Source organism: Cucumis sativus, chromosome 5, assembly GCF_000004075.3.
Source record: "Cucumis sativus cultivar 9930 chromosome 5, Cucumber_9930_V3, whole genome shotgun sequence".
Lineage (NCBI taxonomy): Eukaryota > Viridiplantae > Streptophyta > Magnoliopsida > Cucurbitales > Cucurbitaceae > Cucumis > Cucumis sativus.
Genome location: NC_026659.2, coordinates 8,373,660 through 8,438,651, shown reverse-complemented (window position 1 = coordinate 8,438,651; position 64,992 = coordinate 8,373,660). Strand labels below are relative to the sequence as shown.

The following is a 64,992-nucleotide window of genomic DNA, read 5'->3' as shown; positions in this document are numbered from 1 at the left end:
AAGAAAGTGGGAGAGTGGGAGAAAGTGATAGAGTGGGAGAAAGTGGGAGAGTGATGACGAAGAAAAAGGGATGGTTGAGAAAAAATAGGAAGGAAATCAAACCTTTTATTTTTATTTTTATTATTTATTTTTAAATGTATTTATTATTATTATTATTGTTTTTTTAAAATATAAATTTAAGATTCAAATTCAAATTCAAATTTAATTTCTTTTTCTTTTTCTTTTTTCTTTTATAATAAATAAATATAGGACAAACCACCAAAATAGTCCAAAAATGCTCATTGACATAGGTTGGCGCCCATGCATGGGCAGCAAAGTGTTGGTCGCATGCATAAGGCTTGCCCAGACTTGTAGGGTGCTAACCTCATGTGCAACGTGTCGTACACCTCACACAACTGCTTGTTGTGCAAGGTGTGCTGCACAGCCCTTGGCCATGCGCTCAACACAAACCTCATTCTATTTTGTTGAGGTGGGCTCTGCAAATACTGCTTAATTTTGTTGAAAGCTTCTTCACAATCCTCATTCTATTTTCTTAGATTGTTTTTACGCAAAAGCTTGAAGATTGGTTCGCAAGTTGAAGTTAAATGAGAAATAAATCTGGATATGTAATTTAGTCTTTCAAGAAAATCTCGAACTTCTTTTTCTGTTTCAGGGGATGGCATGTCCATGATAGACTTCACTTTATCTGGGTCTACTTTGATCCCTTCTTCACCGACAATGAATCCAAACAGTTTTCCCGAGGTTGCCCCAAATGTACATTTGGATGGATTTAATTTCAATTGATACTTTCTCAACCAATTAAATAATTTTTGGAGTATAGTTGTATGATCTTCATTTGCTTTGGATTTTGCAATCATATCATCAACATACACCTCTATTTCCTTATGCATCATATCATGAAAAAGTGTAACCATTGCTCACTGATATTTGCCCCAGCATTTTTTGAACCAAAAGGTATTACTTTGTAGCAGAATGTTCTCCAACGGGTAATGAATGTTGTTTTTTTTTTTTATCTTCTTCAGTCATTTTAATTTGATTATATTCTGAAAAACCATCCATGAAGGAGAAAGTTGAGTATCCTGCAGTGTTATCCACCAACATGTCGATATGAGGTAAATGGAAGTTGTCTTTGGACAAGCTCGATTTAAATCTCTATCCATACACATTCTCACTTTTCTGTCTTTTTGTTTGTTTTTTGGATACTGGAACAATGTTTTCCACTCGTTCAGGATATTTGGAGACTGTGAGGAACACTGTTTCGAATTGTTTAAGTACTTCCCCTTTTATTTTAAACAATATATCAAGCTTCATTTTACGTAGCTTTTGTCTTACTAGGTTGCATTCTGGCTTCAAAGGAACACGATGTACTACAATATCCGTATTTAACCCCAGCATATCCTGATAACTCCAAGCAAAATATCTGAGTACTCACGTAACAAATTGATTATTTTTCTTCGAGTTTCACTGGTCATTGATGTGCCAATTTTTACCTCTTTTAATTCCTCTTGAGAACCCAAATTGATTACTTCAACTAGCTCTTGGTGAGGACCTAAGACCTTATCTTCTTCTTCTACTAATCTTAACAGTTCTGAGGATATTCTCCCAGCATTTTCATCGTCACTCTCTTTGTCAGATTCCATAGTGTATATTAAGGTATCAAGGGTAGAACTGGAATTACTAACATCTTCGTTCTTATGAATGTTGTCTATGAAAAAGTTTGGACTTTTGTGTTTAATTTGCAAGATGCAAGAAAGAAAGCAGAGAGAAGAAGTTGGAAAGAACGAAAGGAAAATGCGAAGATTTCATTAAATAACAAATAAAACAGTACATTCATATTGTAAAGCAAATAAAACATTGTGGCCTTGTGTAGAGCCACTATAAAATAAAAGGAATTTGACAAATAAAAGCTTAATCATTACTATTGAAATTCTTTTGAAAATGTAGGTATATCTACAACATCCCAAGTATTAAGCTCGAAATCAAGTGGACATGCATAAACTGTTTCTCCTTCATTTTTGCACTTTTGAAACAAAGCAATCTACAATGTTCACTTTTGGATTTTCATGATTAGGCAGTGGATTGTTGTTGACATCCGGCTTCTCACCAACTTTTTTTGAAGCTTAACCATCCATCATTAATCAAAGATTGCACATTCCTTTTTAAAGCCAAACAATTTTCAATTGAGTGTCCTGCTCCTTCGGCATAATAATCACATCGAGCATTTGAATCATATCATTTTGGATAAGGAGATTGTATAGGATTCATTGGGATAGGAGCTAACTGTCGATTTTGAATTAGATGAGGTAAAAGTTCTGTATATGTCATGGAAATTGGATCAAATTGTCATGTATCTGAGTTGGTCTCGCTACTTTGACCTTGTACAAATGGTTGAGAAGAGTTTGAATTAATAGGCTTTTGGGCTCTAGAGAAAGAGTGAGTTGGTACATAGTTGTTATGTGGGACATGAGAAACATTGCTTATATATGAAGGAAAACTTTGGTCATGTTTTCTTTGGCCAAAAGTTGATTTGTGGTTCCCTAAATTAGGAAAACCAAATGCATGAACCTTATCTTCTTTCTTCTTAGATGTTGTTCCTTTCTTTAATCCCTCATACTCAGCTGAAGCCTCTGCTAATCTCCCGTGCTTTATCGCATATTCAATTCTTTCACCAATAACAATAATGTCACAAAAATTGGTTGTAGCATTACCAATCATTCGATCATAGAATGGAGCCCGCAAAGTATTCATATACATAGACGTCATTTCTTTGTCTGTTAATGATGGTTGAACCTCCGCGACCATATCTCTCCATCGTTGAGCATATTCTTTAAAGTTTTTGAATTCTTCTTCTTCATACGTTGCAAGTCTAAACGATCTGGAGCCATATCAATATTATGTTTATATTGCTTTAGAAATGCATCAGCTAAATCCTTCCAAACATGAATGTGTGTATTATCTAATTGAATATACCATCGAGTAGCTGGACCAGTCAAACTGTCTTGAAAGCAATGGATCAACAATTTATCATTACCAATATGCATTGTCATCTTTCTACAATACCTTATAAGATGACTCCTTGGACACGATGATCCATCATATTTGTCAAATTCGAGAACTTTAAACTTTGCTGGAATGATCAAGTCTGGCACTAAGCACAACTGTGTTGCTTCTATATTTCCATAAACATCAGTCCCTTCAATTGCTCGCAATCTTTCTTCCAAAACATCTAGTTTTTGCTTAGCCGAAGTGTTCTCATTTTGCCTTATGTCTTGAATTTTAGCCTGAGCTTCCAATTGTTCTATATCTGGGACAGGAGGTGGAACATCAAAAAGTGGATTCATAGCAACATAGTGTCGAGCAGTTTGAGACTGTGTAACGTTCATGTGGCGTGACATAAATCTTGGGGGATAAATGGGATCATTGGTGTCTTGAATTGGATTGCTTGATTGTGCTGTTTCTATGACGACTTTTCCTTTTCCTATTGAAAGCAATTCCAGTATTTTTGAAACTTGTTCCCCAAGACTATTAATATCTTGTCTCATTTTATCCATGTCTTTATCTTGTTCTTCTTCGATTCGACTTTTATGCATCGTATTGTAAGGATGATGAATTGGAGTAGGGTGAGCTATGTTTTACTTTGATTATTTTGAAAACTTTGAAGACTAAAGAGCAAGGGAAGAAAGAGAAAGAAAAAAATTAAAAAATTAAAAATTAAAAAATTAAAAATTAAAAATTAAAAATCAAAAATCAAAAATCAAAAATCAAAAATCAAAAATCAAAAATCAAAAATCAAAATTAAAAAAAAGAAAGAAAAAACATGAAAAGAAAAGAAATAAGAATTTTATGTACTTTAGCTTAATTGTTTTTTAATATTTAGTTAATTTTAGAATATATAAAGGTTTTCATGTACCTCTACAATGTAAACATTACTTTCTTTAAAGTATTGCATGAAGCCAAATGACCCAATTTCTAGGGAACTAAGATAAATAAAATTTAAATATCAAACTCAAAATAATAATAATATAGAAAATACTATTATTGAATTTTTTTTTTTAAATGAAATATGTATTATTTAAAATTTTAGGAAAATGTGAAACTTTGTTAAAATAAATAAATAAAAATAATTTGAATATTTGACTTTTGGATAAAATATGTCAAAAAGAAACTGACATGGTGTTGGTATCATCTAAACTCTTAGAAATTAAAGGTCTTCAAACTTATTCTAATGTTATTTAAGAAATAACAAAAGAATTAATCTGAGCGAGGATTTTTCATGTGCCTACACGGGAGTCGAAACCCCTCGAAGGTCAACACTACTCCATCCTCAATTCTAGTCCTATAAGGTTGTAGCCCGGGTAGAGGGCTTGTGAGTGTGTGTAAATGCATGTTGGAAAAAAAATGTACCAATAACATAGTACAAAATATTACATATGAATCAATAAAAAAAAAATAATAATAATAATTAAGTGAACCAACATATTATAATATAATAAGAATAAAAGATAAAAATGTACTGGCTTGACTCTCTTACACATTGCAATGTCCCCAGTGGAGTCGCCAAGCTGTCGCGACGTGATCGCTACGCGGAGCGGCCGACCTCCCCGTTTATTTAATTTTAATAAATAGTTTTGGAGTCGCCACCAACCATATTAGGGTGTGATTGGTCACCCAAAAAAAAAAAAATGGTCTACGTACATTCAGAGATTTAAGTTCGGGAGTCAGTTGTGTGTAGGGAAGGTGTTATCACCCTACAACACCCAAAAAATGGTTACCCAATTTTATCTTTTAAATTAAATTATAGAGGTTCACAAAATAAAATTTTTATTTAGGTTTTGTTTAAATGTCCATGTTTATCAATTCATATCGAAGAAAGTAAAACCTAAGCATGAATTAATGATTATGAGTGGCATAGGAGCCATTAGAAAAATTAAGTTTATTTTTGTTTTAAAATATTTTTATTCACCTTAAGAATATTAAGATACCAACACTTGATATTTTAATCTCTATCATAGGTGTTTAATGAAAAATTTCATATATCTAGAATTAATAAATTCATAGAAAATACTACTCAGTTTCATTTAAAATATGAAATGTGTTAATTTAAAAAAAAATAATCTATTAATTAAATTTCAAACGGAAAAATTTCATGTATTTATAGATTTTAAATTATAAAATCCATAAAAAACAATACTTTTTCTCCAATTTACATTATTATATTTAAATAAAAAAAGAATAATAACAATGGCAAAACATTATGAAATTTGAAAAATACTTAGAAGTAATATGCTGAGATAAAATAAATACATTGATAATATATGCCAAATGTAAAAGATATTAATGTAGGATGCAAGATAATTAATTAATACAACACATGCAACATAATTAATTAAATCAAAATGATGCAAAATAATTGATTAATGCAGGATGCAAAATAATTGATTAATGCAGGATGCAAAATAATTGATTAATGCATAATTAAACGAGGCCAAATGGATATCAAATAATAATTAACAGTTGAATGCTAAAGTAGATTTGGCCCAATATGCAAATAAATAATATTGCGATTCACACCAAAATAAATATCAAATAATTATAGCCACATATGCATACTGATTAATTAATACATCATGCAAATAATTAGAATGAGGGAATGAAAATGTCGCATACAAGTTGCTAATTAATTAATAGGCCAAATGAAAAATGGTTGTTGCCAAAATTTAATTATATCATGCATAATTATTAACATGGATACTATATGGATAACAGTAATTATTAACAGAGTATGTCATATGGATACATGGATAAAGTAATTAACAAAAACTGTAAAATGGATGCCAATGAAGAATGAGTATTACCAAATACAAAAGGCTAATTGATTAATTATGCATAATTATTAAGGCATGCCATATGGATATAAGTAATTAACTGTAAAATGGGTGTCAATGAAGAATGAGTATCCAAATACAAATATATGATGCTAATTAATTAAAAAGAAATTAACACAGAATGGATGCCCAGTAATAAAAGAAAATTAACACAGAATGGATGCCCAATAATAAAAGAAAATTAACACATAATATTTAAAAATTAACACAGAATGGATATACATAATGGATACACAGAATGGATACCCAACAATTAAAAAGAAATTAACACAGAACAGAATGTTCAATATTTAAAAATTAACACAGAATGGATATACATAATGGATACACAGAATGGATACCCAACAATTAAAAAAATTAACACAGAACAGAATGTTCAATATTTAAAAATAAAAAATAAAAAATTTAATATAGAATGGAAGGTAGAATGCTCAGAAAGATACAAATAATAAAATTAACATGTTAAATGATGGTAAAATGATGAACACGATAGTTCATAATTAAAAGCAGTATATCAAACAAGAAAAAAAAAATCATTAAACAAGAATAAGAATAAAAAGAGGAAAAAGAAAAAAAAAAAACTTACCGGCAGGTCTGCCCTTCAATGCCAAAGGTTATTCCTTTTGATCTTCTTTCACTCTTCACCTCTTTCTAAATCCTCCAATAATAAAAAAAAGATCCTCCCTCCTTTTCTTTTTTTCCTTTCCTTTTTATAGGGCAAACTCCATTGTTTTTTTTAGATCACGAGATGGAGTGCAGACTACAGAGAAATAGGAAGAAAGTGGGAGAGTGGGAGAAAGTGATAGAGTGGGAGAAAGTGGGAGAGTGATGACGAAGAAAAATGGATGGTTGAGAAAAAATAGGAAGGAAATCAAACCTTTTATTTTTATTTTTATTATTTATTTTTAAATGTATTTATTATTATTATTATTGTTTTTTTAAAATATAAATTTAAGATTCAAATTCAAATTCAAATTTAATTTTTTCTTTTTCTTTTTTCTTTTATAATAAATAAATATAGGACAAAATACGGTATCTACAAATACTTTGGAAACTTAGAATAATTATGCTTGCTTGTAAATCTCATCAGTAAATTCATCAATAAATACATGCTTGTCAAAATATTTCTAAACTCGTGCTTTGGAAACACTTTCTATATCATTATACTTAAATATTCAAACATCAAAACATGCTTTAAATATTTGATAAAAAATCATGTTTATAATATTTCTAAATTCATGCTTTGGAAACACTTTCTATATCAGTATACTTAAATATTCAAACATCAAAACATGCTTTAAACATTTGATAATAATTTATGTTTAGAAATAAATTTTAAACTCATTTTTGTCACTCACAGATGGTAGCTTAGACCTATGGCTTGTAAATTTGCCTAATCTCTTCTTTACCTGAAATAATGAAAAATAAGTTCATTTTATTCCCTGGATCATGAAAATATAAAATATTAACTTAGAAATTTCAAAAACCACCAAAATAGTCCAAAAATGCTCATTGACATAGGTTGGCGCCCATGCATGGGCAGCAAAGTGTTGGTCGCATGCATAAGGCTTGCCCAGACTTGTAGGGTGCTAACCTCATGTGCAACGTGTCGTACACCTCACACAACTGCTTGTTGTGCAAGGTGTGCTGCACAGCCCTTGGCCATGCGCTCAACACAAACCACTTAGCACAACACTAATCTCTTTCTCCACCAGCGCACACGCCCATCTTGCCTTGCAATCCTTAACACTCAGCCAACCACCAACACTGCCCAAAACCCGTTTTTCATCTAGAAACTTAACTCCGCTTTGCAGAATCGTAACTAAAAATACATTACTCTTTTGGGAAAACTTTCTTCTACCAAGTTGTTTGAAATTGTCTTACACACACTCAACTATTTAAACTTCAATTAAATCTTTTCTCAAATGGAGACTTAAACGAACAATGTGAGAGACATCAATAACAATAAAGGACACTCTTTCATTGATTTAAATGTTTTCTATAACTTTTCAACCTTTTTCAACATGCTATCGAACATCATATGATCCATACAATTTTTACAAACTAGTTATGAAAAGCACATACAAAGTAAAGAACTATGCAATGAGGAAGCAAAACTTTTACACATCAACAACCAAGATGTACAACAATCACACATTTTATTTATGAACAAAGCCTAAAGGCTTTTAGTAAATGTATAACGTCCATCTTAGCTTTTACATATTATTTAAAATTGCACCACAGCCTCATCCCTTACATACATGTATTCTAACATATCATATTAGACCCTCATTGTCAACAACCCTAATCAACTGATATTTATAGCAAACATACAAGAAAGTCATACTTAAAAGTCAAGATTTCAAGAGGAGCAGTGGACAGGCATGTGACAAAGTCTCTCAAGCTCCTCTACTACCCAAGTAGAAAGAAAACATTTGAAAGTATGAGCTAAAACACTCAGTGAGTGATAAGCTTTAAAATAGTTTAATAAAATGTTTTAAAACAGTTTAATAACAACAAATTTAAGATCAAACATCATTAATTTCCAAATAATTTCTAGAAGCAACATCAATTGTGTAAAACCCCAGAAAATTTAATTACTTTTGGAACTTGCTAAGATTTGGTAAAGGGAAGAGAAAATGAAATTAATAGGGAAAAAAAAAGAATTTCTTGAAAAGGTTAATTTAAGGTTAAGTATTGAGGTTTGGGTATTAAGCCAAGAAGGAAAATTTTGGAAAAATGGCTAAGTGTCAAGAAGAGGTGCTCAGAGGTTATGTTGGATGACCAAGGTATTGAGAAAAATCTCCAAGGATAAGGCATTGGGTGGTCAAGTAAGGTAAAGTATGTGTGTAGCGAAGAGATGTGAAAGGTGTTGAGATTTATGTCTTAAAACTCGTAGATTGTAAATATAATTCATTGACTATTATTAATAAAGTGTTATTATTGTAATAATTGTTATTGATTAAATTATTAGTTTTGTCTTAATAACCAAAATCCAATAAACTAAAATCCTAAGTTGTTTAATGAGTCTTGAACAATATGTAGAGACATATAAGGATCAATGTTCAAGATCAGCTTAAAGGGTCTATAGTATAGGGATAAGGTTGGGTACCTTATCATGGTAACACTATTGATACAACTTACTTTGTATTTGATACAAACGCAATGATCCAACGCGTTCGTGTAGTTGACATGCGAGTGAGGATATCATATGCAATGAGTTTGCATAAGACCGGACCGCGAAATAGTAACCACTAGATGTAACTCTGTTGACTAGTTATGTTTCTATTTCACTAGGATGACCTAGGTAACTTAGTCTTAATCCTGAGTGTGCTATGAACTCCTATTCACGAGGGGTTGTCTTTGGATTTGTACGGGTGAGAGTGGCAAGATCGCAGATTCAATAAGCTTATCATTTTGGGGACAAGACTGAGTGGGGAGCTGGAAACATAATTACACAAAATGGAATTCACTTATTCCCTACTTTAGGGTAAGTAGATGAGTGTTATCTTAAATGGTGTCTCCAGGTCTTGAACAAAGGGCCCTACCCTCTAGATGGGTTTTTGTTTATTGGTAGGACCATAAACAGGTTGTTCATCGGAGGAGCACTGGTATTTAAGGATTAGAGGTAACCTAGGGGTAAAAAGGTAAATTGACCTAGCTGGTGTTACGAACACTTGTGAAGGACTAACTTACTGTTATTGGTTTATATACGTGGACACAAAAATATATCTACAGTGAGAAGAGTTCAACTGTGAGTCTTTAGTGGAGTGTACACACAGTTAACAAAAATTGATTAATGTGGTTAATGAGTTTAGCCAATTAATCTCATATCATTGTAGTTTCTGATCTGTAGGTCTCATTTCTAGCTCGTAAAGGGTAATGAGATTTATTTATATTAGTCGTAATTTGAAATGTTCAAATTTACTCAGGGAATTAGTTTAATGTATAGTGATACATTATAGTATAAAGTTTGTGAAGCTTTATTATATAAATTTAATTGTGGATATGATTCAAAATTAATTTATGAGAGATAAAAAATTTGAATAAGTTCAAATATTAATTTAATGTGAATTGGATTCCTATCAAAATTATTGGTTATGAGAGAAACTTATATTTGAATATGATTCAAATTTAATTTAAGTTAAATATAAGATATTTAATTTAGCTATTAATTAATAATTTAGTTTTATTTAATTAAATTTATAAAATATTATTGGAGAGATATTCATTCAAATAAGATTTGAATGAAATATTAATTAAATATGATTTAATTAATTATATTAATATAAATCTATAAGATATTGGAGAGACATTTATTCAAATAAGATTTGAATGAAATATTAATTAAATATGATTTAATTAATTATTAACTAATTGATTAATTGTTACTTAATTAGTAGATTTGATAATAGAATTTCATGATTTTCTCCTACTCCTTTTCCTATTCCAGGAGGGAAGGAAAGAGAGTTATAAATATTTAGAAGAAAACAGTTTTTTTCGCTAAATTCATCAAAAAAAAAAAAAAAAACAGTGTTTTTTCTCTCTGCAAAAAGAAAAAAGTTTCCCTGAAAAATCTCTAAACCTTTTTTCATCTCAATTGGTTCCCACAAACCAATTTCATCCCAGAGGATATGAAGATCTCCAACGGGTGGTGTCCCAATTTGGCGATTGATTTGTAGATTTAGAGACGTCATCAAAAGTAAGTTCTCGTATCTTATAAATTAAGAGCATGCTTAGTTTTATATTTAGAATTTCGATTCTAAAATTTTGTCAATGTACCAGTATTTTAAGATTTTCAAATTAAATTGAGTAATGGTTCTTTAATTCTTCCGTTGCCGTAAGGCTTTTATCCCTTCAGAAAGGCCATATAACCTTTAAGGCATAGGAAGCTAGGCGAGATAAGCATGGGGTAGGCGACCAAATGAGCTAAAATAACCTTTAAAGAAGTTTGGGTGACATTGGTTAGTTGGTATTGGATGGTAGGCGGCCAAGTAAGGCAAGATAACCTCTAAAAGATTCATTTTAGGCGGCCAAAGGTGGTTGGAGAACCTCTAAAACTAGGTAAGAAGGCAAGCTTGGGCGGCCACATGATAAGAAATTACCTCTAAGGGAACTGATGGCATTCAAGTGTGCTATGCAAGCAATTGTTTCTAGACGAGATAATGGACTAAAAGGTTAGTCGGTGAGATGGTTAGGCAAGCTGACACGTGAGGAAGGCTTGTGGCCATGGTTAAAAGGTTAGCATAACATTTAACTAAGGGAAGTAGCTGACCAAGGTAAGTTAGTTGAGTGCTTTCCAGGTGTATTCAACATATTTCATACATTTTATGGCAAGTAGGAGGTGGATTAAGGGAGTATAAGGTGGTTTAAGGAAACTTGGAGGTGTCATTTAAGTTTCATGCAAGGGTTCGTTATAAATACGCAACTTCAAAAGGGGTTTCTCATAATCTACTCGTGCCAATTACCTCAAGTTATCCTTAGAAGTTTAAAAATTGAGTTTAGTTTCTAATCTTCAGCTACCAAACATATTTGAGGTAAGGAAGATTGCATTTAAGCAAATGAAAGGTAGGAAGATCATTTTTCTAGAGAACCTGAGCAGTGCACTTCTTGAAGTCCTCATAACACATCCTTTGGAGTTTTAAGCTGCAATTTTGAGGTAGGAAATTTAAGACAATTTGAAGCAATTTTGTAGAAGGAAGTTTTCCATTTTGAGGTTGGAATCAAAAGTTATAAGCATTAAAAGTTGATTAATGAATTCTGGAAATTTCACAATTTCAGAGAAAGTTTCAAATGGTCGAGCATCACAACGTGGAAGGTTGGTCATACGCATGCAAGAAAGATATGAAGGTTATTTTATATATTAAATGGCATGTGGGACGACCATGGCATAATCGAGCGGCAAAGACGCGCTCAGACTACGCGTAGAGGTTAGCATGCATAGGACAACTTGCAAGGCACTTGACCATGACACGCTCAAAGCATGCGGTCATGATGGGTGCAAAGCACACAACCAAGACATGCACGACATCTCATTGTGAGGTTAACACGCAACAAGGACTGCCTAGGCCATGCGTGTGCCAATCCTTTGTCATCGTGTCGCTACGTGCCATAATGATTGATATGCTACTTTGTGTTATTTTTAGGTTGTTTTGCTAATTTTGGAGTCTTTGAGCAATTATTGGATATTTTTCTTAGTGAAAGGATTAACTAGGACTTAAATATGAATTTTTCAAGTCAAGGGAAATTTGGAGGATTTTTCAAACCAACAGCTAAAACCAAGTGTCGTGAGTGATAATATGATTTCTATAATGATTCTTAAAGCATGATTTATAAGTTATTGATCAAAGCATATTTTAAGTAAATGTTTAAGTTTATTGATTTCTATTGTGTTTACAAAAGCTTAAATGTTTAAGCATTTATAAGTTGATTTCCAAAGACTATGTTATGTTCAACCGAATGCTATGACTACGGGTTATGAAATCAAAAATATGTTTCAAAGTTTTCAAATATGTTTTATCCTAGCTCGAATATTCCATGAGACCTATTGTGCAAATATGGTTAACTTTGTATTTATGGTAGAGTTGACGAACCTATTTAACTAAGGGCCATCAGGAATGATATATTTATTATGCCTTAAAGGAAGAGGACAATAATGAAAGTTGTATCGTATTGTCTGTTCCGTCTTAGGACGAAAAGTTTTAATATTGTTTGAGGCTATGGATCATGTCTTACAAAATATCTATGGAATGTTATCAATGGTAAATGTTTACAAATGCTATGTTATGAAATAATTTTCTATTGCTGAATGATTTCTAAAGCCAAAGATTTATGTTAAACCGTTTATGAAAACATGTTTTATAAAACTGTCACTCACTATGTCTTTTGCCTTTCAAAATGTTTTCTCACTTTTCAAGTATAGTTTTTGCATCATTGAGTGTTGCGTTTACTACTATCGGGCCAGTAAGTGTTTAAAAGTTTAAAAGAGTTATTGGAGTTTATGAAGTACCTTGCTAGAATTAGGCAAAGTTATGGGTAATTTTATGGTTGTCATGAATACCTAGCTATTAAATGTTTTCTGTAAAATTATTGTGTTTATAAAAGTCGTTTTATTAGATAAGTTGCATCTCAGTTTTGGTTAATATGATTGAAATTGGCTTCTACTTGCAAGTTGTTTAAGGATTTGAAGTTAAGGGTTAGTTGATATCACTTGAAGGGGAATGATGTTGGTTGACTTCACACTGTCTCTAAGGTCAAGAGTAAGCGATCTAAGAGGAGGTGTGACAAATTGCACATAAGTAATATCCACAAGTTTGGAGAAAAGCATGTATAATAGGAAACAATATCAAAATCATTCAACAAGATACTATCATGTATCAAAGCAACCATGTTCTCTACCATAAGCCATAAATCTCAACCAAAATCAATACGCAGTTATCTCAATGAACCTAGTTTCCAAACCTCATATATACACATAGAGCATGCCAATTGGCTAAACATCACTGCCAATAGCCCAAAGCCTTTGTGTGTATAACAATGAGTGCGAAAGACCTATTTCACATCAACAACCGATCCCAAAAACCAACAACTCATCATCACAATCTTATACCTCCTTGACCCACTTCTATCCTAGAGCGTCAAAAGTCCCTAACTCAAAGTACAAGTTTCAAAACCATATAATACTTCCTTAATCACAAATCACAAGTCATAGTTTTCCTTCCAGTTCTGGAAAACATTTGTATAAATTATAGCAATTTCCAAAATTCAGTACTTTGAAATCATATTCTCAAAACAATATGGCCACAGTCTTAGTCCCCTTAAACTTAAAGCTAGCTTTCATAGGAGGATTGAAAATTTCCCCTTATAGGAATAGTCTATCCTGACAGGTTTAGAAGCCAACTGATACTACATTCAAATCACGCATGTCTAAAGCTATTAAAGTTACATCTAATACATGTTTGGCTATTTCAATATAGCATGCCTTTATCTTTTCATTTGCTAATATAATTACACCAGACATAGTAGAAATTGATAAAAAAAAAATAATTCAAAGACTCTAATTCTAACATAGCATGCTTTACAAACATAGAAGATATATGAGATGAACTAGAGTTAAACAACACCGAAACATAATGCCAAAAGATTGTGACCGTACCTAAAACCATTGTGCCTACTCTCTCGACCTCTTGTCGATTGGTGACAAAGGCCTAACCCTACTTTCTGTTTGCATTGCTTCAAGAAGTACTTGAGAACTATTTTTTACCACATCTTGTAGGATCACTAGGACATTTGTCTATATTGTGTCCATCTTAATTGCATTTGAAACATACCCTTGTGCCAACCAGGCAATGTCCCCAAATGATGCTTACCACAAAAATTACAAAATGGTCTTTCTCTTAAAGTTCCTGCTACCTTAGAAATCTGTTGTTCATAGTATCATAATGCCTCACCTAATCTCCAACTTCTTTTCAAGGGTTCTGGATTTCTCTTTTAACGTGGTTTTTTAAAGGAGTCAAATGTCTACAGAAACATGTGATCATCATCGTACAATATAGAAAAACATTTTTTTTTATCTTAACAAAAACAACCATTAAAACATGTATTCGGCGAGGATAAATGTAAGGCCTTAGTCACATTTTCCAATGCAATAAAGGCTTTGTGTTGAGGATAATGCACGAAGAGACTTTGATTGGTAAATCGCGATTTAGGGAAAGACTATGTGACGAAAGACCTCTCTGCAAAGAAATTTATGCGGCAAACAAATAGACAAACTGAGCTACATGACCTAGAACCATGATATAACCCAGATGTGAATAGGTTGGAGAGCTACCAAAGGATTTTAGACATAGAACGAGCTCATTTCTGACAAGGATTCCGAGAAGTGTAAGGGAGACTTTGACCTCAAAAGCGAGTCAACCGTGATTGTGAGTGGTTCTCCTTGCTAAATGTTTCCAAGTAAATAGAGAGTTTTTAAAATGTGTTTAAAATTCTTGGTATATTCTTTTGAAATCACAAACCATTTGATTTTCATTATATTCTTTCATCTTCAAAACACGAGTGATTTTATAAATGGAAAAGAAGTATTTTATGAATGATCTTCTGGTTAAATGAATATTGTGGAAGCATCTTCTTTAAGTCTGATGTTGTATTACAATTAAATGCATTGAGGTTAATGTTGATGTCATGTCTTAAAATGTTGATTGCTGAATAATGAACAAAGAAAAGATAATCTTTGTACCCTATATAATGTGATAGATTATCCTTGTTGTGTGACCTAGGATAAGATGTTTTATTCTTGTTGTGTTATCTAGAATAGAATGCCCTATTCATGTTGTGTGATCTTGGTTATGATGCCTCATACTTGTTGTGTGATCTGGTATGAGATGCCCTTTTGCTTGTTGTGTGATCTAGCATAGGAAGACGCATTATACATAAAAAAAATGTATGGTACTTACCAGTGCATTGAGGTTTCTCCGAATGGTTACAACTTGGCAAAGGATGTGGTAAATGCTTGAGCCAAGGAGAGGGTACACAGAGACGAAATTAATTGTGTAGAATGAATCCACGAAATAATTTATTTGTATTTTGCTATGATATCAGTGCTAGAAATGATTATGTGGTAAAAAAAGGCAATTGACTTACGTAAAGCACTTGTTAAGAGATTCAACTCATTAGGCATTTTTTGTTCAACCCTTCTAATGTTTTCCCCCCTCGAGGTAGGGAAGGACATCCAACATAGAACTTATTGTCTTGATCGCTATTATGCCTCATGAATCACATTATTTTGGTAGTGGCCACTGTTATCTCGTGTAGCATGTAGAAGCTAGGCGAGAAAAGTCAAGTCGTTCTTGAGTATGTATTTCTTTTGAACGAATTGCATATTAAGAATCAAATGTACTCTTATGGATTGTCTATCAATGAAGTTCTCTTGTTTCATTAAGTGCAAATTATGTGTTTAATTTTGTATTTAAAGAAGTTGTTCTGCTAACTAGGCGTTCAACGTACCATCTCACGAGAGATATGTGTTGAACGTCTAGATGGCACATCTCCTCTTGGTCGCATGAAGCAACATATGGAGCAGGGCGTGACAATAGACAACCATACATTATATCTAATCTAACCTGACATGCATACTAATGAGGTTGGAGAAAAGAGAAGTATAAACTTACTCTTGTAGAATCCAATCTTTACATTTTCCTCTCCTAGTCCCGAACAAACATTATACGTCATAAACTCGAACTTTCCAAGCAAACAAACACTACTACGTGGTCTTCCTCACTATTCTCCTGAATTCCTAAGGATTTAGAAGAGTGGACTCTAACTCTTAGGAATAGAGAGTGAAGAAGAGAATTATGATAGGAGACTAGGTAGAGAGTTAGGGTGAATGTTTGAGAGGAATGATTGTTCTTGAGGCTAAAAGGAGTGTAGAGTGCGTTTAGATTGACTTTCTAAGTGTTTATAAATATTTTTTTTACATTTATTAATAATTTTTTAAACACTAAAAAGGATGATCCAAAACATGCATTTAGGCTCAATTATCACTTAACCCTAAAAAGGTATAAGTATGTATATATATAGTTTTATTCCATATATTCATTCATTAATTAACTTATTAATTAACTAATTATTTTGGATTAAACCAAATTCAATACAAAATAATTAAGGTTAATTTTCATAAAATAACAAAACAACAAAGTATTTACTAGCCGTGTAACAAAATCAAAAAGTCCATGAAGCTAACAATGTTTCTAAATATTTCAGGTTTGCCATTTCCATCTTCTTTCTTCTCTTCTGCCATTTTTCTTTTCCTTTCCATCATCTTTCTTCTGTAGCTTTTCTTTCTTTTATATTTTTTTGAAAAAAATTGTTGGATATTGGTTTATATTTGATGTACTTATCTAATAAATATAAAAGATCTTAAAAGAAATTGTTGGATATTGGTACGATCATTTAGATTTGGCTACCAAATCTAAATGATCGTATAGTCAAATTTAAATGATCATCATGTACCAAATATATTATGCATGTGAATGGCCAATTAAGTACGTGTCGATTGTGGCATTTTTTGTATTTCTATTGTGGGTCTATAAGCTTTTTCCATTTTCAAAATTATTATATACAATGTAAATATTTTGCCGCTTTGTTATATTTAAAAAAAATTCAATAATTAATTCTTATATTTACAAATCTCTCCATATTACAATTCCATATGTATTTAATATTCTAATCTAATTCAAATATATATTTCTAATAAAATATTTTGGATTATAGATCACATCTATAATTACCTATATCTTCTGTTAGTGTGCAAAATATTCTACATTTTATTAATTATATTAATACAAAATTCTCTTAATTGATTTGAACAATTCAAATTATTTCCTATAATTATCCATAATGAGTTAATAGAGAGACTAATGGACCCACAAATTAGAAGTTTCAATGATATGAGATTAATTAATTAATTAAACTCTTTTAATTCAAGTAATCAATATTCATTAACTACTGGGCCTTTACAGTTGCTCATAACTACAATTGGGTCAATTTATGGTTTTACTCATACAATTACATCTAACTTCTTAAATATCGTTGATCCCTCTAATGATATAATAGCTTATAGTCCAACTATAAACTAGCACATCTTGGGTCAGTGGGTTGAGGACTTATTATTCAAGACCTAGAATAAGCTATTAAGAGAGAAACTATGTATTATCCCAAGGAATAATAATGAGTGAATTTCATCTAGTGTATTTCTGTTTGCAGCTCCTTACTCAGACAAAGTCCTAGAATTGTAGACTTGTTGAGTCAGTTATCAAGGTTACTCTCACCCATACAGATAAAAGAACTATCATCTTAAACAAGAGTTTATAACTCAATTAGAATTAAGGTAAAGTCTCCTATGATCATCCTAATGAAATATTGGTTCCTTCAAGTGAAGGTGTCAAAATTAAAGATAAACCAATTAATTTACAGTCCGATCTATGTATAAAGTCTTTTGTGTAGGATACCCTCATCACATGTCTTAACATGAATAATATGCTTCATATTGTTAGTAACATTGACATAACAATTACTAAGTTGGTCATATCCGTAGTGTTATCAGGATAAGGCAATCAACCTCTATCCATTTACTGGAAACATTTTAGGTTATATCTTGAACGTGAACCACTTGTATGTCAATCGCATATTGTTTAAGTAACATCATATAACCTTAAACCTTAGTTTATTAGATTGAATTGATGTCATCTAAATGTTGATTGTTTAAAATTCAGACTTAGTGTGCAATGTTGTGTATGTCTATATCTAATTCTAAGTGGTGAGATGTTCTCTGTCTCTAATTATCACATAATTACTAAGTCCTCTTCGAGTATAAGTTTTTCTAACTTGTCCAAGTGTAAGCGAAACAATAAGTTTTCTAGATAATCCAAGGTCGAACACAAGAAACTGATATAAATGCTTAGTTCTAAGGCTTACTCTTCATTGAGGCAGTATGAAACAACTATCTATATAGTATAAAGTATAAGTATGTGTCTAGGCTAAAGCTACTATCTAATTAGAGACTATAAAGGGGAATAAAGATGGTGGCGAGATGGAAATATGAACTACCTTGTGATTAAGAAAGAGTGAAGAAAGGGTCTCGACGTTACTAGGCAATTAAGCCATGCAGCAACCTTGATGTGATTGAGTTTAGTTAACTAGTTTATGATTAAGATAAGCATCTCTCAGTGCCTTAATCTCCACACTTGCTCACCTCTCAGGATGCAAAAGATAAATTTTGGTTGAGTGAGATCTATCTAATGGCAACCTCTCAGCGCCAAGTACCCACACTTATGTTCTCCTTTTGGGGCATAAATGATGAAAGTTATCTCGTCAAGGTGGAATTTGTCTCTGAACTCTTTCTTGCACGCATTATCCATATCCTTATTACTTACTCTCTCGAGTAGTTGGCGATATACTCTAACCAAGTGATGATTATAGCTCAACTAACGCGATAAGCTTTATAAGGCAAGCTTCTTATAAATAACTTATCGCAAGACTAAACTATAGATAACACATTGACAAATGAATAGTAAAGGATTGTTGGATTGAAAAGGTATAAACATGCAATGTGTTATAGAATATAGGTCTTAGGCTACTATACAATATGAACATATACATTTTGAAGAAGTATAAAAATGAAAGGTAAAAAGAATGATTTTACAAGTTAGAGGAGAGGAAAGATGAAATCTTCCCTACTCTGATTCTAAGCTTTCACTTACAGATTGATTAGAGAAGAAGAAGAAATACTTTTACAGACGGAAAAAATGCTACTCCTTTTTGCCACTCTCTAGGGTTTGGCCCATTCAGACTCTCTGGAAGGGAAGGAGTCATTTTATTGGCAACTTTTGGCAGGAAACTTCTACTCTTCTGATCATGTTAACGTCGATTGCAGCCTTGTCAAGTCACATCAAGTTCAACTACCATTCTTGTCTTCTAGTGAACCTTCCTCGTGTGATGGCATAGTTCTTCGCCTAGAGATTGTACTTGTCAGACAGGTTCTTCTCGCGTAATGCTTTGCACGCTCTGCTCTACGATTCACTAGTTTCTTTTTTAAATCATAATCCTGCATTAAAATACTGAAAATGGGGTAAAATAGGCATGAAGACTTATGGAAAATGTATTTCCAAATTATAATGAATTTGCATTAGAAGCTATGCATTTTTACACATTTACTACACGTTTTGGTCCCATTATTCTACCTAAAAGGCTATAATAACTTGTATTTCTACAAGTTATCAAATGTCAAATAAAATACCTTTAATTTGATTCAATAAATAATTTGTGTTAACGAACAACTACAAACTGTCAAGTTTAGGACACAAGTTCCAACAGTTTTGGTGAGCTCTCCCTCTGCTTGAGGATCCATCTCTATTTCCAAATATAGTGTTTTTCCCTAAGTGGTTAGCTTGAAGGCCCGAACAAATCCTTGTAGCTTATTTCATAGACCTCAAACAAACCACTATGCTCTAGTGGCCTTTATGTGAACCAATTCAGGAGCAAAACGCGACAACACATTGAACTCCTTATCATACTTCTCAACGGTAAGGTGGACTTACTTCAAATTAAGAACTTTTGTTGCTTAGCATCCTTCAAATTAGCAAATAAATATTTGGTGTAGAAGTTCTTCTTAAACTGATCCCACGTTATCGAGCAAGTATTTGCAGCAATCATTCTCTCAACAAACTGCCACTAGATTGTAACCCTATCAATGAGTAAGAGCATTACACATTATCTTTTGTCATCAGGAAACTTCATATAATAGAAGATTGTCTCAATAAATGATAACCACAACTCTAATTTGGTAAGGTCCTTTAGTGACCCGTCAAAAGTTTGGAGATTGTACTTCCCGAAATCCTTCAATTGTTTGGCTTTAATAGACAGGTCTTGTAGCTTTAGTTGTGGAGCAAGAACCTCTGAGGTTAGCACTCGTTAGAAGATTGTACTTCCGGTTCAAAAACACAAACTACAATCAAACGATGTTAAAGGTCTCGAAAACTCACACCTAACTACTAGGTGGTCTCATTTTGAGTGATATTAAAGTTCTTTGCCCATAAAAGCCGAAAAAAATATGTACGAGAGTCAGTTTTTATTTTCGTCCCAAAAACGTCGAAAAAAATGACAATGCTATAACCTACAAAGAAAAGACCCAATTTAGAACGATGTCAAAGGTCTCGAAAACTCACACCTAACTACTGGGTGGTCTCATTTTGGGTGATATTAAAGTTCTTTGCCCATAAAAGCAAAAAAAAATATGTCAGAGAGTCAGTTTTTATTTTCGTCCCAAAACGTCAAAAAAAGGGCCAATGCTATAGCTTACGAAGAAAGAACCCAATTTGGAACGATGTCAAAGGTCTCGAATACTCACACCTAACTATTGGGTGGTCTCATTTTCAGCGATATTAAAGTTCTTTGTCCATAAAAATCGAAAAAACTATGCCCAAGAGTAAGTTTTTATTTTCGTCCCAAAACGTCGAAAAAATGGAAATGGTCAATGCAAGCCTACAAAGAAAGGACCTAATTTGGAACGATGTCAAAGGTCTCGAAAACTCACACCTAACTACTGGGTGGTCTCATTATGAGTGATATTAAAGTTCTTTGACCATAAAAGCCAAAAAAAATTTGTTCGAGAGTCCGTTTTTATTTTCGTCCCAAAACGTCGAAAAAAGGACCAATGATATAGCCTACGAAGAAAGGATCCAATTTGGAACGATGTCAAAGGTCTCAAAAACTCATACCTAACTACTGGGTGGTCTCATTTTGAGTGATATTAAAGTTATTTGCCCATAAATGCCAAAAAGATTATGCCCGGGAGTCGGTTTTTATTTTCGTCCCAAAACGTTGAAAAAAAGACCAATGCTATAGCCTATGAAGAAATGACCCAATTTAGAACGATGTCAAAGGTCTCGAAAAATCACACCTAACTACTGGATGATCTCATTTTGAGTGATATTAAAGTTCTTTGCCCATAAAAGCCGAAAAAAATATGTCCGAGAGTCAGTTTTTATTTTCGTTCCAAAACGTCGAAAAAAAAAACCAATGTTGTAGCCTATGAAGAGAGGACCCAATGTAGAATGATGTTAAAGATCTAAAAAACTCACAACTAACTACTGGGTGGTCTCATTTTGAGTTATATTAAAGTTCTTTGCCCCTAAAAGCCAAAAAAAATAAAAAGCTTGAGAGTCAGTTTTTATTTTCCTCTCTAAACGTCGAAAAAAAGGTCAATGCTATAGCTTACAAAGAGAGGACCCTATTCGAGAAGAGTATTGCTCGATGGTTTCAGAAGGATTTTTCTTTATGGTGTAAAGGGCGGATATGAGATCTTGAATATTGGATCGGGTATTTGAAGAGTATCGCTTTTCTAGGGAGAACCACAATGTTTTTTATGAGGGTGAGCCGACAACATGAGCAAGGGCAGAAGGTGATAAGGTTGCGTTTATAAGGGTGATAAGGGCTTGGTCACGGGAGAGCCAATGAAGATGATAAGAACTGGTTTTAGGAGTGGTTCCAGTAGTTGGTGAAGATAAAAATTTTGGAGGACACGAGAAAGAATCGTCAATGTGACCAAACACGAAATGGGCTTTGAGGATGGAAGAAACCTGGTATTTCCCTAGAACATAATTGGTGGAGTCTAGACGAAGGGGAACAAAGTTACAAATATTGGATAGCAAAAAGAGAGTGGAAGTAGGAACAAATTGATTTTGTGGTGATGAATTTGTGGGGATGGGATTAGGAGTTTTAGTGGAGATGAGATCAAATTGAGAGTTGGAGGTGGCCATTAAAGAGATATGTTGGAAAAAAAAATTATTTTGAGGTATGCTCTGATACCATTAAATAACTATAATGAATTTATAGAACTTACTTGATTATTTTCATTGATAGATGTACATATTTATACATAATACAATGAGGTAAATATGGTAAAATATAATGAAAGATAATTTACAATTAAGAGCTTAATTACAAGAGAAGATATGAGATCTTGATTGAGCTTAATTATAGGAGAAGATATGGGATCTTGATGTGTTTCCTAATAGAACCCACCAATCTAGTCACCGTCGTCGAATAAATTTATTTAGAAATATGGATTTTAATGACACTTGATATCAAGAAAAAAAATGGAAGGAGGGGAATAAAATGTGTCGTTAAAAATAAAAATGTGAAAATTTTCATGACATAATTTTCCTGACACAAATTGAGTTTTCTTGACATAATTTTTGCGTTGTTAATTAACGACGTAAATTATGTGTCATTAAAAATCACCCTAATAAAAATCCCTTACTTCATCTCTCTTGCGAATCACAATCGCAAAAGTCCCTTACTTCATCCCAGGTCGTCGTTGTCTTTCTCTCCGCAAACGCTCTCCAGCGACATTTCTCCCTCTCTCGCAAACACTCTTCACGACTTTTCCTCTCTCTCAAAAGCTCTCCGCTTGCCTTTTGAAGGAGCTCACCAAATTTACGGGTAGTTGAAGAATCCATGAACCATGAGATCGATCAAGTTCATTTATGAGTTAGTTTGATTATATTAGGTCACACATACATGTATTACAACTAATTTATCTTTTGGATTATTGTAAACCTTTACCGACAATGTAATTTACATTTTTTATTTTCAACAAAAAGAAAAAATTCTAAACATACATGAGTAAGTTGAATTATGTATTTAATTTATTTATATCATTAATTTATATGTAAAAAAATATGGGTTGTGACTTGAAAAATAACGACGCCAAAGTGTCGACATATAACACCTAAATGTTGTAGAGTCGAAGTTTGGTAAAAAAACATTGAAATTGTGTATTTTTTTTATTTTGTTATAAGGTCGGTTGTTTTTGTTATATTTATGATAATTAACCTATTACATATTAATAATTCACTTTTTCTAAATAAAAATAGTAATAATTTACTCTAATAACGTAAAGGAATCCAACCCAAATGTCTCGTAGTCCGGTTGGGTCTATTCTTTTACACAGGTTGTATGAGTCCAGAAATTTACAACCCAAACCACTGGGTTGGTTCTAAAAGCTACGTCAGTCCAACTCAAAATAATGAAGGTGATCATGGATGATGTATCAAGTGATGTAAGGCGAAGTCTAAAATGTCTTAAATGGGCGTACTCAATTAAAGGAAAAGGAGGTGGAAATGCGTAATCAATGATTTAAAGGTTCAAAACAAACAAATATTTTATATTCAATTTGAAGTGGGAAACTGTGATGTAAGCAATGATGGATGGATATCCATTTGTTCATTCCTCACGTGATATTTCCTTTGCTACTATTCTCCATCAGCATTTTAGTCCTGTATATACACAGACACACGTATAAAAGCTCACATATGAGGATTGGTTAAACGGAGTAATAAAAGGATCCACCAACTTTCTGCTTCCAAGGTTTAGAGGGAAAACAATGGCAGAGGGGCAAGGAGTTCAAATTCCTAGGGTGCAACTTGGAAGTCAGGGACTTGAGGTATAACTCATATGTCTCTTGTAGATCCTCCCTCTTTTCCCCCCACCCTTTTTGTTGAAACTGGATTTGACTGTCAAAAGAAAACGAACTTCTAGTTGGATCGAAACATTATTTATGATAACTTTTAAAATTAAGTAATTTAATTGGTTTTTTTTTTTTTGGTTTACAGACAACTTTTAACATCATGTACTGATTTGAGCAAATTGGGTGGAAAAGTTGTATAGTGAAAAACTAGAAAATAATTGTTTTGAGGAAGACTTAAAAGGTTACTAATACTCTTGTTTAAAAGGAGGCTTTCTTTTTCATTTGAGAAATGAAGATATGTAAAGTATTTGAGAGGCTTTTTGGCATTGAGCTTTCCTAATCTTTGGTTTCGCCTCATTTATTACAAATCTTATATTTGTATAATATAATACACAGGTCTCAAAATTGGGATTTGGATGTATGGGCTTGACTGGAGTCTACAATTCTTGTTTATCTGATGAAGATGGTATCTCAATACTAAAGGAGGCTTTCAATAGGGGAATCACTTTTTTCGATACAGCAGATGTATATGGACCCCACTCCAATGAAATCCTGGTTGGAAAGGTACTCACCTCTGCTTCTGAAGTATTGCAAACAGAATGCTGAACTAATTCCAAGTTTGAGTTTAGTTTCAGGTTTTTTTTCAAGCTTAAATTTCTTATGACTGCTTGTTTGCACTGTTTGTTTTCCTCTTTCTTTCTTTTTTTTTTTTTTTGCACTGTTGAGAATCCTCTTATAGTGAAATACCTGTTTAGAAATATTTTTCATTGACCTGTCTTTTCGTTTTCTTTTTTACTATTTTTTCATCTTTCAGGCACTGAAACGGTTACCAAGAGAAAAGGTTCAGATTGCCACTAAGTTTGGAATTACAAGGATTGGAAGTTCAATGACAGTAAATGGAACCCCAGAGTATGTGCGGTCATGTTGTGAGGCTAGCTTGAAACGACTTGATATAGATTACATTGATCTCTATTATCAACATCGCACTGATACATCTACATCTATAGAAGAAACTGTAAATAAACTCTACTCATATCCCCTCTTTGTTGTCGTACACTAATTTCTTGTTCCTTTTTGTATTAGTGATAACACTAACTAGTACCAGTAGATTAATTTTGAGATATATGTTCTTGATTTGTAGATGGGTGAACTGAAAAAACTTGTGGAGGAGGGAAAGATCAAATATATAGGTTTATCTGAAGCTAGCCCAGACACCATAAAGAGGGCACATGCAATTCATCCTATTACAGCTCTACAGATGGAATGGTCCGTCTGGACACGTGACATCGAGGAGGAGATTGTTCCTCTTTGCAGGTACTGTTTGACATTTTAAACCCAGATTTTCCCTACAACTGATATATTGTGTTCAGAATTAGGAACTACAATTCAAAATTAAGGCCTCTCATTAACGAAATGAAAGGAGTCCATTGATAAAATGAAAGGAGTCCATTCATAAAATGAAAAGAGTCCATTGATGTGAAAAGAGTACGTTAGGATCAGTGGGCTTGTTGTGTGTTGAAAGCCCAAGGGTTCATTTGTATTTTATGTAACCCTATTTATTCTTTCCTTTTTTATCTTAGGTTCATGTTGTCTGTTAATGTTCCCCTTTGTATTATTTGTGATATGAGAAAATAATAAGAAAACTAATTGTACCCTGGTTTTTCTTCCTGTAGTAGGGTTTTCATTTAAATTTGTGTGTTGTCGTTATTTTCAATAGAATCCAATGCTCAAAGTACAAAAAACAGGAGGTTAAAATTAGGAACCACAGTATGGCTTTATCAGATTTGGCAGTAGGTAACAGTTCGTTCAATTGATCTTCTAATGTTGAAGTCGTCCCCTAGACCTGTGGGGTATCCAAATAGTAAGGGATTTTGATGTTTGTATTGGGATATTTAGTATTACCTTCCAAGGTCTTGGGTTCAAGTTTCTGGGTTTTAACTTAATGCCATAGTTGTCCTTGGGATGAATGAGGACTCCTAGAGATTAGTGAGGGTGGGACATGAGCATAATGCAAGAAGAAAGACTCCTCAACACCTTTGTTAAAATAAGAAGTTCAAGTTTGTAACAGATTTCCTATCATTTGTGCCCTTAGATTAAGGAAGCACTTGAGTTATGGACAACCTTTCTAGGCTACAATGAACTATCCAATTTTGGATTTGTATTTTGATCATTGATTATTTTCACATATTGCCCACTGAATCTGTTCGAGCAGGGAGCGAGTTTCTTTAGTTCTTAAATGATTGGCTTTTGTCTTGTTACATTGCTTGATTTGCCCCTTTTTATGTCTATGTTTAAGCTGTCATACTTTTCCTTTGCTAAATAAGACAATATTGGCATGTGATTATTTTGCAGAGAGCTAGGCATCGGCATTGTTCCTTACAGCCCTCTGGGTCGAGGCTTCTTTGCTGGTAAAGCAGTTGTGGAAAGTTTACCTGTTGGTAGTCACTTGGTATCTATCTGTTCTGGACCATTATCTCTTTATCTCTCTCTCTCTTTCTAGTTAAGTCTAATACTCTTTGAATGAAACCAGTCTAAACTAGTAAATATAAAATCTTAGTTAACTCTCAAGGAAATCAGTAGGGAGTTTCAAGAGTATATAAAAGTCTCTCTCAAGGAAAGAAAAAATGACCAAGAATATCATCCTTGTTAACTCTCAAGAGGACACCTTGAGAATCACTTTTGTCTTGAGAGTTAAAAGATTTGGGACTGATTCTAACCTAGAATCACTTTTGTCTTTTTTAAAATCTTCCTATCTAATTTGATATGAAAATTGCATTTATAAGTGTAAAATTTGATACAAAATTAATTTTTATTGATTAAAAGTGTGCTTTGAAGTGATTTAAAAAATGACAAGTGATTATGACAATTTTAAATCACTCCCAAACATATACGAACTCATTTGGCATTGCATAATACCTTTCTTAAGTTTTTTTTAAACATAAACAAGCTTCTTTATTATTGATAATAAATGAGATTAATGCTCAAAGTACAAGAGGAATATACTATGAGCAATAAGAAGAAAAATGACTAAAAAGACAATCAAAATAACGATACAAACTAATCAAAATCCTCAATAACTCAAACAAAAAAGAAGAAAGAACAACCAAGCAAAATTATGCTTTTTCAATAAGAAGCCAAATTATGTGGAAGAATTGCACACTGATAGCTTAAAAAAGAATGTAGATGGAACACCAATAGGAGACAAACGATTTTGAGCCCGACAAGACTTGCTAACAATTTCCAAACCAAAAAATTGCGAAGTAACATTAAATTATTTGAGGGGAGGAAATCATTCTTGCGCTCGACGAGAAAAGATGAAATGAACAACCAACTCAATCGAAATACCAAAAACTAAATTAATTTGCCAACAATAAGCTTTGAGATGAGTGAAGAGGGAACGCTAAGAGAACAACAACTACCCTTGCTGAATTTTCACTAAGCTGAAAACCAAAAACTGCTGAAGTTATTAATTGTTCAATTGGTTGGAAACAGTTCTTTAGCTCAACTTCTTCGATGAATCTAGGGGGAGAACTAGTTCTGAAGTAAGTGTTCAAGAGACTTGAATCCCAAACTCTATCTGAAGCCTTCAAACTTTACAAAGAAATTGATTATTAAACCAAAAAGTGACTAAAATCAGATCTCAAATGAAAATTAGTTTGCATTTTTCTACTATTGACTTTAAAATTAAGTGTTCAAGAAACTTGAAGATAAGCAAAAATAAGTTGCGTGTTGCCATCTAAGGAGAGATGACTAGACGATTAGATATACTAATCTCCACATGCAAACTGCCATCCTAGGCGAGATGGCTAAGAGTTTCGCTATAATCTTCACGCACTTGTCACCATCCTAGGTGAGATGGCTAGGCAAGATGAGATGTAATAATGATATTATTTTTTATTTCAACAAAGTATTTTTAAAATACTTTTGCCGTTTTATAATTGATTTGTCATAATTTATTTCAAACGTTTTAATTATGTTTTCTACTTAATTCCCAACGTTTCAATAATTAATTACCAAATGTTTTTTTTATTTAATCACCAAGTCTATTTTAGTCTCCTCACTTTCTAAACACGGGTCTTTCTTCATTTTGAATGTACGAGAAAAAAGCAAGAAAAGCTTTCTTTAAAAACTTTCTTTATGTGAGATTTATGAGCAAATCAAAGTGTCCATTTGAGTGTTGAGATTCCAATTAGTTTCCAGTGCAATTCTGATTGAAGAACAAGACAGTTTTATCCTAGAGACGACGGGGCTGTACGAATCTGTTCACTTAAAAGAGCAGAGCCGCGAAACGTGTTAAAATGAGCGAGATCCACAACTCAGCCTTTTATCTTAACTTGTTTTTATCTTGTAGTAGATGATTTGACCCGGCAATCTGACCAGTAGACGAGATACAAGGCAAATTGATCACGAGTTTTGTCTAGGCGATACTGCCTTCTTAGGCATTCCAACAGCTCTTGACTGAGAGTTTGGTTTTTTACTTAATAAACAAGAAAATGCAATTTATCTCCTTTCTAGAGGAAGGAACTCTCCATCAACAAGGAGATTAACATCCAAAAAGCTTAAGGTTCAAAACATTATAAAAGTAAGCATATACATATATATATATATATATATATATATATATATATATATATATATATATATATATATTTAACCCACGTCACCTAACCACCATTTAACCCTGGTTAGGTGAATTACCCAAACTGCACCTCCTAACATAAGTATGTATAATCGGTGGTCTAACAAAGAACTTACTCATTTTCTTTGATTGCACCTTTACGGACTCTCAGCGGAGTTCACAGTGACCTTTGGATTTACCTCATCCTTACCTTCTCTGGCTCTAGTGAAGCAGATTTCAGCTTTTGAAGTTTCAACTCGTTGAAATTTTATGACTGGATAAATGGATTTCTAGTGTATTGTCCACGCATCCTTGCTTTTAGAAGAAACTCAAACTTGAATCACATTCAACCCCTTCATCCTTCAAAACTTGATTTAATCTAATAGCATCCACTGGATTTGAAAAATCATAAAGAAATAAATCTCCTCTGACTTTACCGGGTGGATTGATTGATGAAATATCACCGAAGTCCAAGAAAATATTACCTCTTTTTTCTCATCATTTATTTTAAGTGTTCCCGGAATGAACCCCCAAAGATTCTCTTTCTACACAACATACCTTTTTCTTAAATTTTTAAATTCAGTTAACTAAAGTTAATATTACATGTTTTTCTTTGCCTTTTTGCTTAATGGTATGGCATGTCCTTCCTGATAAAGTTGTGTCTGTCCATATGACTTCTTGTTTGTTTGTTTCTTTAAAGAGGTAGTTCAACTTTGGTGTTGGTATATATTAGAATTCTTCATTTGTGTTGGGTTCATAATAAAGATATATTGCAAAATTCATTCCTTAGGCTACTCATCCTCGATTTGTTGAAGAAAACTTGGAGAAGAACAAACACATTTACACACGAATAGAGAAGCTTGCTGAAAAACACCAATGCTCTCCTGCTCAGCTTGCCCTTGCATGGGTTCTCGAGCAAGGCGATGATGTTGTTCCAATTCCAGGTGACTAGTAACTTTATAAAGTTTTAATTAGATACAAAACTTCAAATTATGATATTATGTCGTCCATCTCATCAACAACTAAATGATGACGTGACATGTTTACTGAACAAATTTTAGCTGATTTGATTGAGTACGGTAGACCAATGGTGGAAATGAATAGAATGATAAAATTGAATGACACACATTTTAAAAGAGTTGCTTAAAATGACAGATATTTACTTTTGGTATGTCACATGTCAAATCAGCTAACATATGTGCAATAACGACATGTCTTATCATCATTCAATTAACTTTGTTAATCACATGGACTACATAAAATCATAGCTCCAAATTTGAGGATGCAGTTGTTAAAACTTTTTTAGGTTGAAGAACTAAATAGGGTAAATGTTACTTACCAACCTTGTAATAAAAGAACAAGGCTGGATTTTTTTTCATAAACGTAGACTTTTGATCTATCTTTTACTAGTTGCATTAATAAACTCCCAAGACCTGTAAACATCATGCTGAGGCAGAACCTCTCTTTTTATGACTTCTTTCCTATGTCCCAAGGCACAACCAAGATAAAGAATTTGGATCAGAACATTGGTTCGTTGACAGTTAGGCTCAACAAAGATGACCGGAACGAAATTTCTGAGGCCGTACCCGAAAGTGAGGTAGCTGGAAATAGAACTTATGATAACATGGTTCATACAACATGGAAATACGCTATCACTCCAAAAGTGAATGACATCTCAACCTAAAGAATACAAGGTTTGCAACAAACACCTTATGCCAATTTTATGAGATTTGGACATAGAAATCCAGATTATCTTACCATCATTTTGAATAGAGATTTATGATGAGTTCTATAAATGATGTTGCTGATAGAATGAAGGCCATGTTGCTTATCTCCAGGAGGGATTTTGGCATTTCTGAGTTAATAGCTGTAGAGGTACTGCGAACATTGATATGTATTAGAGTCATTATGAAGACTTTGTCATTGTTTTCTGCTTCTCTATTCACCAATCTTTCATCTTTCATTTGTGTAGAATTTGTCTGTCGCCATTGCCGTTCTCCAATAATACAGGCTCTGATTCGTACCTATAAGCATTCCTTTCTTTTCTAGTTATATATTTGGGAAATTATTGAAAATGGCACAAATATAACAAAATTTCAAATTCTAGCATATCACTGTCAGTTGTTTTAGAAAACCAAACAAAAATTTGAAACCTAAACAATTTAAGTCTTGTTCAGTATCGATTTAGTAAAGGAGTCGAATTCTCAGTTAAATTTTAAAAACTATTTACTACACAATTCCCCTGGGCTTTATCTCATTTCCCAATACGGGGGAAGTGTTAAAATTAATCTCATTCTTTTACTCCCAATTTCCACTTCTAATATGGTAGTAGTTTGATTTTTTTGGGACAACTCACGGAGAAATTGACAAAACTAGCACCATTTTGGTTTTATATTTCAAAAGTAGCGGTTTTAGAAAATCCTAATTTTGTTTTTTTTGGTCAATCTCGTCTCAGATTGACCCAAAGATTCTTCACAAATTTGAGAAAACACTTTGAAGTAAATTTCTCGATCTCTCTCAGCCGAATGTGTCATTAAGATTGTGCGTTTTTTTATTAAAATTTTGAAAATAAATGGATATAGCAAAGGATCAAAATACCCATGGAATACCAACTGTTTGATATTCTTACAAAACCCTAAACCCTAAACACTTTTCTCATTTCGCTCGAGAACTAAGCAAGAACACTCCCAAAATCTTTCGAATTTCTCTGATTCTTGCATTTCCAAATTTGAAGAAGCTATCTCGAACTCAAATAAGTCAAGGTAAATTCCTTTGAATGATTCCATAGTTTAGAATTTAGTTTTTAGTTTATGCTTTTTGTTTCTTAGTTTGAAATCTGAGGCAAATGAGAAACTCTATACTTTTGGTGTTATGATGTAGTTATTGTTGAGTTAATCTGGGCTAGTGTTATTGTTTTTCCTGATTTTCTTTGATGAATCTCGACGATTTCATGAATCTGGGTCCGTGCCGATGATGAATCTCGGTCGAGATCTATGAAATTACTGTTGGCTTTTTGGCCCTTAATCTCAAATTAATTTATTTTAATTATTCAATTAATTTATGTTTTGATGATAACAAATCTGATTTTTTTTATTGACAATTTTATTAATTTGAATAGACCATATCGTAGAGCTTGGAAAAATGATTCTAACGCCTCTTGAATCACCCAAATCGAAGTTCAAATGAAGAAAATATTGCTAAAAGAAGCTTAACGAAAAAATACCCGAGATGGTGACGTGGCGACCAAGCATTCAATTTGAACCAATTAGAGAAAGCCACTTGGAGCAATGAAGGAGTAACAAATGTGGCTTTTTGTTATGTTTTATTGGCTTTTATAAAGAAAATGAATTTAAAAGAAAATTGATTTTAATATTATTATTTTTTCTTGTGTCTAACGGCTAGTTTTTTTTTTAAAAGAGGGTGAAGTTGCTTTATTGATTTCTTTTTAAACAAAATATTTTGAAAAGACATATTATTATATTATTATTTGTATTGTGTCTAACGGCTAATTAAGTTTAAATCTCAACCATTCATTTTTCTTTTACTTATATCTAATGACCCAAATGATTTTGAATTTATCTTTCCTCTCTTTTTAAATACTTCACATTTACACAAGATCACAACATCTTTACAATCCTCAAGCAAAAAGCCAACATTGTTATTCTCTCTAAAGCTTCCAATTTTTATTCTTTTCATCTTATTCTTGAGAGCTTCTTATTGTATTGTGAGGATTAAATTTGTGAGCTTCAAATTGTATACTCACTCTTTTAGAGAGTTTTCTTTTGTGTGATTTAAAATTTTTAACATATTGTAACGGTTGGATCCTAACCCGTGGAAAGGATCGGGTTTGCTCTTGAACCCGAAAAAGGAGCAAGAATCGGTTCGGCTCAAATCCGTGGAAAGAGTCCAAAGAAGATTTTCAATCAAAATCCCAATGGGTGCTTGGGAAAGTGGATGTAGGTTGAGTTTAACCGAACCACTATAAAATTACGGTGTCTTCTTCTCTAACTCTTTTCTAATTATTTTTTAATTTAATTTTAGTTACATATTCTTATTGGTTGAGTTTGATTGCATACTTCCATTCATATCTTTTTATCAATCTTGTTATTTAACAAAGTTTACAAAGTTCTTTATTTAAAAATTAGAAAATATCTAATTAGTTGATTTTACTTTTTATTTGTCAAAAAGTTTATTTAAACCCTATTCACCCCCCTCTAGGGTTACCATACCGATCCAACAATTACCCCGTTGAAGCAGTCTCTTGAGATCATATGAGTTTCACTTGCATTATGTAGGGTAACATCGAAGACGATTTCAGTCGAGATTGGATTGAGATTACCACATAGAATGCATGCAAAACCCCATCCCGATGCAATGTTGCCCAAGTTCAATTGCTTATTCCTGGTTTTTCAGTTGGGAATGGCTTGAGATTGACTTGAGATTCATCATAGAATACTGATATACGTGTGTTCTCTTTTTCTTGCAGATGTCTTTTCTTACAAAGATCAATTTTAAGGACTTTTCCTTGGCCAACCTCACAAGTTGTTAGCACTTGGCAAAGATAGTGTCGAACATAAAAAAAGAGCTTACACCCAAGCAAGTGCACATGTTCAAGAAAACAATATTTGGTCACTTTCTAGACATGAAGTTGGTTTTCAATGGACTACTATGCCACCACATCTTCTTGAGAAAGGTTCAAGACAAACGAGATAACATTATTATTGGGATTTATTTCCTAAAACTTGTAGATTGTAAATATATTCCTTTGACCGTTATTAATAAAGTCTTATTATTATAATTTCAATAAATGTTATTGATTATATTATTTGTTTTTTCTTAATAACTTAAATATAATAAACTAACATCTTAAATTGTTTGAGAAGTCTTGAAAAGTATGTAGAGTCATACAGGAATCAATGTTCGAGATCAACTTAAATGGTCTATAGTATAGAGGTAAGGCTGGGTATCTTATCCTGGTAACACTATGGATACGACTTATTTTTTATTTGATACAAATGCAATGATCTAACGCGCTCATATAGGTGACATGCGAGTAAGAGTATTCTATGCAATGAGTTTGCATAAGACCAGACCACAAAATAGTAACCACTAGATGTAACTTCGTTAACTAGTTGGGTTTCTATTTCATTAGAATGACCTAGGTAACTTAATTAGTTTTAATCCTGAGTGTACTATGAACTTCTGTTCGTGAGGGATTGTCATTTGATTCGTACGAGTGAGAGTGACCAAATTGTCAGCTCAATATGTTTATCAATTTGGAGACAAGACCGAATGGGGAGCTGATAACATAATTACACAAGATGGAATTCACTCATTTTCAAGTTTAGGGTTGTTTATTAGAGGAGCACTGATATTTAAAGACTAGAAGTAACTTAGGGGTAAACCAGTAATTCCACCCAGCTAATGTTACGAACACTCGTAAAGGACTAAGTTACTATTATTGGTCTATATTTGTGGACAAAAAAATATATCTACAGTCATAAGAGTTCAACTGTGAGTTTTTAATGGAGTGTACACACAATTAACGAATATTGATTAATGTGGTTAATGAGTTTAGCCAATTAATTTCATATCGTTGTATCTTCTGATGTGTAGGTTCATTAAGTCCCCTTCCTAGCATGTAAAGGGTAATGAGATTTATTTATATTGGTTGTAATTTGAAATGTTTAAATTTACTTTAGGAATTAGTATAATGTATGATGATACATTATAATATAAAGTTTATATTTTAATTAAACTTTATTATATAAATTTAATTTTGGATATGATTCAAAATTAATTTATGAGAGATAGAATATTTGAACGAATTAAAATTATTGGTTATGAGAGAAATTTATATTTGAATACGATTCAAATTTAATTTAAAATTAAATATAACAATTAATTAATAGTTCAGTTTAATTTTATTTAATTAAATTAATTAAAATTATAATATATGTGAGAGATATTCATTAAATATGATTTAAATAAAATATGATTTAATTAATTAATTAATTAGTTTGATATTTTTATTATTTTAATATTTTTTTAAATTAATAAAACCCCATAATTCTCTTCTACTTTATGAAGAAGAAGAAGTTATAAATATGCAGAAGAAAACATATTTTTCAACCTAAGGCATTTGTCTCTCTACGAATTCTCTTAGAGATTTTCTCAAAATCTTTTTCCCATTCCAATTGGTTCCCACAAACTAATCTTATCCCAGGGGATATGAAAGTCTTCGACGAGTGGTGTCCCCAATTCGGTGATTTGTAGATTTAGAGGCGTCAAACTATATAAGCTTTTCTTTCTCTAATCTATAATTAGAAATCATGCTTAGTCTTTAAGTTATAATAAGAAAATCGGTTTCTGTATTATTTTGCCCATGTACATTATATTTTAAGTTTCCAATTAAATTGATCTAAAGTCTTTGTAAAATCTTCCGCTGCTAAGGGCTTTAATCCTTTCAATTATCTCATTTAAACTATTCAGTTAAAAGGTCTCCTTTGGACAGAAGGACTTTGATACAATGATGTGGTTGAGGGCTAGGCTGAGACGTCCCATCCAGTTTGACACTGATAAAGCCTTAAGGTTAAGACGCCTGTACCTTGGCGACTGTTTCAACATGAATGGACCGGAGTTAGACAAAGATTGTAACACCCAGATTCTCTATCTCATTTACTTGCTAGAAAGTTGAGAAGATAAGCTAAGATTTGCTTAAGAGTCTTGGGCTAAAGCAAAGATCTCGGGACAACATCACAGGAAAGAAGTGAGAATCTCGAGCCTTGTTTATCGTGAGAAAAGCCAGAGAGCAAATCTCAGTGCATCTCGAGGCTGTGATAGATCGAGATCGAAAGACAAAAGAGGTAGAGAGCAAATCTCGGGACATCTCTGGGTTGTGTTCAGTCTAGACTGGAAGCAAAAGAAGGTGTAATTAGGATTCTTGGTTGATCTCAACCGAAATCACTTAAAAGCACGTGATGAACATATATTTTGGAATTTCTTTTGCTAAATTAGTGTTTTTTAGACCCAAGAAGTGTTTTAAAGACAAACAAGCCCTCATTTTCTCTCATTTCTTACCATCTTAGCTCAAGAGAGAAGACTAGAAATAAGTGCAATGAGATTTGGGTGTTCTTGGAAGTTTGGAAGCCACATCAAAAGAAGTGTTCCGATCAAGCTTGGTTGGGAGTTCTTTATCAAAAGGGTATTCGAAAGGAAAGATTTTGTTGAGTTAAGTTAAGGAAGAAGATCTAGAGCTTGAGGTTTAGATTCAAGTAAATTAAAGTTTCCTCTTCTTTGTTTAAGAAGGTGTAGAGCATGTTTGCTAGATTTGGATGTTGATTTCAAACTCTAAATTTGTGCAAGAGCTCGTTTTGAGCTTGGGCAAGCTTATAGAAACAATCTTGAGAAAGCTTGTAGAAACAATCTTGAGCAAGCTAAGACCATCAAAGAGTTCAAAGAGATCAAAGTTAATAAGAAAAGAGTTCTATTGAGTAGAAAAGGGAAAAAGTAAAGAAGTTGGAGAAGTTTCCTTTAGTTGGAACTCAAAGTAACTTGATATTTTCTTGTTATTTTCATGGTAAGAGAAAGTGAAGCATATCTATAACCCAAGAATCTAGCCAAAAGTTGTGAGTAGCTAAAATGAATTTAAAATGAATTTTTAAGCTTGATTGAAGAATTTATGTTTTAAAGCATGCTTTGAGTTTAAGCATTTACATATGCTAGATTTATGAAATTATTTACGATACATGAGTTTTAAGTTTAGAAAAGAGTTATGAAAAAGCATGATTGAGTTAAACTTTTAAAGTATTTAAATTGAGAAATGTTTCTTAAAACATGAGATTTATGAGAATGTGCTTGAATGCTAAGTTTCTACAAATATTTGAGCAAAGAGATTACTTAAAGCAAAGTTAGGTTTGAGACTTGCCTAACGCAAGAGTTTTTCGTAAGCATGCTAACTTAAAGTAAGTTAAAGTTTTAGCATGAGATTTCTGAATATGCTTAAGTCTACACCGAGATGTCTTGATCTGATAGCAACTTTATGGGGGAGGTTGTCCTGTGCACAGAGGTCGTGTTGTGAGGGTATCCGGTAGATGCCTAGAGTTTCCATCACATAGACTAGGTAAGAGATGAGGACCTCTATGGATGCCTAGATTTTTCCATCTCATGATAGCTACAGCAAGATTGAGTGCTATTGGCGCCTAGAGTTTTGTCTCATAGGTAATGTATTGAGGGATAGGGCTTCCATACGTAGAGTTTTGTCTTGTAGATACAAAGAGCTCAATGTATATCAAGAAAGAAAGAAAAGAGAAAGTTGAAAGCTAAACATAGTATCAAAAAAATAAGGGGACTTTTCTTGACGTAGTGACCGTCAAGATAAACATTGTATCAAAAAAAATATTTTTCTTGGTGGTCCTTTGCCATGACCATCCAGAAGTCAATTTTGTGTGCGTTAAGAAAAACCAAATTTGTAGTAGTGCATGTAGATGCAGACAGAAACAATATTGAAGTTGGCCAAGAGGAAGGGTCGGCGGTAGATGCATCGCAGGTCCCCAATCAAACCAAACTATCATAATAATTATTGTTATATGCATGTAAATGTAACTCTTTGTATTAATTTTTTTTTAATGTTTTAAAATCCTTCCGATTTAAAATTCTTTATGTTTTAAAATATATTTTTTTTAATCATTTAGCAAATTTGTCTCTAATGTTATAAATTTTTTATGTTTTTCAAAACCTTCAAAATTTAATCTATGAGTTCATAAGGTTTCTTAAATGAATCTTTTCTAATAATTTAACCGTTTTCTTTAAATAAAATTCTACGATGAATCTAGGAAATTTGGTAGTCCAATTTCCTAGAATTCTTGAAGTGAGGGACCAATACGTGTGGGAATCCGAGCTTTGATCCTAGGAAAAAATGAATTTAATCAACATTTTTTTAAAAAATATTTATTTGAAGATTAGTCTATGATGGATTTTGAGAAATTGTAATAATTTCTCATTTTTTTAAGGTGAAAAATTTTCTTCAATATATAGTCTAATTAACGAAATCTTATTTTATGAGTTCATTGTCTGAAGTATTGGAGTAATGAGGCGTAAAATAAGACATTAGTTTTTAAATAAATTAAAAAATATTTTCAATTCAAGATTTGAAATTTGGCCACCGTTTTTTTAAATTGGTGTTGTGGGTGCTAATACCTTCACCATACACAAATAACTCCTGAAATCAACTCAATTTTTCATAAACCATTTTTTAAAAATTATTTAATTTATTTCGGTGTCCAATCACACCGTAAAAAAGATTGGTTGCAACTCCTATTGTCCTTTAAATCTAACTCTTTTGATAATGTAGGCCTCTCCATGTCGTTTTGGACACATGGTGACAATTTTTTTATTGCTATAATCTTATGTGCTTCTGAATCTGTTGTAATCAAGTATTGTAATAGATTCAACCTTGTAATTCTTTCATTTTGGTAATAAACTCACTCTTGTAATAAATTGATTCTTATAATAAATGGGTCTATGGTAATCAATTCATTCTTCTAATAAATTCATCCTTGCAATTACTATCATATTAAATATATTATTTTAGTCAAAGTCTTATTGAGCCAATGCTAATGAGTTGCCCTCATCTATATAGATCTAAGGATAATCTCATGTGAATAGGAGGTCATAGTTAGTTTAGGATTAAGATTAAGTTACATAGGTAATCAATGATTGAAATAATTAGTTTTAAGTAGTAAACGATGTTATAAAGTAAAAGTTACTATTTTATGGTTCAGTCTTATGTAAACGCTTTACATATGATGCCCCCACTTTCATGTCTCTACATGAATAATTCAAGATCACATTGTTTGCACCCACTAAAAAGCAGGTTGCATCCATGGTGTCCCCAAAATAAGGTGCCCAACCTTATTCGTATATTATAGACTATTTAGGTTATATACTCAGACTTGATCCACATTCATGTCATTACATAAAGTTCGAGTTTACTCAAAATGTCGTCGAGACTTTAGTTTATTGGATTTTAGATTATAGTTTTTAATTTCACTAATAATTTCTCAATAACGACCAATATTGCAGAATGTTTAAATGCAATTTTGAAGATGCACAAGCACTGTTGATAATTGCTTTTTTGGACCACATAAGATTTGTGCACCAAGCATGTTGTCGAACGTAGGGAGATAACATCGAGTTGAGAAATTGCATTATCTTACCACAACGAGTCCTAATTGAAATTGGCTGATTTAAGGACCAGAAGGTACGTAGTACGGGTAATAGACCACCATAAGTTGGAGATTGTGGACGATCATATAAATCCTCGCACCAATTTACACAATAAAACTTGCATGTGAGGCGAGTTTAGTTACTAGGAAATTCAGTGTTTGCATGCACTCGCTGCTTGTAGGGGGAGGGACATCAATCTGTACACACTATGCTCCCGTGTCTGCTACATCGAGTCCTGGTTGGCTAGTTATGTTGAACCTATCTTCCCGGTATGTCATGTCTCAAAATGGAAAACTACATAAGGGTTTGCCAATAGAATCATCTTACCACAACAAATAGTTGGTCAAGTTTGTTGTCGGCAATTGGTGTCCATCCCGTCAAATGGTAAAATAGAGAAGAAGATTCATCGGTGTTTTCGGTACAAAGCTGTAGGTCATAATACGAAGGCATGTAGAGCCAAACTTGTTGAGCAATAATACATTTTTGTTGTTGTATTTTTTTTTTTTTTTAAATTTATGAATGAAGTTAATATAAGACTTATGTGTTTCTTTTTCATACACAAGAATGCATTGAAACTCTCATTTTCTTTTTTAATTCATCTTCATACACGAGAATGCAACAAACCTTTACATTTGTACATAAAAAATAAGGAAATCAAATTAAGAAAATTACGAAACATAAGTTGGGGTCTATACATAAAAGGAAATTAAATTCAGAAAGTTAAATTGGGGTCTATACATAAAAGGAAATTAAATTCAGAAAGTTAAATTGGGGTCTATACATAAACAATAAGGAAATTAAATTGGGACCTATACATGATTGATAAAGAAAATTATATTGGGTGTCTCAGTTCATCTCGAAGAGTATTGGGTTCAAGTTTTAGTACCTCATGCTTCTGTTTATTAACTTGGTGACATCCCAAGGTAAGCTTGACCCGAAATTTGTTACTTAATGCTTATGGTTTCAACTCGTGGACATCTCGGGGCTACGTGGGCTTAAGTTCTTTCACACCATCCTTCTGTTTTTGAACTCACAGATATCTCGAGCCATTCGTTGATCGAGATTTTAACCCAAATGCTTCTATTTTTGAACAAATGGATATCTCGAGCCATCTGTGGATAAAGAATTTTAATCCAAAAGTTTTTGTTTTTAAACTTAGGGGTTCTCAAGCCAAATATAGTGTAAGATCCTTTTACACATAATGCTTATGTTATTTAGCTTGGGCCATCTCGAGGCAATTTTGCCCCATGGTCATTCACATAAGTGCTTTTGTTTTTTCAGCTCGGTGCATCTCGTGGCCACGATGGCTTGGAAACAATTAGCCTAAATGACTCTTGTTGCAAATTTGGCCTGAGAAAAATTATCCTCAATTTCTAAATCATTTAAGTTACATGATTTCAAAATATAAATGATTTTCGTCAATCTCATTAGAAGTTTTTTTTAAGCATACCACAATATGTAAATCATTTAGCCTAAACGACTTCCGTTACTAAGCCATCAAACTTACATGACTTCAATATATCAAAATACAAACCTGAGTCTTATTACAATTTCTCTATACAGACCACACAAAGATAAGCATCAATACAAAAATCAGTTAACTGTATTTTAAATTACAAAAAGACCCTATTGGCCCATAATTGTGTTGTTAGTTGTTGACGAAATAGGAGGATGATTTTTTGAATTTAAGGTTGGGAAGGAGGAGTGGGTTGCATTGTATTAAAAAAATTTACAACAATAAATCCCACAATCACCCGCTATCGTTTGTTGGGGTGCATCTGGTACACAATATACTGACCACAGTGTCAGAGGTAGCTAGATTGGGCTTCATTGTGAACACGTCACTGGACTGCATCAGAGTCATGACAACACACCTAGGATCCTCCTTGATCGCATGGCATCCAACCTTCATCGTACAAAGCCTTTACAAAAACAATGTTGTGTGACATGTCATCCCCTTACCACCTAGTCTTGAGCACTTGGCTTGTCATCCCCTAAACCCTAAACCCTAAACCCTAAACCCAAAACCCTAAACTTAGAAAATTGAAGGACAAAGAAAATCTAGGGTTTACCATTTGTTTCATTAAGAATTTAATGACATGTCTGTCATATTTTGTTCCAATATTTAGAATAAATAAAATGATTTAAAAAATAGTTAACCAACGATATTTTACAAAAAAAAAAAAAAAAACTCTAAATTAAATAACCATTTTTAGACTGATTCTCGATCAATCACTTATCAAAAATCATATGTCAACTAATCTCACTAAAATCAATTTTAAGTTATTGTACATTTTTGTAAAATTAGTTCACGTCCAGCACCATTATTTTAAGGAAAAGTGCTTTTTGTTGGAGGAAAAACAATTTTGATTATCTCAGAGTTACTTCCAAATACACTCTTTTTTATATAATATTAGGTTGACCTCAGCCAAGAAGGGCAAGAAAACAATAATGGTCTGACGAGTTTTTCAATCAGGTACGTGAGGGTTTTTTATGACAATTTTCCAATATTTTGTTTGTTATCTGAAAATTAGTCTTTATGTTAAACCTTAATTAAGTAAATTAATTTTTAGTGTCAAGTAATATAAGAGTTGGAGAATGGTCAAAAATGATAAAATGGACAAACTATTTACACTTTACGACAAAATCAAGTCTAATGAGTTTTTTTCATTTAGTGGTTTTCTGTCATAGTGGGTAAATAATTTGTATTTTTTATTATTCTTGAAAAACCTAGAGATCAGAGTTCCTAATTATCGAACCAATGATTCTAAGAATTCCAAAAATGAACACAACAAAAAATCTTTTGAATCATTCATTTACAGCAACTTTCAAACTTAAATTTGAACAATGTATAGGAAATTTTAATAATTCTAATGAAAGTGAAACATACAAAAATTGATTTAGCTATAGTTATAAACTTCAAATTGGATTGAAGCCATCAAGTTAAATGTTTTATCAACCAAATTTAACATATGTAGAAGTTAAATGTGTAGTCAATCATTTTATGAGTTAAGTATGCTTTTGGTCAAGTAACTCAATTAAGTTATATGCAATTTTAACTTTATTTATTTTATTGTTTTGAAAAGTTATTAAGTTGTTAGTCTATAAATAACAATTTGTTTGTCCATCTGTGATTGATTTAGTGTACCTCATCCCAATATGAAGATAGTTATTCTTTCTTTTTTTCTCTTTTGATCTTGAGTTATGTTGAGAGCAAAAATTCAAAAGTTATGTTAGATTTGAGTAGTTTAAGATTGTTGTTCTGCTGGATTATTTAGTCATTATGTCCTATCAAAACGTTGATTAGTATGCTTCAGCAAGTGTAAAGCTATGGAATAATAGTCGTCTAAAGCAGCCTAGCTCAACTATATATTGATCTTCCCAGTTTCCCTTGGATCTTAAGTTTTTATAAGCATGAGATTTTATAAGTCTTTAGTTTTCTTTAAGCTTAGGCCTTTAGTATTTTTTCGGGCTAACTTTTGATTTTTGAAATTGATGTTGTATTTGTATGTTTGAACAGTAATTGTTTTATTGATACATTGTTTTCTCCAACAAAATGTTCATAGAAGAAGAAAAGTGTAAAAGTAGTTCAATAAAATGCACTCTACAAACCAAACATAGCTTCGTAGGTAAGACAAGACATTTGTCCCTTTCCAAGTTGGTTGGTTCAAGATGATCAATTTTGTAATCGTTTTATAACTTCTTTTATTGAAGTATAAGTACCCACAACTCCAATACATGATCCCATCAACATAATCAAACTAATGAACATTAATTTCCATCCAAATTTACGTACATCTTGATTAATCTTGAGGTAGCAAATGCATGGAATCATAATGGAGGTTGCAACACCAGCAAATGCACCTATAAATGCCATCACATATGCAAAAAACGGAATTGACATAGCCACAATGAGAGTGGTGACAAGTAGTAGCGTTCTAATTGTAATTGACATCACAGGAGTTGCTAAAAGTGGAGATGAATCTTCAATGGCATGGGCAATTGGATACATTATAGAACCATATTTTGAAAGAGGATTGACGAGGCTTGTAAAAATTGCTATTTTGGTATTGATTTTATGTTGAGGAAGACTTAAGGTTATTTGGGACTCAATGTTCTCTCCATACATTAGATATCCCAAAATGGCCATCGAACTATAATTTATTGTGCTTAACATGAACGAAACCAATAGAACCTGCAATCCAAAATTTGATATATATTGTCAAGTTGTGAGTCTTAAAAATGAAAAGAATACTAACACAATATACAGCATAACCTATTTTTGTTTAGTCAAGACATTTTGGTTCACCTTTACGTCTGAAATATTCTCATAACACAAAATAATAGTTAGGGTTGTTTATAAATATATAGCTAAATGAAAGAAATATTTATAAATGTAACAAATGTGTAATAGATCTAGACTAGTCTTGTCTATCATAACATAAATAGATACAGATAATAGTTTATAGTAGATGAACTACGATATTTTGCCATATTTATAAATATTTTAAAAACTACTTTAAGTAGTTTTTAAATATTTTCTTAAATGTTGTTTAGTTTCTAGAATTCAGTTTAAAATTCCAAGTACCTACCTAAGAAAAATTAAAATCAAACCATGGAAAAGAAATATAATTGCGAGAAAACAAATCCAAATTTCAATAACCATATGATATAACGCAACTTAAACTTATTTCGTTCATAACCTATTTAAACACCGGAACATATCACAGTCATCCTAACTCGACACATAGATAAAAACCCTAAATTCACCCACCAACTATCAAAAATTCATTTTTCTTAGGTAGCAAGCCCATGTGTGGAAATATGTTAAGAAAACAATAATTTAATAGTTTTTGTGTGGACAATGACCTAATTAACAAATTTTAATATATTTACAATGAAATTAAAAATCTTAAATATCAACTTAGAAAAGGAAGACCTACTTAAAAGGATTTAAAGACCAATGAGAATATATATTTGGGAGGGGGGAAGGTAGAAGAAGAGATGAAGATTTACCTTTGAGAAATGGGTTTTATTCCTCATAGAAGAGCGAAGAGAAGGGAAAACAACATGTGCACAATAACAAAAGGTAAATAAGCTTAGAGTAGTTGGTAATCCTTGAAATTTTAAAACAGCACCCTTTTGTTTGAATCCAACACCGTCTACTACAGCTGCCCACAAGACACAAAAAGTCAAACAAATTGAACCCAAAATGCCACCAAATGAAATATAAGCCAAAGCTCCAAAACTCCTTGGCCATGTAGTTGGTAATATTACTAGTGCAGTCACCATCATATACATCTTCCTTCCATCAATTCTTACACCCCCTACTCTAAAACCTTCATTTGGAAATAGCCTTTCTAATCCATCTCCTCCCATTATCAAAAACTCAACTGCAACCAAATATGATTCTAGATAAACAAATATTGCGACTATTACTCTTCCGGGGCTTCCGAACGCCAATGCCCCCACGTCCGGGTAAGTTTTTATATGCGGTTTTAGTTCCATGCACCGATGGAGAAGTATGCCCATGTAGTAACATATGGTTGCCAAAATGAAGAGAGCAATTAAACTTATCCACCCTCCTTCTGAAAGGGCAAAAGGGATTGATAACAACCCCACACCTAAATTTCCAATAAATGTAACTCATTAGAAATTTTGACACATAAAAGGTGGACCAAAAAACATAAAGAAATAGAGAACCTACGATATAGAGAATAATATATTACAGGAGAGACTAATTCAAATTACATATCAAATGCATGCACTATGGAATTTGATATAACACATTTTTCTGAACCCTTCTTTATGATTAGAAAGATCTCATATTCAGTTGTTCAAAGCGTCACAAATAACTCAATATATTCTAACATAAAACTTAAGATGAAATATTCTAACATTAAATGTATGCACAAATTAAAGGTATTTTAATATAAAACTTAAGATCAAACATTATAATATTAAATGTATGCACAAGTACGTCATTTTGAATATATATAATTCAAGTAAGTAATGCATATAGAGAATAGAGGAATGAAAGGACAGACCCGATAGCGCATTAAGCCCATTGAGACAAGTTCTAAAGAGAGTGGCGCCTTCATTATTCATCAAAACTTGTCTCTCCATTTGGCTTTTGCTTGCCTAGTGCAAATAAATATCCAAACTAATAAAAATAGAATCAATGTTTTTTGCAAAATCAAATTGGAGAGCAATTGAAGTATTCGAACATTATTGTCAAATACCTTCCTTCTTGTATGTGCGTGTGTATAGCACAATTCAAATTCTTCAAACATTAATCACGAAAATCAAATAATAATGATGACAATTTTGTTTTTCCCCCTCAAAAAAATATGCATTATTCTTATGTATCAATATGAGATTGATCTTTGGTTCATACCAACTCATTCAAAATTGAAAAAATATGTCCTAAAAAATTACCATCAGCTTCTGAAGAAGAGAATAGAAAACATATCATTAAAACTTTAACCTAATTTATCGATATTAATCTAACCATTGAAAGTTTTAGTCAAATATGTTTTTATATAATTTCATTTGGTTTTCGGAAATTATGTTTTTTTCTTCTAGATTTTGTACGACGATTTTCATCGATCTTAGTCTAACAAATGAATTTTTTAGTCAAATATATGCTAACTAGTTTTTATAACTTGGTTTGGATTTTAAAAACATTTTCAAGAGAGTTTACGATAGCTCGAAAAAGGTGAGAATTTGCGTTTTCAAGGTTTCATCTCAAACTCAACCTCTAATGTATATATACTTAAATTTTAGAAACCAAAATTCAAAGGATTATTAAATAGATCAAAGTTGCTACCCGGACCTTACCACGTGAATGCGAGATTAATTCATGTATGCAAAACAATATAATTTCTACTAGTATAGGAGACATTTGCAGGGTATTATTTTATTAATGAAAACATGGTTCAATTTAATTATAAGCTAAAAATAACATGGCTTCTTCTATATGATTCCATTGTGAGAGAGTGAAAGAGGAAAAGAATATATTCTTTTCCTCTTTCACTCTCTCACTCTCTCACAATGGAATCATATAGAAGAAGCCATGTTATTTTTTAGCTTATAATTAAATTGAACAATATTTTCAATAATAAAATAATAGAATTAGATGTTGGGTAACACTACAAATGTATAGAAGAGTTTTGTAGAAAAAGATCATGAACCCTCAATAAAGATAGAAAGATTTGAAAAAGCATGAACTTAGTAATTGAACACTTTGACGTGAGTTTTGACCCTTTTTCTTTTCGAAGTTTATAGGGACTTTTAGTTGCAATGTGTTGGTTTAAAGATAACTTGGAAGGAGAGCAACAAGTAATAAAAGGGAAAAAAAAAAAAAACCAAGAAATAGAGGTTAAAAGCAAAATTGTTAAATTTGTTATTTATTCCAAGCTAGCTACTATCCATGAAATAATAAAAACTTCATTAAAGCAAGATGTCAGAAAAGTTTCTTTAGGTTTTCTTTCAGAATAATATGAACACAATTTAATTTTGGGTTAAAACTAGAATGCATTCCAAAATAAATTAAATGAATAAATTTATACAAATCATTCAAAATACATTTCCTAATATCATCCCTTAAGTTGGAGCATGTGATCACAAATGTCCAGCTTTGTGGAGAAGCAAAGTCTAAATAGTAGTCTTAGAGCATTTCAATCTATTTTGTTCGTTAATGGAAAAATGAACTTTAAGCAATATGTAGTGCTGACTTACTATTACAAAATACTCAAGCCCCTCGATTTTAGATGTAATAGAAGCCATCTAGAGATACTCTAATTCTATTAATTAGCTCCCCAATGATGAGGTAATTTTGATGGACAGCATGTTGTGTTAAGGCCTTCAACCGATCAAATAACATTTATAATAGGAAAATGACATCAGATGACAACAAAATTTAGAAAAAAAACAGCTCATAGCACCTATTTTTTGCATATTACAAATATGACAAGTAATTAGATATATCGTATGGTTATTAGAGGATTAATTAGAGTGTTATCTACTTTTAAATATGCTCCTTTTGCAATTTAGAAAAGGACATAGGTCCTGTTATCATCAATTATTTTGTTATTTCTATAAACGCCCCTTTATAATACCGATAATAAGTTTCAACTAATAGGTAAATAGCATTAGCAAAGCTAGCTTGAACCAAAAGGAGCCTAAAATAGATTATTTTCAAAGTTCTGAAAAGTAGTAAAGAGATGGGTTTGAATTGAAAAGATAAACTAAATGCATGAGAAAAGTTGAATAGATTGAGAAAGACCAGGTTGAACCAAAAGGAGCTAGAATCTTTGTAAAATAAATTGTTCAGAATCCCTTCTAGATCACCTATTCTTAGTTCAAGAGACGGCGTGAAGTCCACATATACTATTCTTTTTCTAACAATACCTGTTGACCCTACTAGAACTAAAACGGAGCTAAACATACAACATAGTGAAACCCAAAAAATTACAACAGCCATCACAAATTTGAAATAGACATAAATACAACAACTACAAACCAAATGTGATACATCTCAAAGTTTAACCCTGTACAACCCACACCTAGAACTACCGATCCTAATTTATATATAGACCAGAGAACACAACTGAAACTACACATATACTAGGGATGAAACTTTAAGGAAACACTATTAGATAAGCATATGAAGTCAAGTGTTGGGTCCACAATCTCTACCTGGAAAGTAAGAAAACATTTTTGAAAAGCGTGAGCTAAAACTCAATGAGTGACTAGTTTTAAAACCAAACATGCTTAATAAATCATCGAATAATAAACAACTTAAATAAATACTCTTTAAGCAAAACAAGAACAAATACACTTTAAGCAAAGCAAGATATATGGTTATCAAACTTAAATAGTTATTCTTAAACATTTGTCTTTCTTTTGCTATACCCTCAATCTTTGTACTTTAAGAGATGAAAGTATATGATTCGTTAGTACCCTATCTCGTGATGGCTACTTTGAGATGGAAAAATCTAGGTGTCAACAGAGACCCTCATCTTTACCTAGTCACAATGATGGAAACTATAAACATCTACTAAATACCCTCATCACAAGATCTTAATGCACAAATGTAACTCCCCTGTAAGGTTGTCACTGATCTCTGGATAACTCTTGGGTATAGCCTAAAACATGCTAAAACAATTTCATGCTTTAAATAATTATCTCAAACTAAAACATCATGTTATATAAATCTCTTGAATTCAGCAAGTCTCAAGATTATAAAACAAGTTTTGCAACAAGTTTTGCTTTAAACAACTTTTAAACTTAAATACTTCTATAGACTCAACATTCACGTGCTTGTTCATAAATTATTGTATAAGAAAACATTCGCAGTAAACTCATTAACCAAACACATGCTTTTTAATCTCTTCTAAACTTTAAATTCATGCTTCGAAAATCAAGTAAGATTCTCAAATAACTTAACTTGAAGCATTCTTTAAGCATAAACTTAGTAAAACATGTTTAGAAATCACTTTTAAATTCAATTTTGTCCCTCATAGATGGTAGTTGATTCCTTGGCCTATAGATTTGTCCAATATCTTCTTAACTTCATTTAGATAATTTAAACTTCATTTTAAACCCCTAAAATCAGAAAATTTCAAAACTTAACTCAAAAATCTAGAAAACATCAAAACTGCCTAAAACAAGTGACATGGCACAGTTGGCCACTGGGAATTGGCAGCAGGCAGCACTCGGGCATTGCTTGAGTTGTAATATATACAAAGCATTCATTTGAAGGATATGTAATGCTGGGCTCTAATTTAGAGACTGGGTAGGCGGCTAGGATATGATGATGCAAAAAAAGATGAATGTCCCACCTAGGCATTGCAGATTTTTTAATCTTATGCATGAAGTACAAGTTTTTCTCTCTATCGCCCAAGTGTAAGCGAAGAGAGGTTTCCTAGTGAGTCTAGGGTCGAACTCAAAGAATTGGTCTTCTAATTGAGTATATTGCGTAGCTAACCTCATGTGGAATAATCTATATAGTATAATTATGCTTCCTAATTATAAACACGACGGTGTGAATGGCGGTGCAAGAAGAACATGGAGATGAAATGTAATAAAATGTGACCTCATCTAGTAGGTGTGGATTGAAGGAATATTTTATTAATCAATTTTAATGTGTTGTGTATTAACACTTTAAGGCGATATAAAGCATTTATTAACTTCATAATTAAGGTGAGCATCCTCTCAGTGCCTTCTCCATAATTGCTCTCTTTTTGGGATTCAAATACTTAAGGTTAAGCTGTGATATTGTATCTAATTAGTCTATATGCATGATAAGGAAATTGTCTTAATTTAAGGTGAGGATTCTATCGGTGCTTTCATCACACATGTTTGACATTTCTGCAACCCATTTGAAGTATGAATTCAATGATTATATTGTATTTCTACAATTTCTTCGTGTTTGGTTAGTTAAATATGAGTTTTCATGTGTCAAGTCATCATAGTCAACACCATTGTCTTTTCTCCTGAAGAAAATAAGCATTAATTGTCGATTTAGCTAAGCGGAACTTATAATACATACATTCGCGAGATTCTCTAATATTAGTAGAGTATTACATTGTTCATTAATTAACTGAATGCGATAAGAATGGTAAGATAAAGAGATATGGGAGAATGGTAGAAGAAATATATTCATATTATAACTAAAACTTTAGGCCTCTCGACCATGGAGTGATCAATATTACACAATAATACAAATGAAATACAAAATGGAATACAAAGAAATGAATTGAGCCTTAGAATATGATTCCCCACATTCCTTGGCTCTAATTATTTGCTTGTTCTGATTAAGGGAAATTGTAGGATAAATCTCTCTCTCTTTTTGTTATAGACTTATAGATGTGTGAGCTTGCTCTTTGGGATCCAATTTTGCACGCTTTGATATAAAGTAAACGCATCTATTTATAGGAGAGGGTTGATGTGACAATACATTCTTCTAATAAGCTAGCTTAGCCCAAAAGACGACGTGAAGTCGACTTGACAACGTTCTCCTCTAATGGTACCTGTCGACTCTGCTGAACCCTTCAACTTGTTAAACATTCTAATCTTATATATAAAATACTTACATGCAATACCACACAACAGAACCTAGATAACCCATAGTCATACATAAACTTGATAAAGACATTATAACCAAAAATGTATCCAACCAGGATTTACACAACCTTAATACCTAAAGCTTACTAACTTGTGTTTGGACTTACTGTTCTATAATAAATTATGTCTAAATATAATTCTAGTTGATAAGTCATGGATCATGGTCATCGCATACTAGATGCTCATTATGTATCTCTTTATCGCATAATGACTAAGTCTTCGTTGAGTACAAGTTTTCCTACTGATTGTCCAAGTGTAAGTAAAACAATAGGTTTTCTTGGATGATCTAGAGTCGAACACAGAAAATTGATATCAAAGCTTAGTTCTAGGGTCTACTCTTCTTTAGGTGGTCTAAAAGAATAAACTATATAGTATAGAAAATGTAAATTTAAACTACATCTACTTATCTACACTATAGAATCTATAAAGGGGAATCAATGATGGATGCGAGATGGAAATGTGAACTAACTTGTATAAAAGAAGGGGTGAAAGAAAGTCTATGCATTATTAGGCAATTAAGCCATATGAAAGCCTTGATGTGATATATCTTAGTTAACTAGCTTGAGTACCTCTCGGTGTCCTTAAACGCCACACTTGCTCACCTCTCGGGATCCAAATAACTAGGGTTGGTTAAATAAAATATATCTAGAAGAGTTCACCTATAAGACTTATAGAGCTTCTCTTTTAAGGGTGACAACCTTTCGGCACCAAATATCCACACTTGTTCTCCTTTCATGACACAAATGATGGATGTTATCTAGCTAAGAAGAAGTTGAGTATTCTCCTTTCGAGACACATGTGAGACGCAGCGTGACTTGAGTGTTCTGACGCATTTAGACGCCAAACACTCGGTCTTAGAACCCTTAAGGTTTTGCTTAATCGCCTAGTAACTTTCCTTTGTCTTAACTTACAACTTAACAAGTACTTTAGGCGATATAAACACTTAACAAGAGAAATAATTCAAACTACAACTTTATTAAACTTTTTCTAAGCATTCTACAATAACTTTACAACATGACCATAAATACAATAATTTAAACTTAAACTAAAATGTCTTGGCAGCCTTCTCGCCCAACAAGCCCTTCAACCTTTCTTACTTGGCCTTAACGCCTACTTCCTGGAAGATGAGATTTAAAAACATAAGTCTAAAAGACTCAATGAGGTTTTAAAGAAATCATTTTTGCAAAACCTTTGTAAATATCATTTCATCAAACATAACATAAGACAAAAATAGATCAGTTCATAGAAACATATCATTTAGCATAAATACTCATTTGTTACTAAACATTCCTTTCGACAAGGATCTCGAATCATTCTCTATGCTCGGTCTCATTACTTCGCGTTTAGACTACAGTAACAACAACATCCGAGAATATACTGATTTGTCATCTCATGTCGAGATGCAATGCACATCTTTTATACATTGTTTCGCTTTAACTCACCATGTAGCCCCTTTCACCCCATGGTGACCTTTATTCCTTATGTGCACATTTACAAGGAAGAAACTAATTATTTGAACACCATTTAACAATCAAATCACTTTAAAACATAATAGCTTTTCATAAAAAGCTCATTGGAAACATTTACATTGAAATAAACCAGTATTTCAAATCAAAGAAAAAATAAGAAAGTGGAAGTCATTTAAACATTTTATAGAAAACACTCACAAAGCTTGGCCTTAAACCCATATTGCTTCTACTTTCCTCTTCTTGCGTAGCAACTTTGGCAGTATTTCAACTCTTAATCTTTTCTCTTGAATTTAGCAGAGCAACAACCACTAATGGTTTGAGCTTCACCCCCTATTTATACTACTTCCTAAATAAGCTTAGTCATGCATCCTTAAGCTCTTGTCTGTTTGCCAGCTCTACTCCCAGTGGTGCACGTGTAAGCTTAAGGTTTAACTCAACCATGCTTAACTTAATCTCTACAAGTGTACCTTTACAACACTTAAGAAATTTTTGGGAAGCTTCCTTAATTGCTTCTTCTCGTCAAATTTTTCTTCTAGTGTAACACCTTAATCGCATAGTGTCGCTTAAACTTTAGAAGTCTTTCTCGCGACAATAACTTCTTATCACATAGGATACTCAAATCACCATCTTTTCATACTTAGCCAATTTTTACTTCTTATTTCTAAATTTTAAGTGTGGGTCATACAAAGCCTCTTACCAAGAATCTATCATAGATCCTAAACTACAAATAACATAAGGACAGATGAATACAGTGAAGAACGGATGGATTGAAAAGACATAAATATACATTGTATTAAAGAATAAAGGTCTATGACCACTATACAATATGAAGCCTATTCTCGGCTACTGTTAAGGTCATCTCGGGTAGTCATCAAGTGAGCTCCTCTGCGATTTTCTACCTTCTTCTTTTGTTTCCAATCCTACGTTAAGACACTAAAAACATGGTGAAATTGGCATTGAAGCTTATTGTATCTAGTGAAATATTTATGCATTTACAACATAAGCTACGCTTTGATTTCATTATTCTATCTAAAAGGCCATAATAACTTATATTTCTACAAGTTATCACACCCCTAAATTTAAAATAATACTTGTCCTCAAGCATAACTCTGTATCATGCTTGTCCCTGAGCACAATCCTCATCAAATACTCACCTTCCTCGTTCCATTTCTAAACTTCTCAAAATGCGATCAAGTTTTATTCGTTATGCAGAGTTTACTCTCGTCGCGTACTTCTCGGTATGAAAATATTTCTATGTTCAAAATGCGATAAGCTTAATACTCAAAATGCGCTTGTTCATTTCCTACAAGAATCTTATTTTCACATTCATAAATGGCTAAAGTTTATGAACTGGTTTGAATCCTTTTATTTGGCAAAAGAATGCTTTATATTTCTTTATATACTTGCAGTTTGGCGTTGAGTGGGAAATCATAGGCACTCTATGAATTCGTTTCTCTTCTTAACTATAACTCTTATCACCTCTTATTACTAAACTCTCTAATATTTACTTTTGAAGCTATGATTCTTATTTTTGCAAGAGAAGACAACATAGGAGTTGTTATTTGAATTGAATAAAAGAGTACAAAAAATTTGAAATTTTACACATTTTGGCTTTGTTTTAACTTTTTGTTAAAACGCCTTGATAGAATTTTCAAAATTTTTAGAAAAGCTTTAGATCGAATCTTATACACCCCCAAATTTAGAGTGTAGCAATGTCCTCATTGCTAAAAATGAATGAAAAGATTATTCGTAGAAAAATCTTACAAAAGAGGTTTGAGGTAAAGCTTGCTCACCTAGTAAACTATAGAAAGGTTTCCTAAGTGAGTTTCCTAAATAAGTTAAACACCTAAATAGCAAATGAAACTTTATTTTTCATGGTTTATTTAACTGAAATTATCATTGAAACGCAAAGAAAAATTAAAGTACTAAAATGCAGGGAGTCATCCTTGCAACAAGAAAAACTAAACGTATAAAGAGATTAATAAAAATTACATAAGAAAAAGTTGAAATTTACAAAAGAATAATTATATAAAGAATTACAAAACATTCCCCTATTTTAGGTTACAGCAGAGGTGGTGGCGGTTCTTTGGTTGTAGTGGAGGTGGAGGTTGTTGATTCCTCCTTGCTCTAACCGCCATATCATATTACGTCAAGGGTCGTACAATGTTTTGAGGAACTGGAATTGTGTTACTCACTAACAAATGCTGATATCTTAATAAACTAGTAAATTGTGTATCCCATCTCGCGGCAAGTTCCTCAACCAAACCAATGAGTGTTTCATTTTGTTCCCTCATCGCCTAGTTCTGCTCCTTTAACGCCATGTTTTACTCATTGATTGCAAGAAGTTGTAATTGGAGATCTTGGTTCTGTGTTTTGAGCTTTGTCATTTCCCTCTTAAGCTATTTTAGTTGTGCCTCGTTGTTTACATCTGCATCATTCATTTTAAGTTCCAAATCGCTCGAATTTTTTTTTACTCCGCAAATGCATTTCTTAAATGTTACTTTGGCACTAGATTAAGTCTTCAAATTCTTTATCCATGGGCTTGCATATATAGTGATCTATGAATTTGAAAAGGTAATCCTCATCAACAACTTCTTCATACGTTTCTCTCACCACCTCCTCCATTCTAGCATGATGAGAGAAAGTCTTTGTGGTTTGCGCCGCAGTGATGGAAGGTTTGTATCGCCAACTACCTCAGGGTTTGTTTCATTTTCCATTTGGAATTGGTCATCAACAACCTTCTCTACGAATTCTTTTCTTTTTGGGGATAATTGATAACTTGTAGAAACACAAGTTATTATAACCTTTTAAGTAAAATAATGAAGTCTTATCACATCAAAACAGAAGAAAACAAAGGAAAGAGTAGGTGATTTGATTATTCTACAAAATGCATGATACAAAAGAACCTTATCCCTATTTTACTATTCTTCAAGTGCTCTTATCGTAGGATTTTAGGAAAAAAGGAGTGAAGCTCGATGATACCATGTATACCTAAGAAGACCCATTCAACATTTGCGGCGCAAAGAAATACAAGCTAGGTGATTAAGACACTAGCAAATAAAAGTAGTTGACGGGAAATTTAGAGAAAGGACAAAAGGATATTTGCTCAGTGTTTTTGTAGCTTTTCAGAGGTTTTAATGGTGCGCGACGTATTGTCAACATCAACTCTCACCTTTAAATAGAGGTTGTCACTCCAGAATTCGTGTGCAAATTTTGCTTGAGAGCAAGTTCAAATCGTCCATTTTCTCCATTCCCTTCAGTTTTAGATGAGAGCTTAGAATAAAAGAGAGAGAGAGTCATCCTCTCCATCTCCCCCTTCATCCATACACAAAAATCAGAGCCAAAGTATATGAGAAATCAGACGCTACGACAAAACATCTTTGTTCTAATCCAGTTTGTAAATTTATGTGTATTGCTTTATAAGATGAATACTTTAGACCTCCCTTTCTTCTTCCATTCTTCCATATTTCTTATATTATCCATGTTCTATTTGTTTGATTAGCTAGCTTGTAATAATTTTTGTTTTTTTATAATGCGAGAATCAAAATGGATGTATTATGAGCTTTGCTAAGTTAAACGTGAATGTCGTAACATTGTGTATATGCATGGGAGAAAAGCAATGATACAAATTGTAATCGTCAGACATGGGAGAACTGCATTTAGCTAAGCAAATGGCAAGAAGATTGCAATAAAGTAATCTTATCGCCAAACTCATCATTTGCACCCATTACCGAGAGGATATTGTGTGTGGCAACACCGCAGAGAGGTTGTCCATCTTAATTAAGGAAAGTTACTAATAACACATTTAAGATGATCATATACAAATCAAAGTTTAACTTTGAGTATTTGCATCCACAGCCGCGAGCAAGTATGGTAACGCACTGAGAAGATGCTCGCCTTAATTTGTAGTTAATAGATGCTTCATATCGCCTTGGAGTACTGAAGCACAATTTCTTCTTGGAGTATTGCCTTGGTAACACACAATTTCTTCTTGGAGTATTGTGGTTAATTAGACTTTTTCTTCTTCGCCATGCTTATAAAGAGTTCACATTCCACTATCTCATCTCACCTTGCATCACCAAGCACTTAGTGTAAATAGTTAAGGTAGTTCGCATACTGTTCATAATGATACTATACAAGTTTGCATATTGTTCATAATGATACTGTACAACTTATACCGCATGATTTACTACCCAATAGGATAAATTAGAAGCTTAAATTTTATGTGTTCGACCTTGAACTTATCTGAAAACCTCTCTTCGCCCAGTGATAGATAAGAAAACTTGAGCGATAATGATTATTTCTATTAGTTAGCAACACATGGGCAAGTGAACAGTAAAAAGGGACGAATTGAAAAAGAAAAAATATACATTGTATTAAAGAATAAAGTTGTTCGACAACTGTACAATATGAACAAATACAATGTAAAGAAATGCAAAAATGGAAAGCATAGAAATGATATTACAAGTTAGCTAGGGAGATGGAAAATGGACTCTTCTCCACTCAAACCTCAAGCTTTCACTCAATGACTGACCAAAGAAAATAAAGAAATACTCTACAGACAATGGAAAGGTCATTCTTTTCCACCTCTCTCTAGGGTTTAACCCATTCCAACGTACTAGTGGCTAGTCCATTCAGACATCTAGATCCCCTCTTCTTACTAAGGATGAAATTCCTTTTTACAGGCAAATTTAGGCAGGAAATCTATCCTTATGAGTAGAGGTCTAAGAATATGGGTTAAACCCAAATAACCTAAACTACCTAACCCATATTATAAGGGTTAAGTTAAAAATATTGAATTTTTTCAAGGGGTTGGGTCTCAGGTTGGAGGATTGAAAAATTTTGTTCAACTTAACCCAAACCCGAATTAATATAATATATATACATTTATATTTAATATATATATATATATATATATATATATATATATATTTAATAAAATTAAAGAAATTAAGTCTCATCCCTCCCTCATTCGACATTCCTCTCTTCTCAGTCCTCCCTCAATCGTCAGTTCCCTTCCATTCTCATATCTCCTCCATCTCCATTTCTCCTCCGTCTTCAACTCTCCTTCATCTCTCTGATCGCTTCAACTAAGAAGGTAGATCTAACGGTAAAAGCCCAATCGTCTCCTAGAAGAAGTTGGATCACTAACTACAAAGAAGCCCGATCGCTTCTACTAAAGAGGTAGATCTGATGACAAAAGCTCGATCGTCCCTTAGAAGAAGTTGGATCACTAACAACAAAGAAGCCCGATCACTTCTACTAGGGGTGGATTTGACGACAAAAGCTCGATCGTCCCCTAAAAGAAGTTGGATTGTTGATGACGAAAAAGCTCAATCGCTTCTACTAGATAGGTGAATCTGACTGCAAAAGATTGATCGTCCCTTAGAAGAAGTTTGATCGTTGATCACGAAGAAGTCTAATTGCTTCTACTAGAAAGGTGGATCCAACGGTAGAAGCTCGATCGTTCCCTAGGAGAAGTTGGATCGTTGACAGCAAAGAAGCCCGATGATGAAGAAACCTGATTGCTCCTACTAGGGCAGTGGATCTGACTGGAAAAGCTTGATCGTCTCCTAGAATAAGTTGGATCGCTGAGGACAAAATCATCCCTGCAAATGATTACAAAAAAACAAAACAAAAAACAAAAAAAAAAAAAGAGAAAGGGAGAAGAAAAGTTTTCTATACCTTTATGTTGCTAGATGAAGAATAAATGATCAAGTTGTGGGTTTATTTATAACACCCACAAATCAAATTCCTAAAAGGATTAGGATTTAAAAAAAAAAAAAACTCAAATCCTAAAAGGAATAGGAATGGTTAAACAAACTCAATTCCTAAAAGGAATATAAATGGGTTATTTTTTTAAATAAAGAAAAGATAATCCAATTATCCTACCTTATTTTAAATTATTTTATTTTTGGGATAAATCTCGAATTTAATTTTTTTGAGATATTTAAAATATTTAAATATTTCAACAATTAAAAAAAATGTATTACCAATTCTAAAATTAAAATTTGGGTTCAAAATTCAAGTCAAATTAACTTGATGACCTCCTTTTTATCAATTTAAATCGGAGCCATAAATCCAACTTTACCTCAAGATTGAGAACCTCATTTTTATCTCAAATTAAAATTGGTCATTCCAAATTCTTGTGCATCCTCAAGACAAATTAAGGTACGATAGAAACTTATCCTTCTTTCAAAATTAAAATTTTTGTTATGTTCCAAATTTTACTTTTAAAAAAAAAATCATCAAATTGTCAATCTTGCGGATAAGGCTTTAAACTTTTTAAGGTTTGGCCATATTTCAACCCTTACTTTAAATTTAAATCAAACTCAGGTACTAAATTCATAGTTTGATTAATTTGATATGTTGAATTGAGCAAAAAAAAAATCTCGTATTTTGACTTCAAATTTATCTTTTTTTAGATTCATTCACCCATATAGGAGCATAAATCTCGAAATGGGCATTTGTTGAATAAGAAATTTTGAGACCAACCACAAATTGCCACATCATTTACTAAATTAATGATGAAAAGTGCAAATAATTGAATTTGGGACTAAGTAAAATTGACATGTGCCCCAAATTAAAAATTGAAAACATAAATTGGCTAATTCTAGTAATGTCACATGTTTTCATCTTAACCGTTGAATCAAGTTAATTATTTTAGTTCAATTAAATATTATTTACTTGGACTAAGTTCAATTAAGTCCAAAAATAAACTTAATTTAGCCCAAAAACTAAATATAACCAAAATTCATGTGGTTGAGCCCATGGGTCTGGTCCATGGACCAACCAGGCTCAAGCTCATAAAGCCCACAAGAAAACTCTATAAACAGAGGAGTTCTCCTCAAGGGGTTGGAAATATTTTACTCCAGAAGGTTTAGAGAGAATTCTCCCGAGAGCTAGAAGACTCGCTAACGCTCGAAATCGACCATCCTTGAAGATTGAAGCTTCTTTGAAGATACAAAGTTTTCTTCCAAGACTCCAACTTCCCTTGAAGATTGAAACTTCTTCGAAGATACAAACTTTCTTCGAAGACTCCGACTTCAAGAGCATCCCATGCTCTGCTTCCTCCAATTAGGCGTAAGCATCCAATCGAGAGAGAACCAGAGGATCAAATTCTAGAGACTGAACCGCATTGCATCAAATCACAAAAATACAACACCAACTCAAGTTCAACTCCACGGGTCAAATTTCTCTGAAAATCTTGGGCGAACACATATCAATGGAAATGACATTTAAAGCATTAAAAGAATTTGGGTGAAACTTTATAAGAAGAGGTTAGAACAAAAGCTTGCAAACCGTGTTGTCTGAGGCTGATCGATTCCATGGATTTGACCAAGCTGTCATCCAATCACAAGACACACCGTCATTATTTAAACCACGATAAACACACGCAGCAGAAGACCCATTAGATGTGCCTAAAGTTTTGACATGAAGAAAACCACCCACCGACCATTTGTAATCTCAATTGGGTAAGGACTAGGGGTGTAATTGGGCTGGGTCGGGTCGGTTTTCCTTCGAACCCGACCCAACTCGAAAATGTACGGATCTTTCACTATTAGGAACCAACCCGACCCAACCTGAATTCGAGTCGGGTCACAATGAATCGGGTCAGGTTAGGTTTTTTTTAAAAAAAATAATTTTATTTATTTTATAAAATGAATTAAAAACGATCATCTTTGACACTATCTCTTCCCTCTTTCTTCCCCCTTCTCCTCTGTTTTCTTCTCTTTTCTCTTCATCCTTTTCTTTCATTTTTTTCTCTTCATCCTTCTCTTTCATTTTTTCTCTTCAACCTTCTTTTTCATTTTCTCTTTTTTACCTTCATCCTTGTCTTTTATTTTTTCCTCTGTTTCTTCCCCCTTCTCCTTTGTTTTCTTCTTTCTTCTTCTGTTGACCAAGAGAGCAATCAACAACTTCTTCAACTCTGTATTATTCTTAACAGATGTCAGCTGAAGATCATAAACATCATTCTAGGGTTTGAACAATTTTAGTTTCTCAGATCTAAGATTTGAACAAAATTTGGGCATTTGACTGCATGTGAGCATAAGACGGAAGATAGAAGACCCACGAACGGAGAACGATCGGGGAACAGAGGAAGATGAAAGACCAGGAAGACGAACGAACAACGAACTAGGGTTTAATTTCAATTTTAAGTTTTGTTTTACATTTGAACCGAACCGACCCAGTTCAATTTGGTTCAATTCGGTAACAATACTATTGAAGTCCAATCCAACCCGAACTGAACCGAATCGTGTCGGTTTGGTTCGGGTTTTTTCACCCCTAGTAAGGACCAGGCCCAATATGATCATGTCAATTGTTTTCTACAACAAATTTTATGGTATCACCGATGGCGTTCTAAATTAAGAAAAGACTAAAGATTTCAGTTTCCCGTTGTTGTTTCAATCTTTCCATATATTCTCGAGCATTTTTGTCTTTGTCTTGAGCATTCTTCATATTAAGTGTCACATGTGTTCTATCTCGACGTGTTATTTTCGTTCCTTCATATTCAGGCATATAGCTGCTAGAGTTTCATTTGGGATAGGACTGTCACACACATTGTATGCCATTTTAAATTTACCTGAAATAGTAAGATTCAAAATAAATCATGAACTCACTCACGTATATGTGATGTTTTTTTCTATTAATGGTAATAATAAAATTTTATTACCTACCAATCTTTCCTCTTATATTTCTTTGCTGCCCATACTTACAGAAAAAATAAGAACGTGTATAATATATGTCCATTAATGACAATGTTCATATATATAATATATGTTTAAAGTTTTAGGTTACAAAAATTAAAAAATAAAATAAAAGTAATAATAAAATAAAATCAATGTGTTTTATATGATCTCCCGAAGTCGTATGTAGGTATTGGGAGTTGTTTATGATCTTTCGACATTGTGTTTCTTAACGTCAGGAAGGTCTCTTCCGACGCATTTCACCCAAACACGGTCTCGACAAGCATTTACGCTTCGAGAGATCTTTTTCTGGCGCTTTTTTGCATAACTCTCGACAATTTTGTGTGTTGGGAGATCCCCCATTTCTTGTAGTATTAGTAAAGCATCAGAGAGGCTAGGTATTGTAGAGTGATAACTTGTAGAAATATAAGTGGTTGTGACCTTTTAGGTAAAACAATGGAGTCAAAGTGCTAGATAAAGGACTAAAATGTGTAATTTTTAGTACAAATTTATAATATTAAGATAATGCACCTTACATAAGTCACCAACGTCTGATTAACTATGTTTTTAAGTGCTTTTTCACGTAGGATGGCAAAAAGAAAAAATGAAGCGAATTGCAAAAGAACTCGCTCAAGATCTCAACGATAAGAAGTTGCATGGATCTGCATTCATTTTCAAATTCAAATCAAATTGAATATAAAGCAGGTCAAAGTTTGACATTTCAAAACTTTGACCATTTCCATCAATTTCGAGCTTCCGAATATGAATATGTATTCATATTTTTAATATTTAAATCACATTTAAACATAAAGCTCTATCTTAAACTTATAACTGACAACTATATCACATGTATTTGTCGGTTTCTCTCTCCTTACCTAATTCAAACAATTTGAATTATTCCAACATATTATTGTTCTAAGTTAATTACATATGAGCCAACAACGGAATCTAAAGGAGCTATAGATCACAGGCTTCAACGATCCAAGATTAACTAGTTAAACCCTTTTAGACTGAGTTAATCAACATTTGTTAACTAGCGAGTCCTTCCACTAAAGTCCCGTAGTTGCACTCCCCTCACTATAGATATATTTTTGTTCAATATAATTATAATCTGTAAGTTAATCATTCACAGGTTGTTTGTAACCCCAACTAGGTAATAATATCGTTTTACCGCCGATATTACATCTTACTTCTTAAGTTTCACTGATCCACTATTGAATAATTGGTTTAAAGTCCAACTTAAAAACCAAATTTTTCTCATGCCAATGAGAGGGTGGGGTCCCTTGTTCAATACTTGAATTTAGTCCTTAAGGGAACAACCTAACTACTAACCCTAAAACGGGTAGGAGTGAATTTCATATTGCACCCATGTCTCTAACCATCCACCTAGTCTTACCCCTAAAATGAAAGGTTTATTGGACTAGTGTTGTTGAGCTGCCCTCACATATGCAGATCTAAGGATAATTTCATTGGAACAGAAGTTCATAATTAGCTCAAGATTAATATTAAGTTATCTAGGTCATCAATAATCGAAATAGTTAGTTTTATATAGTCAACTGTGATAACTTAAAAGTGACTATTTCATGGTTCTAGTCTTATATAAACTCTTTATGTATGATGTCCCCACTTTCATGTCTCTACATGAAGGATTCATGATCACATCGTTTGTACTAACTACAAAGTTGTGGGCTGCATCCATAGTGTTTTTAGAATAAAGCGTCCAAACTTATTCATACATTATAGACCGTTTATGTTATATACTTAAACTTGATCCACATTTATGGCTCTACAAAAAGTTCAAGTATACCATAGATAGCCTTGAGACCTTAGTTTATTGGATTTAAGATTATAGTATTCTATTTTCACTAATAAGTTTTCAATAACCATTTTGTTGAATAAAATATAATTTTAAACTTACAAACTATGAGTTTTAGGACATAAATTCCAACAAAAGATAGATAAAAATCTCCAATATCCTAAACCTCTTTTCTTTTATTGAGTTTAAATTCGTTCATTCTTAGTAATCTTTAGTCTTCTTTTGTTTCTTATCACAACAACCATCTTTTAATTTTTTGCATATCATTTTATTTTAATTAGAAAGCTAAATGCTAGAGTTTGTTTGTTTTCTAAAAAGATTGAATTTTATTCATAAATTCTTGATGGAAATTAAATTGAATTCAATTAGTAACTTGTTGAAAATAAAGTCAAGAAATCAATTCTTGTGTGAATTCTAGCATGAATATTTGTCTTGGTTTAATTTGTCAATCTTGCCAATTAGAATCCTTTTATGAAATTACAATGCAATATACTTTGTTGGAATTGTTTTGTCTTGAAAGAGAGCAAGTTTTTTTTAATGCTTAATTGTTCCTATATAGTAGAATTAAGGTTATTTTCTATGAATACAACAAACGAATAATATATTATATATTTTTTATCAAAATATGTAACAAAATGAAAAAGTTTATGAAACTGATCATTTGTTTTAAATATTTCAAGTTTGTCATTTCTTTTCATCGTTTTTCTTCTTTTCCTCTTTTTTTATTTTTTTTTTCTTTTCATCATATTTTTTCTTTTTCTCCAAGTTTTTAAAAACATTTTTGTTTGTCATTCCTTTCCATCTCCTTTTTTCTACAACTTTTTTTCTTTCCATCGTCTTTTTCTCTTCTTCAAGAATTTTTTTTTCAAACTATTATTTTGTTCAAGATTGTGTACCAAATATAAAAGATTTTTTTAAAACTTTTATTTAGTTGTTTAAGATCGTGTGTCAAATATAAATATAAAAGATCATAAAAAACTCGTTGGGATATTGGATAACCAAATCTAAATATCGTATACCAAAAATAGCCAAATCTAAATGATCGTGCACCAAAAAATCTTGAAAAAAAATCGTTGAGATTTGGCTATCCAAATTTAAACGATCGTGTAATAAATATAAATGATCATGTGCCAAATCTAAACAATTTTGTACCAAAAAGTCTTTTAGATTTAGCTACCCAAATTTAAACAATCAAATTTAAACGATCATGTACCAAAACATCTTGAAAAAAATTGTTTATATTTGGCATACAATCAAATCTAAACTATACTCAACCAAATAATAGCCAAATCTAAACAATAGTTTTTCCAAATATATTACACGCATTAAATGTTCATTAATCACAGGACATTTTTTGTCACTTTGTTATATTTTTTAAAATAACCATGTAATTAATTTGCTGTTGAATTTAATTCTTCATGTTATTTAAATTGCCTAAAGAAACTCAAGGAAGATAGTTTCTATGGTAATTTGGGTAAGAATGAAGAAAATAAATATTCTTTCTTTTTTTCTTCTATTCAATGATAAAAATAGCTAAATAGCTAAAAATCCCCAATGCCCTAAACGACTATTTCTTTTGTTGAGTTTAAATTCATTCATTTTTAGTAATTGAAGTAGAGATGGAAGAGTAGCAAATTGTCTTCTCTAGTCTCCTTTTTTTTCCTTTTCACAACAACCATCTTTTAATTTTTGCATATCATTCTAACGTTTTCTTTTATGATCTAATCATTTCTTTTTAACTAGGAGTTAAGGTTCAAGTAAAAAAAATCTATTTCCCACAAATTCCTTAAGGTTCGACTATGTGCTTTCCACGTTCTTATGAGAAACCAAGGAGTAAGGGTAAAATTACAAATACTTTTTTACCAAGGTAGAATTGGTGAGAAAATCCCTTCCCTAACTTTTTCTTATTGCAACTTTTAGGTTACATACCTTCAAAATTGTTGCATGAATTCTTGTAAAACGACCTCACCATAGCATATCTTTTTTCTCTCGTTTTTCTCCTATCTATGAGTCAAGAAGTTTCCTCAAATCTTTTAATAAACTTAGATGTCACTCGTGCATTTGTATACTAGTTAATAATCCCAAGTCAAAAAAAGCGAATTTTATCTTGTGTGATTATGTTTAATTATGTTTCAAGCTCTCCACTTCATCTTCTCCCTAAAATGACAAGTTTATTGAGTCGGTAATCTGGCCACTCACTCGAATATGTAAACACTATATCCAGCCTTTCTCAAGAATTTATAAGTTAGAAACAAAGCGAAGTTAGGTGGTTATTGTGTGTTGGTTGTTGCGTAGGGTGCTTTGTTGAATGAAAGTTTGGAGAAGAAATTTGCCTTAGTGTTAAGTTTGAGAGATTGGTGGCCAAAGAAAAAGGAAAGAAGGAAAGGAAGTTCAAAGAATTGGCTAAGTGTTGGACTAAGCGTTTTGAACATGTTGCCAAGTGTTTTGCATAGTGATAGGCGGCCAAGGATGTCTTGTGAACCCCCAAAGACATGTCTTAGACAGCCAAAGTGTCTAAGCATCAACACCAAAGCATGGAGGTGTTGAGACAAACCAAAAGGAGCCATGCAAGTTGAGAATGTCACACCCCACACAAGAGCACCTCCTCGCTAGGCCTGAGATGTGGCATGAATCCAACAAACATCGTTCTTCTTCTAACGACGCCTGTTTAACTTGTAGCTCTTAACTATCTCTTTTGAAGTAATTTAGACATAAAGTGTGAAAGAAAATGTCTAACTTAAAATTAATGATTTAAAATTATTGCAAAACATCTTCAGATTTACCCAACCAATGGACAACATGCTCAACGAATAAGTGAAGTTCTATTTTTTTTTAAAATACCTAAAAAAAATGACCCCTAAATGGACATTTTACTGCACTAATAAATTAGTATAAAATTTGATCAAATGTTTCGTGAGATGAAAAACATCAATTGTAGGTCCTATCATTGTGCAACTAGAAACGGTCAGATGAAGTTAGATACAATACAAAACAAGATAAATTACAAATCCCAATTAAAGCTAATAATACCAACTGCATTGAGCTGATTGAGGCACATCGTCTTCTTCCTTCAAAATCTTCACTCTAACATTTCTCCCATTGAAAACTTAGAATTATGCCTTCAGCTCTTTG

The 64,992-nt window shown here is 32.5% G+C and overlaps 3 protein-coding genes across 12 annotated transcripts in view; 1 reads left to right on the top strand and 2 right to left on the bottom strand.

Annotated features, from left to right (window-relative positions):
• Positions 1-23,725: 23,725 nt before the first annotated feature.
• On the top strand, positions 23,726-30,561 carry LOC101219479 (probable aldo-keto reductase 1). Of its 4 annotated transcripts, none has more exons than XM_031886410.1 (9): positions 23,726-23,889; positions 24,310-24,477; positions 24,728-24,928; positions 25,055-25,227; positions 26,266-26,362; positions 29,322-29,475; positions 30,025-30,225; positions 30,370-30,406; positions 30,504-30,554. In XM_031886410.1, the coding sequence occupies exons 1-7, from the start codon at positions 23,830-23,832 to the stop codon at positions 30,213-30,215; spliced, it is 1,044 nt and encodes a 347-aa protein (XP_031742270.1). In that variant the 5' UTR covers positions 23,726-23,829; the 3' UTR covers positions 30,216-30,225; positions 30,370-30,406; positions 30,504-30,554. The 4 variants fall into 4 exon arrangements, 3 of the variants coding, with proteins under 3 accessions (XP_031742270.1, XP_011655094.1, XP_011655093.1); XR_969503.2 differs by having other exon boundaries at positions 23,727-23,889; positions 30,343-30,406; positions 30,504-30,561; XM_011656792.2 differs by having other exon boundaries at positions 30,370-30,558.
• An 11,704-nt stretch (positions 30,562-42,265) lies between these two features.
• LOC105435478 (amino acid transporter AVT1I) lies at positions 42,266-44,932 on the bottom strand. Its single transcript, XM_031885342.1, has 3 exons — positions 44,806-44,932; positions 43,775-44,382; positions 42,266-42,953 (listed from the first exon to the last, which is right to left on the bottom strand). Exons 1-3 carry the CDS (start codon positions 44,882-44,884, stop codon positions 42,435-42,437), a joined length of 1,206 nt encoding a protein of 401 aa, XP_031741202.1. The 5' UTR covers positions 44,885-44,932; the 3' UTR covers positions 42,266-42,434.
• Positions 44,933-64,702: 19,770 nt separating this feature from the next.
• Positions 64,703-64,992, bottom strand: part of LOC116401651 — a 7,584-nt gene continuing 7,294 nt past the window's right edge. For all 7 annotated transcript variants that reach the window (XM_031886087.1, XM_031886088.1, XM_031886089.1 and 4 more), the window contains one exon: positions 64,703-64,992. This exon is cut by the window's right edge and continues 139 nt beyond it. In XM_031886087.1, coding sequence (XP_031741947.1) covers positions 64,982-64,992 — 11 coding nt within the window. In that variant the 3' untranslated portion in view covers positions 64,703-64,981.

Bases quoted from the DNA above. Each gene is read 5' to 3' on its own strand.
- LOC105435478 (XM_031885342.1), bottom strand. From the start codon at position 44,884: ATGGAGAGACAAGTTTTGATGAATAATGAAGGCGCCACTCTCTTTAGA. The intron at 44,383-44,805 runs GTCTGTCCTTTC...TTGGAAATTTAG, and splicing joins TGGGCTTAATGCGCTATCGG to GTGTGGGGTTGTTATCAATC. The intron at 42,954-43,774 runs GTAAATCTTCAT...TTTGGATTGCAG, and splicing joins ATAAAACCCATTTCTCAAAG to GTTCTATTGGTTTCGTTCAT.
- LOC101219479 (XM_011656792.2), top strand. From the start codon at position 23,830: ATGGCAGAGGGGCAAGGAGTTCAAATTCCTAGGGTGCAACTTGGAAGT. The intron at 23,890-24,309 runs GTATAACTCATA...TATAATACACAG, and splicing joins TTGGAAGTCAGGGACTTGAG to GTCTCAAAATTGGGATTTGG. The intron at 29,476-30,024 runs GTGACTAGTAAC...CTATGTCCCAAG, and splicing joins TGATGTTGTTCCAATTCCAG to GCACAACCAAGATAAAGAAT.